The 69,690-nt window shown below is 45.9% G+C and overlaps 4 protein-coding genes across 5 annotated transcripts; 2 read left to right on the top strand and 2 right to left on the bottom strand.

Annotated features, from left to right (window-relative positions):
- Positions 1 to 1,587: 1,587 nt before the first annotated feature.
- Positions 1,588 to 9,251, bottom strand: LOC116518705 (draxin-like). Its single transcript, XM_032232221.1, has 4 exons — positions 8,825 to 9,251; positions 6,911 to 7,210; positions 3,118 to 3,195; positions 1,588 to 1,700 (listed from the first exon to the last, which is right to left on the bottom strand). Exons 1-4 carry the CDS (start codon positions 9,249 to 9,251, stop codon positions 1,588 to 1,590), a joined length of 918 nt encoding a protein of 305 aa, XP_032088112.1.
- Positions 9,252 to 21,547: 12,296 nt separating this feature from the next.
- LOC116518831 (mitotic spindle assembly checkpoint protein MAD2B) lies at positions 21,548 to 31,828 on the top strand. The gene is made up of 9 exons (XM_032232363.1): positions 21,548 to 21,622; positions 21,845 to 21,901; positions 22,678 to 22,796; positions 24,986 to 25,057; positions 26,225 to 26,325; positions 28,303 to 28,397; positions 29,164 to 29,237; positions 30,208 to 30,300; positions 31,385 to 31,828. Exons 2-9 carry the CDS (start codon positions 21,862 to 21,864, stop codon positions 31,424 to 31,426), a joined length of 636 nt encoding a protein of 211 aa, XP_032088254.1. The 5' UTR covers positions 21,548 to 21,622; positions 21,845 to 21,861; the 3' UTR covers positions 31,427 to 31,828.
- Positions 31,829 to 33,932: 2,104 nt separating this feature from the next.
- On the bottom strand, positions 33,933 to 38,750 carry LOC116518810 (F-box only protein 6-like). Of its 2 annotated transcripts, none has more exons than XM_032232341.1 (6): positions 38,679 to 38,750; positions 37,629 to 37,887; positions 37,199 to 37,325; positions 37,011 to 37,106; positions 35,717 to 35,852; positions 33,933 to 34,275 (listed from the first exon to the last, which is right to left on the bottom strand). In XM_032232341.1, the coding sequence occupies exons 2-6, from the start codon at positions 37,885 to 37,887 to the stop codon at positions 34,129 to 34,131; spliced, it is 765 nt and encodes a 254-aa protein (XP_032088232.1). In that variant the 5' UTR covers positions 38,679 to 38,750; the 3' UTR covers positions 33,933 to 34,128. The 2 variants fall into 2 exon arrangements, with proteins under 2 accessions (XP_032088232.1, XP_032088233.1); XM_032232342.1 differs by lacking the exon at positions 38,679 to 38,750 and adding an exon at positions 38,593 to 38,609.
- A 170-nt stretch (positions 38,751 to 38,920) lies between these two features.
- On the top strand, positions 38,921 to 45,031 carry LOC116518811 (F-box only protein 2-like). The gene is made up of 6 exons (XM_032232343.1): positions 38,921 to 39,700; positions 40,635 to 40,884; positions 41,137 to 41,263; positions 41,487 to 41,582; positions 44,142 to 44,277; positions 44,725 to 45,031. The coding sequence occupies exons 1-6, from the start codon at positions 39,698 to 39,700 to the stop codon at positions 44,857 to 44,859; spliced, it is 747 nt and encodes a 248-aa protein (XP_032088234.1). The 5' UTR covers positions 38,921 to 39,697; the 3' UTR covers positions 44,860 to 45,031.
- Positions 45,032 to 69,690: the final 24,659 nt, after the last annotated feature.

Below are 69,690 nucleotides of genomic sequence, written 5' to 3' on the forward strand. Positions count from 1 at the left end.
CCGAAATTTGATCACGTGACCAGGGGATGCTGCAACGGTCGTTAAGTGTGAAAAATGGTCATAAGTCACCTTTTTCCATGCCGTTGTAACATCAAACTCACTAAATGAATCGTCGTAAGGTGACGACTATAATGGGAGGGGGGGAATTGTGTTAGAAGAAAATACTCTGTGGCTTCTTTTTCTTTTATTCTTAACGTCATCTATGCATTTCTGCACAATCTACATTTTTTTTTTAAACGACGTCATCTCCGGTGGGTGTTTCCTCATTTGCCCAAAATTGTGCAAACAGAATTCTTGCTGCTGTCAAAACATGTAATATTAAATATAAAGGGAAAGGGAAAGGTTCCTCTCGGACATATGTACTGGTCGATCCCGACTCTAGGGGGCGCTGCTCATCTCCGTTTCAAAGCCGAAGAGCCAGCGCTGTCCGAAGACGTCTCCGTGGTCATGTGGTTGGCATGACTCAACGCCGAAGTTCCGTGGAATGTTTGTTCCCTTCCCACCAAAGGTGGTTCCTATTTTTCTACTTGCATTTTTTACGTGCTTTCGAATTGCTAGGTTGGCAGAAGCTGGGAGAAGTCACAGGAGCTCCCTCCGTTAAACGGCACGAGGGATTCGAATTGCCGAACTGCAAATCTTTTTGATCGACAAGCTCAGTGTTTTAGCCACTGAGCCACCTGGGTTCCCTACACCCATTGTGGTGCTTATGAATATTTACAGAATACTTTTATTTTTGCAAGTCTGGTGTTCACACACAGATTCACTCACAAAGTTTGCCTCCCTTGGAGAAATCTGCAGGGCGATAAATCATCTGCAGTTGTGTTTGGCCTTCCCTAAAGATAATGTTTTCAACCTTTGTTTTAGCAGCCTTTAGCAGCCTGGAAGCGCATCAAGGAAAGGAGACCCAGAGGTGATATTTTGAGAGGCGAAACTATTTAATTTGAAACCGAAACAACGCAGGCCAGACACAAGTTCTAGTCCCAGAGTTCTCCAAAGGAAGGGGTACAAAAAGGCAAGCCCAGCAAGAGAGAACACCCCCCCCAATAAAGGGTATTTTTCTCTCTCCTTTCGCTCATGTGCTGCGAATCAAGTTTCTAGACCTGGTGCTTTTTTTTTTTTTTTTTAAACACAGCTAAACACTGCAGCAAAAATAGTCAGTGCTTGGTGATTTTTCAAGAGTGCAAACATTCCTTTCTAGCCCTTCAAAGCAATTCAGTTTTCCAGCTTTTCATATTTTCTCAAGGAATACTTGGCAGCGGGAGGGGGCCTGTTGCACCTCTGGATGAGACACTGGCTGAACCCCAGTCTCTCTCTCTTTTCTTTTTTTCTTTTTTGCAAATCCTGCCACGCTCGGCTCCCCTTCTCTGCCTCCAGTCTCTCTCAGGGCAGGGAAGGAGCTATCGCCCGAACGCTGACTTGCAAAGAGACACATCAGGCAACCTCCGACCTCGGGAAGAATTTATTTCAGAAAGTTTCCCCCCCTCCCTCTTTTGATTCCAGTTGTGCCTTTGAGGCCAGCCCACACCCAAAGTTATAAATTAACCGTGCCCACTTTGGTGCCCCTCCCATTAGTCTCTCTCTCTCTCTCTAGATGTTAAGGAAAGACCCCTGATTGGCATCCGCAGAGTCCGGCTCCACACAGCGGCCTCTTCGTCGGACGACTCTGCGGTTCCGGTGGAATTTGGCGTAACAGCGGAGACCTAGTGTGGGAGAGAAAAACATTGAGCAAAGTTTAAGGGGAAAATGTGTTGTGGCCTAACTCCAGTAGCTGAATCAGAAGAGGATAAGGAGGAGGTGTGGGAATCAGGGTCAGCATCGAGGCAACCTGGGACCTCCGAGGGGGAAGAGGGAATGGAGCTGGCCGAGAGAGAGAGAGACAGAGGCAGAGGCAGAGGCAGAGCCTGGGCCGTCCGTCAGCCCTCAGATGGAGAGTCAACAGCCCCAGGTCTGGAGGTGGCTGATGAGGAAGAGGAGGAACAGCTGAGTCCAGTGCCTGATGCATGGATATGCAGAAGGCAGAGGAGAGGAGAGCAGTGGAAATCTATGGGCCGGTCCACGGAACGGAAGAGCCACAGTTGCTAGCGAAGCCCCATCCTAGCTCTGGGGATAAAAGGCAGGGGAGAGGAGAGCAGTGGAAATTTATGGGCCGGTCCTTGGGACAGAAGAGCCACCGCTGCTAGCGAAGCCCCACCCTAGCACTGGGAATAAAAGGCAGAGGAGAGGAGAGCAGTGGAAATCTATGGGCCGGTCCTCGGGACGGAAGAGCCACTGCTGCTAGTGAAGCCCCACCCTAGCACTGGGGATAAAAGGCAGAGGAGAGGAGAGCAGTGGAAATCTATGGGCGGTTCTTGGGACAGAAGAGCCACCACTGCTACCGAAGCCCCACCCTAGCACTGGGAATAAAAGGCAGAGGAGAGGAGAGCAGTGGAAATCTATGGGCCGGTCCTCGGGACGGAAGAGCCACTGCTGCTAGTGAAGCCCCACCCTAGCACTGGGGATAAAAGGCAGAGGAGAGGAAAGCAGTGGAAATCTATGGGCCGGTCCTCAGGACAGAAGAGCCACCACTGCTACCGAAGCCCCACCCTAGCACTGGGAATAAAATGCAGGGGGCAGAGATGAATAAGGGTGGCAGACAACTATTCATCTCCCTGCCGGACAGACTTGTTAACCTGTGGTGAGAGAGAAACTTTTTGCCGGGGCCGCCGCCGCTCCTCATAAAGGAATCTTTTGTGTTCACTTCAGAGGGTTTGTCGTGATTGGGGAGCTGGGTCAGAGCAAAAGGTCTCCGAATGAGGAGGACAATGTCACAACCCCCGGTTGTTTGTACACCCCCTCCTCCCGAGAGATGGACACCCCTCCCCTTGCCGAGAAACTTCTCCAAGTACCTTCGGTGCACATACAGTCATCGTAGCATTTGTTGTTAAGCCCCCGGTTGTGCAGCTTGCAGAGGTGTTCGCGCAAATCACAACAGCTACCTGTGCTGGGACAAACGACCGGTTTTTAACGCACAACCCAAAGCAGCATCGAAGCAGCCCAGCGGGGGAAATTCGTAGACCGATCCCTTGTCTTTCTCCTTTCCGGCGAGGCTAGTCCTCATGAAAAGCTGGCGGCACCCACCTGAGAGGCAGTCCAAGTGATGATCGCAGGGCTCCCCTTCGGCCGACGTGGTCTCATTGCTGCTTTTGTGAGTCCGCCCTGAACAGGGCAACCGAGAGAAAGAAGAGGGGAAACAGGTTAAAAAAGGGGTAAAGGTAAAGGTTCCCCTCTAGGGGGCAGTGTTCATCTCCGTTTCAAAGCCAAAGAGCCAGCGCTGTCCGAAGACGTCTCCGTGGTCATGTGGCCGGCATGACTCAATACCGAAGGTGCACGGAACGCTGTTACCTTCCCACCAAAGGTGGTTCCTATTTTTCTACTTGCATTTTTATGTGTTTTCGAACTGCTAGGTTGGCAGAAGCTGGGGCAAGTGACGGGAGCTCACTCCGTCACGTGGCGCTAGGGATTCGAACCACCAAACTGCCAACCTTTCTGATCGACAAGCTCAGCATCTTAGCTCCTGAGCCACCGCTTCCCTTCCAATATTAAATAGAGATTCCCTTTATTATACTTTTCAGGTGTTAATGCCTAGCAAAAAAGTTTTCTGGCTTATAATCTTTGTTTAACCTGTTCTCCAACCATGTATGCATTTTTGTCCAATATTTCTTTGCTTTTTTACATATCCACCTGTTGTGGCCCAGCAGGAGCCGGTGGAGCTGCCACCAGACTCCGACAGCGAGGGGCCCTATGAGTCGGCTCTGGAGGATGTGGAGGACCCTGGACAGGGTTCCGACTCTGAGCAGGGCGCAGAGAGGCTGGTTGGCCACCAGGAGGCACCTGAGCCTTGGACCAGTGGGGAAGAGACAAAGGAGAGTGATCCAGAAGCCAGCAGTGAGTTGTTCCTGGATGCCTGGCAGTGAAGAGCTAATAGGCATCAGGAACAGTTGTGCAAGTACAGGAGGTAATTGCACTCAGCTGCTGGTCATTAGGCTCCTCTCCAGACTATAAAAAGACTGCTTGTGCACACGCCCCTTTTGCAGAAGTCAACGCAGGAACTAATGTGAGCTTGGAATTGTGAGCTTGACAGGCTGGATTGCTGCCACGACTTATCTGTGCCGGTTTGCTGCCATGGACCTGTCTGTCTGTTAATTAAATGCCGTAACTTATCTTTGGCTCGGAGTGTGCGTTGGTGTGGGACGAGGGGGGTCAGAACATCCACCACATATGATAATAGGTCCCTGTTGTCTGGTTACCTTTCTAACATTTGGCAGACATATTTGGTAAACATCTTTGTTAATCTTGAACATTTCCAAATGGGGAAAAATAACACCCAAGAAAGTCCACTTGCCCTTTTGGGAAAAAAAAAAAAGACCTTTGGCTCTATTGATTCCATTTCCTCTGAAGGACCAAACTGGTTGGGAGCCAAATGCCCCAATGTTTACCAGCCCTAGGGCTCATCTCTAAGTTATCTACAAACCAGTGGTGGGTTGATCCTACCATCACTACCAGTACACATGCGCACTCCATTGCTCCTGCGACACCCAGCTGCTCGTCAGAGGTTGCGCAGGTGCCGTGCGCAATTAGTGCGGTTGCTTCAAAAACAGGTATGGAACAGGGGCGGACGGGTGGGCCAAACAAGTCACAGTGGCCACTCCTCCCGATTACCACCGGTATGGCCGTACAGGGCTGTACCGCCTAGAACCCTTCAGCCGCTAAATCGAGAAGAGGGATTTAGAGCGACACAGATTTCATTTAAAACATTTTAAAGTACTCTTCAACATCTTCATCAACGATTTGGATGAGGGAATAAATGGGGAACTCATCAAATTTGCAGATGACACCAAGCTGGCAGGAATAGCCAACACTCCAGAAGATAGGCTTAAGATATAGAAGGATCTTGACAAACTTGAACATTGGGCACTATCTAACAAAATGAAATTCAATGGTGAAAAGAGTAAGGTTCTACACTTAGGCAAGAAAAACGAAATGCACAGGTACGGTATAGGTGGTACCTTGCTCAGCAGTAGTAACTATGAGAGGGATCTTGGAGTCCTAGTGGACAACCATTTAAATACAAGCCAGCAGTGTGCAGCAGCTGCTAGAAAAGCCAACCCAGTTCTAGGCTGCATCAACAGAGGGATAGAATCAAGATCACGTGAAGTCTTAATACCACTTTATAAGGCCTTCGTAAGGAAGGCCACACTTGGAATACTGCATCTAGTTTTAGTCGCCATGATGTAAAAAATGAGGTGGAGACTCTAGAAAGAGTGCAGAGAAGAGCAACAAAGATGATTAGGGGACTAGAGACTAAAACATGAGGAACGGTTGCAGGAACTGGGTATGTCTAGTTTAACAAAAAGAAGGACTAGGGAGACATGATAGCAGTCTTCCATATCTCAGGGAAGATATGGAGAGGGGGAGAAGAGGGAGGAGAAGAGGGAGTCAAACTATTCTCCAAAGCACTTGAGGGCAGAACAAGAAGCAATAGGTGGAAACTAATCAAGGAGAGAAACAACTTAGAACTGAGGAGAAATTTCCTGACAGAACAATTAATCAGCGGAACAACTTGCCTCCAGAAGTTGTGAATGCTCCAACACTGGAAGTCTTTAAGAAGATGTTGGATAGCCATTTGTCTGAAACGGTATAGTGTTTCCTGCCTAGGCAGGGGGTTGGACTAGAAGACCTCCAAGGTCCCTTCCAACTCTGCTATTGTATTGTATTGTATTGTATTGTATTGTATTGCAGTGCGGTGCGGTGCGGTGCAGTGCAGTGCAGTGCAGTAGTGCAGTGCAGTGCAGTGCAGTGCAGTAGTGCAGTGCAGTGTGTGTGTTTGTGTGTGTGTGTGTGTGTGTGTTTGTGTAGATTTTCACGGGTGTAGGTATGCTGGTCTTGTTGTATTTGGTTCTGTTGGAGATTCCAAAGAAAAAACAATTACCAACCTAATCCAAAAGGTGACACCCCCCAAGAATCGAGACACAGAACAGGACAACCGCATCGCCCTCCTCCCTTACATCAAAGGCACCACAGATAAAATCAACAAAATTCTTCACAAGCACAATATCAAGACAGCCTTCAGCACTGACCCCAAAAATAGCCAACATCTTATGAAACCCCAAAGACAAGATCCAGCTGGAAAACCAAGGAGTCTACGAAATACCATGCGAAATCTGCCCTGTCACGTACATTGGAAAAACTAATAGGAGAATAAATGCACACATCGCAGAACACAAGAACACAGTCAGAAAAAAAGAAAAAAACTTCCTCCCTTTTCCAGCACCTTAAAACTACAGGACATGAAATTGATTTTGAAGGAATCAAATTAATCTCCAAAACAGAACAGAAGAAAATAATTATGGAAGCCATCAAAATAGAGAAACACCCCCACAACATGTATAAACTTGACGATACCTCCTGCCTACCAGAAATCAGCCCTAGTCAACAAACGAACCCCACCCACCACCCAGGTCGTTACAACACAAAAGAACAACGGACACACAGCCAGCACCTCAGCCACACAGGATGATATGAAACAGCCGACCAATCTACCAACATCAACTCCATCTACCAATCAGGATGCAACTACACAGCCAATCAACCCACTTACAGCAACAAAGCCAGCACTCCACACACACCCCACCAAGATTTATAGAAAGACGACAGGTCAGACCACGCCTTACTCGCACAAGTACGAAGCCGAAAACACCAGCCTGAAGATGGCGAGTGGGACCTCGCCGAAACGTTGCCAAGACAATCTCAATCTTACACGGGAAAAGACCTGAATACAACATACCTACACCCATCAAAATCTATGAAAACATATATACAATTCAGCCAGGATCTCCTTCTTTGGGCATCCCCCAGGTGAAAGGGAGTTTACCTTTTTTCCTGTCAGAGGTCCACAGGTCCAGACGTAGGTCTTCGTAGTCCGTCCAGTCGAAGAGAGCCATGTCCAGGGTGGGCATAACATCACCTTCTTGCCATTCACGGAGCTGGGGCTGGGAGGAGATGGCCCGGACGGGAGGAAGGGGATCCTCGATCAATGTCTGGGCCACGGGGCTGGGGAGAGAGGTGGGGGCCGAGCCAACTGCAGCTCCTTCCCCTTGGAAGGGCCGAAAATGCTCCACAAGGCTGTCCGGCTTTTTCACCAAGGCCCGTGGTCTCAGCTTGGAGCCTTTCCCTGAAAGAGGCAAGAACCGCAAGCAGGAGAATCTCGGCGGGGATTCTGCCATTCAGAGAGAGTGCTCCTGTCTGTGGAGGGTTTGCAAAGCCCTGCGAGGATGAGCCGCCAATTAGACCCAGGAAGGGCTTTGCGGCCGCTAACCAAAGCACCTTCACTTCAGGGGTTCACTTCACCTGGGCAGGTAGACTGCTCCTTATACTGGAGGAGTGGAGGATTAATGTCAGCCATCATACAGCAGACAGGCATTCTAAAAGCCTGGGGAAGGGACCTCAGAGATCTTCTATACCTACCCTTCACTCAACACCCCACCGCAGGGCAACCATGGCTCCTTTAAGACCGGTGGACTTCAACTCCCAGAATTCCTGTGCTGGCTCAGGAATTCTGGGAATTGAAGTCCATCGGTCTTAAAGGGGCCATTGTTGCCCACCTGTGCCCTACAGAGATGCTGGTGTTCTGACCGAGGCCTCCCAAGATCATGAAGCCGACTCCTCGCCCCGATAAAACCCCTTTTATTTAGTTTAAAGGGAATTCCTCTCCAGCAAAGTCCCAGCCAACAGTCTTTCAAGAGATTTCACAACTACAGACCTTTGTCAGGCTTGGAGATCTGCCAGGCCGATATCTTCTAAACGCCACGCTGTAGCAGCAATTACTTGGCAAGTAGTCAGGGATGGATCTTCACGCTAATGGATTGAACTAATTGTCTCCTGCAAACTCCCCTCCCCTTTTACTCCTCTTTATTTGGGAGGGGGCATTCACCATTCACCTGTGGCCTTGGTTCCACCACAAAACCGCGGAGGACAAAATCGCGCTCGACGAAAGCGCGCATTTGACGTCATCACAGCGCGACGAAAACATTGCGCTGTGATCGAAAAATGTAAAAATAAAGTGAAAACCTTACCCTACCCCCCCCAAACCTAACCCTAAACCTAATCCTAAACCTAACCCTTAACCTAACCCTAAATCTAACCCTAAACGTAACCCTTAACCTAACGCTAAACCTAACGCTAACCCTTAACCTAACGCTAAACGTAACCCTAACGCTCTAAACCTAACCCTAACCCTTAACCTAACCCTAACCCTAAACCTAAACCTAACCCTTACCTTTATGTGAATCGGCTTGCTTTAATTTTAATTTTATTTCAATTTTTAATTTTTTTCGTCGTGCTGTGATGACGTCAAATGCGCGCTTTCGTCGAGCGCGATTTTGTCCTCCGCGGTTTTGACGGGTCACGCTGGCCTTACTCCCAAATCGATCCTTGTTCCTTAGCTGTTCCCTTCATCTGGCAACTCTGCGCATGCACACATCGGGAACAGGCTCCAGCTGTTCTTCTGCCCCACTGATGTTCAACTCCGAAGGCAGCTGATAACTGTCGGATGGCCCTGGTCCCCGCTCTGCCTCTGACACAGAACCCTCATCAGTGCCTTCCCCAGACTCCAGGACCGGCCCATGTTCCTCCCCAACCTCCTCACTGTCTGAATCTGCTGCCAGATCCGCTGGCGGGCCACAAGAGGTGGCTAGACAAATGACTTCTAAACTCACCACTTCCTTCATTTTGTCCCCTTCCCTTGTGCAGGACTGGGACCCCCCCTCACTCTTTTCTGCCCCCCTACCTCGGTGTTGTTTCAGCCTCTTCCTTCGCGTATGGCGCCGATGCGCCCTGCCCTGCTTCTTCGCTCTCTCGGGCCCCGGGTTGTTGTGGTTCTCCTGTTCGGGGTATGGGAAAGCAAACCCCACAAAAGCCCCTTTCTGACGGAGGTTGGCCGGCCGATCCAGCCCCGATTCTGTACCACCGAAGCTGGGACCACCGGTTTCTCTGGAGCCCGGAGACCCGGGCGGCATCTCGTCACGGTCCGTTTGACGGTTACCCATCCCTTGCCTGTGTTGGTACGGGGTAACTCGCATCCAGGAATCCCGGTTTGGGAAACTGTTGTCATTTTCAGGGACATTGGCGGCCATCCGTGGCCTCGAGCTGAGACCCCCAGTGATCATCAGAAAGAGGATCAGTACAGAGAAGAGCCAAAGGGAAGGATGAGCCATGTTCCCCTTCCCTGGAAATAGAAAAAAATAAGGAATTTAGGCAGGGGGTGAAATCAACTTACCTTCGCTACCGGTTTGCAAATGTGCACGTGAGCATGCGCAGAGCATCAAAAATGGGATGGGCAGGTGGGCGGAGCCTGCTACCGAGCGCACCTGCAAAGGTAAGTAGAACAGCGAGGGGGAGGGGGAATCCGCTGTGCCACATGATTTAGATTCTGGGGACACTGTGACGGTCGTAAATATGAGCTAGTTGCCAAGACTCCGAATTTTGATCAAGTGACTCTGAGGACATTGCAATGGTTTTAAGAGGTGAAAAATGGACATATGTCACTTTTTTTTTTCAGTGCTGTTGCAACTTTGGGCCCTAAATGAATGGCTGTAAGTCGGAGACTGCCTGTATTCCGTTGCTGGCATGAAAATCCACCCCCCTCCCAAAACAGCAACAATGGACACTTCGACACTGCTAGATTCTGCAACGACTTTATTCCCAATGCCCTCCATCTGTTACACTCGCGAGATTCGTTTTTCTTGCCATGTCCATGAATACATCCGAACTAGACTGTGTTGTTTCTATGTGTTGTACAATATAGGTGGGCATATACATAATGTTGTATTTATTTATTATTTTGTTGTGCTTGAGTAGTGTATATTGGAGGTGGGGACCCTTTGAGAGCTCTATGCAACCAAATTTCATTTGAATGTATGCTGATTAGTGTACATTTAAAGTGACAATAAACTTGGTCGGTCTATCTGTCTGTCTGTCTGTTATCCATCCATTTCTCTCTCTGTCTCTGTCTGTCTGTCTGTCTGCCTCTCCTATTTGTCTGTCTTTCAGTGGACATGAATCATTTTGCAAAACTTAAAAGAGCATTTTGCAAAAGAATATCTGTCTGTCTATCATCTATCTATCTATCTATCTATCTATCTATCTATCATCTCTCAATCATTCTCTCTCTCATCTATATATCATTCTATCATTTGCGTCCGTCCGTCCGTCTGTCCGTCAGTCAGTCTGTCTATCATCCTTCTATCATTCTCTCCCCCTCTATCTCTGTCTGTCTGTCTGTCTGTCTGTCTGTCTGTCTATCTATCTATCTATCTATCTATCTATCTATCTATCTATCTATCTATCTATCATCTATCTATCTATCTATCTATCTATCTATCTATCTATTATCTATCTATCCATCTATCTATCTATCTATCAATCAATCATCAATCATCTACCTACCTACCTGTTTAGGGAGGGGCAAAGCTGTAGACCCACAAACACTGCTTTGACAGAATAAGTTTTAAGAAAGTTTGCAAAGGTGAGGAAGTGTCTCACTTGCGTGGCTGTCTTGCTTAGCGAAGCAGATCTGCCCCCACCTGTCGGAAAAGCAAGGCAGGAGGGGACAGACTGGGTGGGGTGGGACAGGGCAACAATGAAAACGACACACACACACCTTTTCCGTTGAAGCGTCTCCCATCATCCATCATTATCTCTATCATTTCTCTCTTTCTTGTTATTATTCCCTCCCTCTCTCCCTCTCCCTCTCCCTCTCTCATCTATCATCTATTTATCTCTCTCTCTCTCTCTCTCTCTCTCTCTCTCTCTCTCTCTCTCTCTCTCTCTCTCCCTCTCTCTCTCTCGTCTGTCTCTCTCTCTCTATCCTGTACATTGTCTGAAAAACCCCTCCCTCCAAAAGTCACTTTTTCTAGCATAATTCATTTCCGAGGAGGCTGCCAAGCATTTCCAGGCAACGCTTTGAGGGAGTCAGTGCTTTCCCCTTCTCCGTCCCCAGATTTGTCACGTCTTCCCTTTCCAAACAATACAAACCCTCATTTTGGGGTTTCATTTCCTCCCCCCTCCCCCAGCATCGAGGGAGGCAGCACTCCCCCCCCCTCCCCACACAGACCCGGCTTTCAATCCGAACATGTGCGCCAGCCGCCCCTTGGGAAGCCAGCCGGATGCAAATCGGGTCATTAATCAAGTGCGGCGTCCTCCTTGGAGAAGCAGCCCCCACCCCCCTCAGCCCCAGAGGACCAAGTGACACAGCGCCAAGCACCAGCTGTTGCTCAAAATGGGTTTCTTTCCCCCCCTCCCCCGGGGAGCATGCAAGACTAGGCTGGCATTCTTGCTCTGTTTCTACTTCCCAGCTGCTCTGCCTTCGATGTGACACTTCAGGAGAAAACGTGCAGGAACCAGAGCAAGTTGGCACGCTTGCCAACCTGGCAGAAATTTGCGAAAATCTGCCCCCCTCTCAGGCGATACGCCCCCCCGACGTTTCGCTGTCGAAGGCAAAAGCAGTGTTGTTTCGGCCACCCCAAATCGGCCACGAAAAAATGCCTAAATCTCATGTTCCTAAAGGTAAAAGTTCCTCTCGAACATATATGCTAGTTGTTCCCGACTCTAGGGGGCGGTGTTCATCTCTGTTTCTAAGCTGAAAAGCCAGCGCTATCTGAAGTCGTCTCCGTGGTCTTCAGACAGCGCTGACTCTTCAGCTTAGAAACAGAGATGAACACCGCCCCCTAGAGTCGGGAACAACTAGCACACATGTTTGAAGGGAATCTTTACCTTTAGGAACACGAGATTTGGCTGGCATGACTAACACATGTGGCTGGCATGACTAAACGCAGAAGGCACACAGAACACTGTTCCCTTCCCACCAAAGGTGGTCCCTATTTTTCTACTTGCATTTTTGCCTGCTTTCGAATTGCTAGGTTGGCAGAAGCTGAGACAAGTAACGGGAGCTCACTCCTCGAACCGCCAAACTGCTGACCTTTCCGGTCGACAAGCTCAGCGCCTTAGCCACTGAGCCACCCGTGTTCCTATTTCCCTGTAAGAAAATCTTGATTTCCCAATTCCTTTCATGCTAAACAAAAATTGTCCCATTTCAGCTCGGTGGTTGCACGGCTGCAAGTTAGGCCTCAACTGGCATCCATTCCTTGGGTGAACGTTCGTAGTTACGACAGCACTGAAAAAAAGCAACCTGGGATGTTTTTTCACACTTGTGTCAGAGGTTAGGAGCCGCCAAGTTTCCGAAAGTCATTGCGATAACCCCGGGTGTGGCGCAAAGCCAACACAGCCGGAGAACCAGCATGAGTCTCCTTATCACCAACTGTGCCCCCAACGTCCCTTTCAACTCTCCGGCCTGGAGAAAAACTCTCCCACCAACCTGTGTAACAGCCTTTGGCTGACAAGACTCCAGTCCAAACGTTGTAAGCAGAAAACGTCCAACTATAAATCCAACAAGGCAAGATAAGGTGATTAATCTGGCAGGGCAAGCAAGATAAGGAGTTCCACAAATGAAGTAGCAGTAGCACGGCAGAAAATCAAAGCAGTTGGGAGGATGCCAGGAAGTCAGATAAGCAGTTAACACCAGATGAGCTCCATGTTTGTTCCCGACAACCCCCTTCCTATTTGTCTCTCCTTTAAACTCCATCCCCAGGTGTGCCTTGTGAAGGGAATCAGGGCCCTTTCCCCCCTCGTAAGCCACAGAAACGCACGTTGCTCTCTTCGGTGTTCTTCCCTGCGTGCCCTTGGATGAAGAGGGGGTGGATATTGGTCTTCATCTGAACCCCCTCTCCCTTGTTCTATCTCTCCCCTCCTCTGTCCAACTTGACTTTGCCCTTCCCCGTTTCCTCTACTACCAACAGAGCCACTCTCCTGCTCTCTGTCAGCTGTCTGTCTTCCATCTCAGAGTCAGACTCGGATGAGGGCATGACAGCCATTAGCCCTTAAATCAGTGTTTCTTAACTTTGCCCACTTTTAAGAGGTGTGGACTTCAACTCCCAGAATTCCCCAGGCAGCCATGTTGGCTGGGGAATTCTGGGAGTTGAAGTCCATACCTCTTAGAGGCGCCAAGGCCGAGAAACACTGTCTTGAGCGAATATTGTGTGGTTTATTTAAAACAAATCACAATAGCAGCATTCCCATGCGCACACGATCAAAATTCGAATGCTTGGCAACTGGCATGTACTCATGACGGTTGGGGGGGGGTGTCTATTGTTTGAAAAGGGAAGAAGGAGGGAAAGCGCCAACTTGCTCCAAGTGTTGCCTGGAAATGTTTTGCGGCCTTCTGGGAAATAAATTCTTCTAGAAATCTCTATGGTCACGTGATCAGAATCCGACTCTTGGCTACCGGCTCTTATTTATGACGATCGTAGCATCCCCGGTGTGTCTGTCTGTGTGTATGTGTGTCACATGATCCCCTCTGGTGACCTTCCGACAAGCGAAGTCAATGGGGAAGCCAGATTCACTTAACAACCGGATTGCTAACTTTAACAACTGCAGGGATTCACTTAACAACGATGGGAAGGAAAGTCGTAAAAGGCGGCCAAACGTCATAAATGTTTCACTTAGCAACAGAAACCTGGGACTCAATTGCGGTCGTTATGTTGAGGACTTCCTGTTCTTCCTCGAAGCATTTCAAGGGCCAGAGCTAATAACAAACCCAGCTCCTTCAGGCTGTTTGCTCTCTAAGGCCAAAAGAAATGAGTATAAAAACTAAAGAAGCAAGTTAGAAAAATGCCAATGCAACCCTCTGAAATTCCCAACAAGCTGCAAACTCGTCAGACCAGATGGGGAAAAACAGCGGCTTTCAAAACTTGGAGGAAACACAACGTTGTTTCTTTGAGGAAACACAACACAACAATGCAAAGGCGCACAATGCCAGCGTTCGCCGTCCTCCGAGGGCAGCTTTCACACATTCACAAATGCATCCCACCGAGAGCAGGAATTTGTTGCCTGCGAGTCCCAGCGTCCTTTTGAATTCCCCTCGGGCATCGCTTCAAACTGTGCCAAGCTGCAAAACAGGTGCGGCATTCACACTGTGACACCCCCCTCCCTCTCCTCTTGACACTTCCTCTCTGGGCGACAACTTCTTCGCAGGAAGAAGGATGCTGAGAGAGATGATTAAAAAAACGACAAGCCACCCTTGGCAGCTCAGGGGAGAAGCCATTGTCGTGTGTGTTGTGTTGCCAAGCTGGCGGGCTGGATGTTCGCTGCCTGCCTTGCCAAAAAAGGGGGGGGGGCGGCGCATGGACTTGGCAAGGGGTCAGGGTGGCCTTCGAGGCCAAGCTGGGCACGGCGACCACAATGCCATGAGCGATGGGGAGGAAAGGGAGAAGCCCCCATTGTTGGCGAAAGGGGTTTTTTTTTTTCTCCTGCCCCGTTGAGCTAGCCTCCATCTGCTTTTCCCGAATTCTGGTGGTGGTGGTCGTTTGGGCCACCGCAGGGAGACACACAATCGCTTGGGACAAAATGACAGCCCTGTTTTCTTCTTCCCGAACCCCCCTCTCCCCCCTTCCCAAAGATGCATTTGGCACCCCCTTCTCTGGCAATTACTCTTGATTATTTCCAGGGTGTTGAATCGGGTTTACAAAGAAGAGTGTTTTTTTTTTCTTCATCTTTTCAGTCTCTCTTGTTTTCCAAGCCTGCTTTGATTTTAGTAAAATCTCCGCCGTCCCCCACCTCACAACCGTCTCAAATTCAGACGATGCAAAAATTTGGCCCTTTTTAACCCATTAAGAGCCAAAGTGGCGCAGTGGTTAAATGCAGCACTGCAGGCTACTTCAGCTGACTGAAGTATGTTCAAATCTCACCGGCTCAAGGGTGACTCAGCCTTCCATCCTTCTGAGGTGGGTGAAATGAGGACCCAGACTGTGGGGGCGATATGCTGACTCTGTAAACCGCTTAGAGAGGGCTGAAAGCCCTATGAAGCGGTATATAAGTCTAACTGCTATTGCTATTGCTATTTCATGTTGGGGGGGAGCAATTTCCTCCATGCCCCCCTGTATTCAGCTCTAAGCAGCCCCCTCCCCACCTTGCACCCACCCAGGGAGATGAACTTGTGAAGTATTTCAGTCTTCTAGAGTATCAAGGCCCGAATACAGATAGTCCTCAACTTACGACAAAGGAAGCCGGATTTTCCACTGTTAAGCAAGACAGGTGTTAATCAGAATAGAGCTGGAAGGGACCTTTGGAGGTCTTCTAGTCCAACCCCTGCTCAAGCAGGAGACCCTATACCCGTGATGGTGAACTCTCTGCTGGCATGCCAACCGTCGCCCCAACCCAGCTACACTGCGCATGGGTGCACACCTCCTGCTGGCCAGCTGCTCTACCGTGCATTGTGGGGCGCATGCGGGGGACAGTGTGCGCATGCGTGTGTGTGTGGGACACTCGCATTGCATTTTGGGGCCTTGTGCAGCGCTCCCAGCAACCTGGCTTGCAGGTTGATCCAGGCCCAAATCGAGGCACGGGGGCATCGCACAAGCCCCCCACTACCCTTGGCGTCCTGTTTTGGGCCTGGAAAGCCTCCTGCGCCAACCTGGAAGCCAAAAATGGGTGAGGGGAGTGGCATGCGTGGGGGCGGGTCGCACGCAGGGGTTTTTGCTTTTGGCACGCAACGACAAAAAAGTTCGCCATCACTGCCCTATAGCAGGAGTCAGCAAACTGCGGCTCTGGAGCCGCATGTGGCTCTTTCCTCCCTCTCCTGTGGCTCCGTCACTGGTCAGTGCCACAATTTTGAGAAGAGCTTCCGGTGGAGGGGGGGGAAAAGAGAAGCACAGTGTGCCAGGAGAAGACTCGATAGCAAGGGGAGGGTTTTCCAGTTGTCTCCACAATTGATAGGGCTTTCGGTTATGACAGGTAGAGGAAGAAGTACGCCGCGCTAGGAGGAGACTCTATGGTGGGGGGAACTGAACTTCCGGTCAGCTCCAGAATTGAACAGGGGGCTTCCAGTTAGGACCTTTGTGGCTCCTGGTGTTTTCTTTCCTGTGGGAAACAGGTCCAAATGGCTCTTTGAGTGTTTAAGGTTGCCGACCCCTGACCTATACCATTTCAGACAGGTGGCTGTCCAATCTCTTCTTAAAAACCTCCAGTGATGGAGCACCCACGATTTCTGGTGGCAAGCTGTTCCACTGGTTAATTGTCCCTCAGGAAGTTTCTCCAGCTTGCTTCTTCCTTTGGTTAGTTTCCATCCATTGTTTCTGTTCCTGCCCTCTGGTGCTTTGGAGAATAGCTTGACTCCCTCTTCTTTGGGGCAGCCCCTGAGATATTGGACAACTGCTATCGTGTCCCCCCTAGTCCTTCTTTTCTCTAGACTGGCCATACCCCAATCCTGCAACCGTTCATCGTATGCTTTAGTCCCCAGGCCTCTCATCATTTTAGTTGCTCTTAGTTTTGCTCTTAGTTTTGTCCCACCCTGGCTATTACCTTTCTTGCCACTGTTGTTAAGTGAATCACTTAACGCAGTTGTTTAGCTAGGAACAGGGCTGTTAATGAGAGCTGTGGTGGTGCAGTGGTTAGAATGCAGCATAGCAGGTTAACTCACTGCTCACTCCAGGAGTTCGATCCTGACTCAATCCAGGTTGACTCAGCCTTCCATCCTTCCGAGGTGGGGATAATGAGGACCCAGATTGTTGGGGGCAAGAGGCTGACTCTGTCAACCGCTTAGAGAGGGCTGTAAAGCACTGTGAAGTGGTATATAAGTCTCAGTCCTTCCTTCCTTCCTTCCTTCCTTCCTTCCTTCCCTCCCAATGGTTAGAATACAGCATTACAGGCTAACTCTGCCCACAGCCAGCAGTTCAATCCTGAACAGCACAAGGTTGACTCAGCCTTCCATCCTTCCGAGGTCGGTAAAATGAGGACTTGGATTGTTGGAGGCAAAAGGCTGACTCTGTCAACTGCTTAGAGAGGCTATGAAGCAATATATAAGTCTATGTGCTATTCCTTCCTTCCTTCCTTCCTTCCTTCCCTCCCTCCCTCCCTCTCCCCAATGGTTAGAATACAGCATTGCAGGCTAACTCTGCTAAGCACTGTGAAGCAATATGTAAGTCTAAGTGCTATTCCTTCCTTCCTTCTTCCTTCCTTCCTTCCCTCCCTCCCTCCCTCCCACCCTCCCTCTCCCCAATGGTTAGAATACAGCATTGCAGGCTAACTCTGCTCAGCACTGTGAAGCAGTATATGTCTGTGTCCTTCCTTCCTTCCTTCCTTCCTTCCTTCCCTCCCTCCCTCCCTCCCTCCCTCACTCCTTCCTTCCTTCCTTCCCAATGGTTAGAATACAGTATTGCAGGCTCCATGGAGTTTTTTTGGGTTATAGAACCCAAATCTCATCCAGAATTAGCTTTGAGAGCCCTCAATATTCCTTCCCTTCCCTTTGGTGATGCACCTATCCATACCAAAACCAGGCCTAAACCCCACTTAGCTTCCTGAAATCAGCCAAATAATACACATCTGGGGAAAAACAAGGGAACCCCCCCCTCTTTTCTGACGTCGCTGGGACATTTCCCCCCCAAAAGTATTTGATTTCAGTTGTAAATGTTTTAAATATTCTAGGCAGGTAACCCGGAGGAGGCTGGGAAAAAGACCCCCCCCCATCCATTAAGGAATTGACATTGAGAATTGCAAAAATGGCATTGAAATTCTGTCAGAGGTTAAGATTCACCAAGTTTCAGAAAGTCATCAGCCCCTTAAGTCAACATTTCTCAGTCTTGGCTACTTGAAGAGGTGTGGACTTCAACTCCCAGGATTCCCCAGCCAGCCATGGGGAATTCTGGGAGTTGAAGTCCCCACTGTCAGGGTTCCAAGTAATAGCACTGAAGCTCCAAAATGGCTTCAGCCAGGTCAGCTTCAGGGTTGATACACACAGCTCTTAAAGTTGGCAAGGTTGAGAAAAACTCAAGTAAATATTGTGTGGTTTATTTAAGACAAATGACAATAACCACCAAATAACCAAGTTGTTTTTTTTAAAAAAATGAACCTAACTCTTACAAACTCCACATTCCAGTTAACTGAGCTGCAAAGATGCAGTTTTATTTTCTTAAGCAAGTCCACAAACTCGGGGGTCACAACAAACCCAGATAAAATCATAATTAGAAAATGTAGAATCTGGGAATCCAAGGTTGGCAAGGAAAATAAAACATCAATTGGGCTAACAACGTGCCAAACTGAGCATTGACATGTCTCGTGAAGCTCAAAGCAGATCAACAGAGTTGGAAGGGACCCTGTAGGTCATCTAGTCCAACCCTCTGCTCAAGCAGGAGATCTTACACCATTTCTGACAGATGGCAGCCCAATCTCTTCTTGAAAGTCTCAAGCGATGAAGCTCCCACAACTTCCGAAGGCAACTTCTGTTCCATGGGGTTGATTGTTCTCACTGTCAGAAAGTTCCTCCTTATTTCTAGGTTGAATCTCTCCTTGTTCAGTTTTCATCAATTATTCCTTCTCTGGCCTTCAGGTGCTTTGGAGAATAACTTGACCCCCTTCCTCTCTGTGGCAGCCCCTCAAATATTGGAAGACTGCTATCCTGTCTCCCCTGGTCCTTCTTCTCACTAGCCACGCCGAGTTCTGTAACTGTTTTTCGTATGTTATAACATAATTATAATATGTTATAATATAATATAACATAATAATATAACATGTTATAATTCCCGCTTGGCAAATTTAACCCATATTTGGAGTTAAACCCTTGTTATTCTAACTTTTTTTTTTTTTTTGGCACAGAGAAAGATGTCCTAAAGAACAGGTGTTCATTTGAAGTTTTGAGTCAAGGACAAATTCTTGATCTTTGTAAAAATAAGATCCCGAGCAGCCTTCTTCTCTGAAAGCCACTCAGCCTGATCACAGCAGGGGGAATAAAATTGGCAATCAACCCATCTCAGTGGGGAAGGCGAAAGAGCTGGCTTGTGCAAGCTTGTCCAAAGAAAAGAGAAATCCCTCTAAAATGGTATTTAACGAAAAAAAGGGGGTGGGTAGAGGTGGGTGGGAGATAAAGAAACTGCCAGAATTATCGCCTCCTTTTTTCCAATCTAGTACATTTTATCTGTAATTTTAAACCTCAATTCACCTTCCATTTGGGACATTTAAAATATATATATATATATAAATGCATTTTTAAAAATGTTTTTTTCTTCGCTGAGTGGCAAAAGGAGAAAGGGGGGGAAATAGGGGCCTTTTGTTTGCATTCTCCGGGGAGAAGATAGATGGAGGGCATCACGAGAGTGTAGAAGTTATAATATTATCCATATTATTAATTGGGGATGTATTGATTAATGGGATTAACACTCCCCCACCCCCACCCCAGCCAAAGGATTCAGCACTTTGTCATTAACTATAGCACAGTTTTTTTAAAAGGCCACCAGGAGGGATGCCACTGAAACAAGCCACATGCAAATCAAACACACACACACAAACACACACACAAACAGAATGCAATGATTACAAATGAAATTGTTCATCTCTTCCCTAACTGCTTTCCCACCTCCAGAAGCCCAATTATATTCACAGCTCACCTTTGCCCCAGCTGGAGGGCAGGGAAAGAAAGAATCTCTGTTGAAAATGCACTTAATAAATCCCACCCATCCCCAAAAGCAGATTTGGGGGTTCCTTCCCCCCCCCCCCCCCGCAACTTCTAGAAAATCCTGCTTTTGAAATTCTTCAGCTCAACGCAGACTCCCTAGCTTCCTTAAGCAGGAGTGGAACATTTTTTTTTTTAATTTCCTGGGTTTTGGTTTTTGTTAACCCAAAGTCTGGGATCGAAAGCAGGTGGGAAGGGGTGGAGGGCACCCCTGCCTGTCCTCAGACACCCCCCCCCCCACCTCCCTCTCGCCCCCAGAGCTACTCACCACTCAGAGTGATAGACAAGAGAGAGAGAGAGAGACACTCACAGGCTGACCCACTGTCTGGTTCTGTCTTCTTTGACAGACTGGCCCAGCTAGTGGCAAAGCAGAGGGGTGGGATTGGGGCTGGGAAGCTGGGGCTTGGGTCCTCCCATGCCTCCTGGGAGGAGGGGAGGGGTGCCTGGAGGAAGGCAAGCGGAGAGTGTGAAGAAGAGGGGTGTGTTTTGGCAGGCTTTATTTATTGATTTTTGGTGGAAGGGTGGGTGGGATATAGGATAGCTGGTGGGCATTGCAAAGAGGGGAGGGGGCGCTCTCTCCTCTCCAGAGTCTCTCTCTCTCTCTCCCCCCCCACCCAAAGCTCAACAAAGGGAACAAAGAGTTGGGATGCAGCCAGTGGACCTCAGCTCCAGGAAAGAAAAGGGTATCATGGGGAAATGCAGATGAGGAGTGGATTTATCCCCCCCACCCCACCCCTCAAGGGGATAGAAAGGAGGATGGGGGGCATTTTACAGCCTGCCATGCACAGCCACCCCCACCCTCCACTTCCTTTCTCCAAGCCCCTCTTCTCCTCTCCATCCTCCATCCCCTTCACAGGTGCATTGTGGGAAACTCCCCAGGGTAAAAAGGATGCTTAAGGGGGGGGGGAAAGAAAAACTGGCCGGTCACAAGAGCCATGAGGGTTGGTGGGGGTGCAAAGCAGGGGAAAAGCTCCCCCTCCCGATTTGAAGGAGGAAATCCTCACCTGTCTAGCTCCAGCCTAGCCATTTGCAACCAGGCGCCCACCACGTTTCAGAGTCCATCTGTGGCGGGTGGGCTGGTACCGTGTTTTAGCACCCCCCCATTTGAGATCACTCCCTACACAAAAGGGGTGGGGCCAGACCCCCCTTTTCCTCTGCTTACTCGGGAGTAAAAGCTTTCAAGGGAAGAAGCCTGGGCCAGCTGCTGGAGCTGGGGGCCTCCTCTCCTCCTCCACCTCCTGCGACCCCCCCCCACCCCCGTTGCTTGCATTCCAGAGCCCATCAGCCCCAGCCCAGGGAAAGAAAGAAAGGGAAAAAAGGAGAAAAGGGATGGAGGAAAATGAATGAATAAATGAGGGAGGGAGGGAGGAAGGAAGAGGAGAAAGGGAAGGAAAGAGAAAAGGGAGGGAGGGTGGAAGGAAAATGAATGAAGGAGGGAGGAAGGAAGAAAGGAAGGAAGAGAAAGGGAAGGAAAAAAGGGAAGAAGGAGGGAAGAGGAGAAAGGGAAAGAATGAGAAAAGGGAGGGAAGGAGGAAAATGAATGAATAAAGGAATGATGGAGGGAGGGAGGGAGGAGGGAAGGAAGGGAAATGAATGAAGAAGGGAGGGAGGAGGGAAGGAAGGAAGAAAAATGAATGAATGAGGGAGGGAGGGAGGAAGAGAAAGGGAAGGAAGGAGAAAAGGGAGGGAGGTAAATGAATGAAGGAGGGAGGGAGGGAGGAAGAGAAAGGGAAGGAAGGAGAAAAGGGAGGAGGGAAGGAAGGCAAATGGAGAATAAAAGAATGAAGGAGGGAGGGAGGAAGGAAGAGAAAGGGAAGGAAGGGGAAAAGGAAGGGAAGGGGCAAATGAATGAATAAAGGAATGAAGGAGGGGGGAGGAAGGAAGGAAAATGAACGAAGGTGCAGTCGGGTCTCTTCGGAGCCCGGGCGCTAAGACCGCGGGCGGCCGAGAGAGAGCTTATCCGGTCAGGGCGCGTCCAACAGCCGCTCCGCCTTCCGCCGCCATCAGCCCCGAGTAGCCTCCGCCGGGAAGGTAAGCGCCAAACCGGGTCGGGGGATCTCCGGAGCCCCCCCCCCCCCGACTCAGAGCTTGGAACCAGCGGCGGGAGGAAGCGAGGGCGCCAGGTTGGGGAAGGGCAGCCCCTGCACAGCTGGCCCAGCTTTGGTGGTGGGGGGAAATCCAGCAGTCCCCCCCCCCCCGGGGAAAGGGTTGCAGCCCACCCCTTTTGAGGACGCTTCGTGTTTTTCTTGGCAGAAGCCCCCCCGGGAAGGATGACGACGCTAACGCGGCAGGACCTCAATTTTGGACAAGGTACCACCAGGAGATCTGAAGACTTCTTACGAATGCTGGGATCGGGGTGCATTCAAAGTCTTTAAAGGTTCCCTTTGGGTCAAGGGAAGAGAGGTAGACTTCAACTCCCAGAATTCCCTGGGGGGCGGGGCAGCTGGAGAATTCTGGGAGTTGAAGTCCATCCCTCTTCCTGTGCTTGAGAAATGCTGCTTTTATTGTCATGTTTTTAATACAGTTAAAACCTGCCTGCTTATTTATTCGACGGGTGAATCTTCCAAACGAATCCATGTTTTCTGAATCTATAACAACAACAACAATAATAATTTGATATCTAGGACGCTGGCAGCAACCCGTATCAACCATCAGCCCCAGTCTATAATATTTGTGATACATCTTTAAATGTTCAGTTGACTGAGTTTCATGTTTAATAACAATAACAACAACAACAACAACAATAATAATAATAATAATAATAATAATAATAATAATAATAATAATAATAATAATAATAATATCAGACTTGAACATTCTGATTCTACAAAAAACCGCCTTACTTGGAATAGCTTATATCCTCTGACGTTACCTTAACAGTTCCTAAGTCCTTGGTTAGGACTGGAGCTGTTGAGCTACCAACCAGCCCCCAAGGCTGTGAATCTCACCAAAGATTAACCACATATAAAGCAGCTCAGACACCAATTTTAAATACAGTTTAAGGTGACTTTTCCAACTGCCCTATTTTAAAAACAACAACAACCACCACCTCATATTTATTTTCATTCTTTTATCTTCTTCTCTAGTGGTCGCCGATGTCCTTTCTGAATTTTTAGAAGTAGCCATTCACCTTATCCTTTATGTCCGAGAGGTTTACCCCACTGGGATTTTTCAGAAGAGGAAAAAATATAATGTTCCTGTTCAGGTAAGAGGCACACAAGTACATGCATATCTATAAATCTCTATAAATCTCTATGTCAGCGTTCCAAATATCATGCAGAATTAAATCAGAGTCCAAGGCAGAGCTATCCTTAACGTTCCAATTTAATAAAACAGACATTTTGGCATCGTACTATGGAATCCCAATTCTGAAGAACTTCCTGGGATTCCACCCAGTTAAAAGTTCATGATCTTGTCCCCACACCCACAAATCCATCACATGGTCCAATCTTCTCCTTCCACGCTGGCATCTCCACCCAGCTGGTTCCGGTCAGGTGCCAAGGTGTGGAGGCAAAGAATAACCTTGAGCTTCTAGGAAGGAATTTTTTATTTTGAAAACAACACATTCTACTCCTTGCTATTCCCCCCTTTAATGAATATGCATACTAAAGATGAAGCTAGAAGAGAGAGTGTGGCAGGCCAAAGATTCTTAAAGGAACCGCTGCAGGCCTGACTATCTATTTCTATCTTCATATCTATCTATCTATCTATCTATCTATCTATCTATCTATCTATCTATCTATCTATCTATCTATCTATCTATCTTATCTATCAAAAATTAGGCGTCTGTTCCACTTTTGACCTGTCTTTAGAAAATTGTTTTTAAAACTGCTCTTGTATGCAAAACGTATGTAAAAGTCTATTTGAGGTAATTCAAACTCCTAGTTCTCCTTTCTACAGCACATTCATTTGCTAACTTATATGCCTCTTTACGAAAAATTTTACTTGAGCATTGCTAATCAACTTTTAAACACTTTCAAAGAAACTGCAGTTATCTTTCGTTAACGTTTGCAGTTTCAGTCAGTGAAATTAAAGATCGGCCCAGGATCTTATTTAACAACAATGAAAACCAAATATACCTTCTTAAATAGAAATCAAAGCAAGTGGGTTGGAATAAAATAAATGGCTCATATTATGTGAAAATAGAGTACATATTAAAAGAAGACAGTAAAAACTTTAAAAAAACCCAGTCCTCTACATGGGGCTGCCCTTGAAGAGCGTTCGAAGACTTCAGTTAGTCCAGAATGCAGCCACGCGAGCGATTGTGGATGCACCTAGGTACACCCACGTTACACCTATCCTCCGCGAGCTGCACTGGCTGCCCATCGGTCTCCGGACATGCTTCAAGGTGCTAGTCGTTACTTATAAAGCCCTGCATGGCATTGGACCTGGGTACCTGAGAGATCGCCTCCTGCCAATTACCTCCCAAAGACCGATTCGATCGCACAGGCTTGGCCTTCTCGGAGTCCCATCTGCCAGCCAGTGTTGGCTGGCGATCCCCCGGGGGAGAGCCTTCTCTGTTGCTGCTCCGGCCCTCTGGAACGAGCTCCCCATGGAGATCCGGACCCTTACCACCCTCCCGGCCTTCCGTAAAGCTATGAAGTCGTGGCTGTTCCGAAAGGCCGGGGGCTGTTGAAGTATCCAGCCCCGTTTCAATTGTGAATGTTGTGTATTTTTAAATTGTTGTATTGTCCTATTTATTCCCCTTCCCTGTTTTATTGTGAGCCGCCCGGAGTCCTCCAGGAGTGGGCGGCATACAAAACTAATAAAACACAAACAAAAACACAAACAGTCCTAACCAAATTTACTTAGCCTCATCATGCATATCTAAAAGAAAAAGTTTGAAAAAGGAAATGAAAATAAAAACCATAGAGTGCAGTTAAAGGCCCAATATACAGGGGTGAAATTCAGCAGGTTCTGACAGGTTCTGGAGAACCGGTAGCAGAAATTTTGAGTAGTTTGGAGAACTGGCAAATACCACCTCTGGCTGGCCACGGAGTGGGGAGGGAATGGGGATTTTGTAGTAACCTTCCCCTGCCATGCCCACCAAGCCAGGCCCACAGAACCAAACTTAGCGAAGATTTTTATGTTGGATTAAATCTCACTGTTGAGTGTTGAAATGTGCAACAAATTGAGTGTGTTTACTATTTAGAGCAGCGGTTTAGTAGAAGTGGAAAATTATTGATCTCAAAATGAGAATGCATAGCTTAGCTTTCCAGTGTGAACCTTTTAAAGAATTTTTAAAGTATCTGCTTGGGCTGAAATCAAGATAAGTTATGGAGCGAGCATTCCCCCTGTTAACTAAAACCAGAATTGTTTTAAAGAGAAAAAACACAGAGGGTTAACTTAAATGGATTTCTATCGACACCTGAACCAAATGTCTTGCGCCCACAGATGTCTTGCCACCCCGAACTCAATCAATATATTCAGGATACCCTCCACTGCATCAAACCTCTGCTACAGAAGGTAAGTATTAAAACTTTAGTGCTGCCTTAGGGAACTTGGCATGGCTAGTCTAGTGAAGAGAAGGACCAGGGGAGACAGGATAGCAGTCTTTCAATATTTGAGGGGCTGCCACAGAGAGGAGGGGGTCAAGCTATTCTCCAAAGCACCCGAAGGCCAGAAAAGGAATAATAACGGATGGAAACTGAACAAGGAGAGATTCAACCTGGAAATAAGGAGAAATTTTCTGACAGGGAGAACAATCAACCCATGGAACAGAAGTTGCCTTTGGAAGTTGTGGGAGCTTCATCACCGGAAGATTTCAAAAGACTGGACTGCCATTTGTCAGAAATGGTGTCCTGCTTGGGTGGTGGTGGTGGGGTTGGACTAGATGACCTAAAATGTCCCTTCCAACTCTGCTAATCTTTTAGATCTGTTAAATTTCCTGGTGCAGAAGAATCCAATCTGGAACCAGAAGTTTAATCTTCTGAGCTTTCGGACTGGATCCCATCCTCAGGGAATTTCTCTGTGTCCTTTGGGCTGTTGTGTGTGTGTGGTGCTTGTGTGTGGCTTTTTAGATGTTAATTGGGGTGTTGATTGGCTGGCGATTAAGTTGTGGGTTGTTATTTCCTTGTGCTGCCCAGCCCTCGCCTCCTAAGTACTTGATAAGCTGGTGGTAAATCAGCACTCCTGTTGACTGACCAGTCACTTCTCTGGCTGTTTTAGTGCCTGCTCTTCCAACAATCTTAATAGCTGCGAAATTCAATGTATGTCCTTGTTTATTGCAGTGTGAGGCTATCAATGAGTTTAAGTCTTCTCATTTGACCGCTCACTGATGGTCTTGCAATCTGGTGGTTAGCTTCCTCCCCGTCCTACCTACATAGTCACAGGGGATCCAGTAGATTACATTGGAAGTATGTCCCATCTCCAAGCAATCTTTACAATGCATAATTTGTCCTCGTACGGTAGACTTCTGGTGGTATGCGATGCCCACTCGCAGATCTTGGAAGCTACGTTCTACTGCTTCTGAATTTTTTTTTTGATGTACCAGTTTCCTCGTATTTCGCAGCAATCCGACTTGTGTGAAAACTCAAACCAAGGGAACCAGCTCAACCTCTGGAATTCACAGAGTTCTTCTTCAGAGAGAGATAATATTTATATCACCTTGCTTGTTTTCGCAACCTTTTTCAGAACGACGTGGAAAAAGTGGTAGTAGTCATCCTTGATAAGGAGCACCATTCGGTAGAAAGATTCGTCTTTGAGATCATGCAGCCCCCATTGCTGGCAATCAGGTAAGGGTCCTTGTTTCTAAGCCCCAAATGCTGGTTTGCTGGGTCACATGCCACACCCACAAAGGTCTTTCCTTAGCAAAAACTCAGTCGCCATCTCTGGTTTATTCTGCAAAACGCAAGAGAAGCAAATATTCAAAACTGCTGAATATTAAGAACAAAGGAAAAGCATTGATTTGCAAATAAAATGAATTAAACACATGGGGGGAAAAAACCATCCTCTTAAGATACAGATTAGGGGCTGCTTTGAGATCCGATCGACCAGGCTGTGTCTGCATCAATCTAGCTCAGAGTTTCTCAGTTTGGCAGCTTGAAGATGTATGGACTTCAACTCCCAGAATTCCTCAGCTGGCTGGGGAATTCTGGGAGTTGAAGTCCACATATCTTCAAGGTTGAGAAACATTGGTTTAATCACTCCATGGCCCATGGTTATTACTATTAGTAGTATTAAAACTTAGAAATATGGAGCGTCATAAAGGGGAGAATATAATTGTAAAACAATATTTAACCCAAGTTAGGACTAGCCCTCAGGAAGGCGGTAAACCAGCATCTCAAGTGGATTTTCAAAGTCAGTTTGCGTCCTAGTCTTAAATCTTGAAAGGAAATCCTTACAGACCAATGATGACTCTGTACATATATATATATGTATTTATTTTATAAATATTTATTGCATTATTTATTTTATATTAATATATTTTATTTTAATATCAGTACTAATATAATTATATTAATACACTATATTAATATTTATTAGGTTTGTTTTGTAAGTATAAATATGGCTATACATTCAGTGTGGGATTCTATGTATGTATATATGTATATAAAAGGGACGCAGTGGCTCAGTAGCTAAGACGCTGAGTTTGTCGATCAGAAAGGTCGGCAGTTCAGCGGTTTGAATCCCTAGTGCTGCATAATGGAGTGAGCTCCCGTGACTTGTCCCAGCTTCTACCAACCGAGCAGTTTGAAAGCACGTAAAAATGCAGGTAGAAAAATAGGGACCACCTTTGGTGGGATGATAACGTTCCATGCGCCTTCGGCGTTGAGTCAAGCCGGCCACATGACCACGGAGACGTCTTCGGACAGCGCTGGATCTTCGGCTTTGAAATGGAGATGAGCACTGCCCCCTAGAGTCGGGAATGACTAGCACATATGTGCGAGGGGAACCTTTACCTTTTTATATGTATGTGTATATATATATATAAATATCACACATGATTTATAGCCATATTTATATTTATAAAGTAAACATAATAAGTAGTAATACAATATATATATGTATTTTATGTGTTGCATTTGTGCTGATAAATAAATAAAGGGTGGGTGACACAACTGCCTAATATGTAATACAGCACAGGTTCAAATCCCAGTAAGGGTATGGCTAGCTGATGAGAGTTAAATAGCTTGAAATAGATCTATACTAGTCTCCCTTTATTTATTTATCAGCACAAATGCAACACAAATGTAACAAAGGCAACAGTAAAAATAATGGCTTTCTGTCTGGATGGTCTCCTGGGGTGAGCCGATAGACACAGAAAGGAAGCAGTATGCTTCCTCCCATATATATATGTATGTATGTATGTATGTATGTATGTATGTATGTATGTATGTATGTATGTTGTATTTGTGCTGATAAATAAATAAAGGGAGACTAGTATAGATCTATTTCAAGCTATTTAGCTCTCATCAGCTAGCCATACTCTTACTGGGATTTGAACCTGGGCTGTATTACATATTAGGCAGATGTGTTAACCACTAAGCCACAAGGTTCTCCTCCTTTATCAGCTGAGCCAGGGAAATAGGTATGTATTTAGTGTCACAACCCCTGGTATGCCCAAATATGGGAGGAAGCCTACTGCTTCCTTTCTCTGTTTATCGGCTCGTCACAAGAGACCATCCAGACAGAAACCCAATATTTTTACTGTTGCCTTTCAACTACTTTATATATATATATTAAATTTCAACTACTTTTTCCTTCTTCAGCTCCGATTCCCTCCTCACCCATGTGGAGCAGCTTCTGCGGGCTTTTATCCTGAAGATTAGCGTTTGCGATGCTGTTTTGGACAACAACCCTCCAGGTAGGACAGTCAGCAGAGACGGTAATCTAGCTGGCAGCTGGCCGTGGGGTGTTTGTGGGTTTCAGGGTGATATTAGGACTTCATTTTAGCTTCACCATCAGCTGAAGAAAACACCCAATCCTGAATGCGGGACTTTGGTTTGTTTCAAACAGTCGTCTTCCAGATGAATTTTTCTTCTTCTAGCAATTCTGGGGCAAATGGAAAAAAAAACAGTATTTTTTTTTCGGAATATTTATAACCTCAGTGGTAAAATAGTGCGGGAATTCTCGCTATGCACCTCTCCACTTCGCAGGGACCAAAATATGCAGGTGGTCCTCAACGTAATGACCACAAGTTTCAGTTGTTATGTGAGACAAGTTGTTAAGCGAGTTTCGCCCCATTTTACGACCGTTCATGCCACAGCTGTTGAGTGAATCATTGCAGTTGATAAGTTAGTAACGTATCTGGCTTCCCCATTGACTTGGTCATTTCGCAAAAGTTGATCCCATGACCCCAGAACTCTGCAACCGTCATAAACACGAGTCAGTTGCCAAACCTCTGAATTTTGATCACGTGACCCATAGGGGTAGGTGGGGGAGATGCAAGGTGGTAATTTTGAAAACCGGTCGTAAGTCGCATGTTTCGGTGCTGCTGCAACTTCGAACCGTCACTAAACGAATTGTTATAAGTTGAGGACTATTGTATTTAATCACAGGTTGGAACTCTGAATCGGGCCTCTTTTATTTAAAATCTGGGTTGCTCTCTTTCTCTACCTCATTTGTTGCAGGCTGTACTTTCACCATCCTGGTGCACACCCGCGAAGCTGCCACGCGCAACATGGAAAAAATTCAAGTGATCAAGGTAAGGAATGGCGCTGTTCTGACCGAGGCTTCCCCAGCAACACGAGTCCTCGTCCCGATAAACCCCTTTTATTTAATTGATGGTGAATTCCTCTCCAGCAAAGTCTTTCCTCTCTCACCGTCTTTCAAGAGAGTTCACAATTACCGACCTTTATCAGGCTTGGAGAGTGGCCAGGCCGATATTTTTCAGACGCGCCAAGAATGCAGGAATGAACTAATTGCCTCCTGCAAAGCTCTTCCGTCCCAAGGACCGGCCCATAGATTTCCACTGCTCTCCTCTCCTTTGCCTTCTGCGCATCTGCGCGTCAGGCACTGGACCGAGCTGTTCTTACTCTTCTTCATCAGCCACCTCCAGATCTGGGGGAGGGGGGGGCTGTTGATTCTCTATCCAAGGGCTGACGGACGGCCCAGGCTCCGCCTCTCTGTCTTAATATCAATACTAATATAATTATATTAATACACTATATTAATATTTATTATGTTTGTTTTGTAAGTATAAATATGGCTATACATTCAGTGTGGGATTATATGTATGTATGTATGTATGTATATAAAAGGGACGCAGTGGCTCAGTAGCTGAGACGCTGAGTTTGTCGATCAGAAAGGTCGGCAGTTCAGCGGTTTGAATCCCTAGTGCTGCATAATGGAGTGAGCTCCCGTGACTTGTCCCAGCTTCTACCAACCGAGCAGTTTGAAAGCACGTAAAAATGCAGGTAGAAAAATAGGGACCATCTTTGGTGGGATGATAACGTTCCATGCGCCTTCGGCGTTGAGTCTGCCAGTCTGCCAATTCTCTGCCAGCTCCATTCCCTCTTCCCCCTCGGAGCTCTTAGTTTGCCTTGACGCTGGCCTTGACTTCGCCTCCTCCTTTGATTCGGCTGCTGGAGGGGCTGGCGACCGACAGCCCACAACATTATGGGCACCTGGCCAATAGTTTGCATGAAGACGCTGTTATGTTTCCCATCCTGTAGGACTTCCCCTGGATTCTGGCCGATGAGCAGGACGTCCACATGCACGACCCCCGGTTGATCCCCCTGAAGACCATGACCTCCGACCTCTTGAAGGTGAGCAGATCCACCTTCTGCGGCCAGCCAGTTTGGAAGAGGACAAGCTGACCATTAGATCCAACCCAGTGGTGGGCTTCAAATTTTTTTAGAACCTCTTCTGTAGGTGTGGCCTGCTTTGTGGGAGTGGCTTGCCGGCCATGTGACTGGGTGGGAGTGGCTTGCCGGCATGGGATTGGGTGGGCGTGGTCAACTTGTAAAATGTGGTGAAACTCACTTAACAACGCTCTTCCTTAGCAACCAAAATGTTGGCTCGGAAACTCTGGCATTTGAAGCACGCAAGTCTTAAAGCGGTCAAGTTACAAGACCCTTGCGCCCTTAACCCTTTAGGAAAAAAAAAACCCAGGGTGTTCAAACTTGACAGCTTTAAGACTTGTGGACTTCAACTCCCAGAATTCTTCCTCCAGTCATGTTGGCTCAGGAACTCTGGCATTGAAGTGTGCAAGTCTTAAAGCTGTCAAGTTACCTTGCACCCCTAACCCTTTAGAAAAAAAAACCTTGTGGACTTCAACTCCCAGAATTCCTCCTCCAGTCATCTTGGCTCAGGAACTTTGGCATTGAAGTGTGCAAGTCTAAAAGCTGTCAAGTTACAAGACCCTTGCACCCCTAACCCTTTAGAAAAAACCCCCTGCAAGGGAAGAGTGATGAGAAGGACCAGGGGAGACATGATAGCAGTCTTCCAGTATTTGAGGGGCTGTCACAGAGAGGGGGGGGGGTGTCAAGCTATTCTCCAAGGCACCTGAAGGCCAGAGAAGGAATAATGGATGGAAACTGACCAATGAGAGATTCAACCTAGAAATAGGGAGGAACTTTCTGACAATGAGAACCATCAACCCAGTTGCCTTCAGAGGTTGTGGGAGCTTCATCCCTAGAGGCTTTCAAGAAGAGACTGGACTGCCATCTGTCAGAAATGGTGTAGGGTCTCCTGTTTGGGTGGGTGAGGGGGTTGGACTAGATGACCTACAAGGTCCCTTCCCACTCCGTTAATCTGTTATCAGGCTCAAATCCTGCCTCTCTGCAAAAGCCCCCGGTCTTGGAATGCCTGATAAATGCAAAATTCCTGATTTGAACCCTTTCCTTTTAGATGCAGCTGTACGTCGAGGAGCGGGCGCAGAAAGGCACTTGAACCTCGACCCTCCCAACCATTTTGGAAGCTGCAATCCAGGGGATGCATGACCAAGCTGCACCCCCGTCTCCTGCAACCACATCAATGCTCGGTTGAACGCGCGTGTCCGAGTCCCTTCTTAGCTACCGGGTGATTGTGTTTTTAAAAGTGCTCTTAAACCCCGCCCGGTTATTCTCACTTTCTTCAGCCGATTCAGAGAGTCGGGTACTTTTCAAGTGGTTAGACCCGAGGGAGGACGGGGACATTGCAGAACTGTGCCTAGAAAGTGGTAATGTCTTGTTTGCTGTAAAAACCCTCGTCCGTCTTGTTTTAAAGTCAATGTTTATCGCTGTGTTCTGAGGTGGCAATGTAGAACAATATGACGACAAATTCACTGTAAATAAACTTGAAACGTTGAATCTTTGAGCAACTTCGGTCACTAAACTGAGAAGAGGGATTTAGAGGGACACAGATTTCATTTAAAACATTTTAAACTACTCTTCAACATCTTCATCAACGATTTGGATGAGGGAATAAATGGGGAACTCATCAAATTTGCAGATGACACCAAGCTGGCAGGAATAGCCAACACTCCAGAAGACAGGCTTAAGATACAGAAGGATCTTGACAAACTTGAACATTGGGCACCAATAAAATGAAATTCAATGGTGAAAAGAGTAAAGTTCTACATTTAAGCAAGAAAAACGAAATGCACAGGTACAGTATAGGTGGCGCCTTGCTCAACAGAAGTAACTGTGAAAGGGATCTTGGAGTCCTAGTGGACAACCATTTAAATATGAGCCAGCTGTGTGCAGCAGCTGCCAAAAAAGCCAACACAGTTCTAGGCTGCATCAACAGAGGGAAGGAATCAACATCACATGTGTTAATACCACTTTATAATCCCTTGGTAAGGCCACACTTGGAATACTGCATCCAGTTTTGGTCGCCACGATGTAGAAAAGATGCGGAGACTCTAGGAAGAGTGCAGAGAAGAGCAACAAAGATGATTAGGCGACTGGAGACTAAAACGTATGAAGAATGGTTGCAGGACTGGGGATGTCTAGTTTAATGAAAAGAAGGACTAGGGGAGACATGATAGCAGTCTTCCAATATCTCAGAGGTTGCAACAAAGAAGAGGGAGTCAAACTATTCTCCAAGGCACCTCAGGGTAGAACAAGAAGTAATGGGTGGAAACTAATCAAGGAGAGAAGCAACTTAAGAACTGAGGAGAAATTTCCTGACTGTTAGAACAATCAGTGGAACAACTTGCCTCCAGAAGCTGTGAATGCCCCAACACTGGAAGTCTTTAAGATGTTGGATAGAGAGAAATTTTTTATAAGATGTTCTATAGATGGCATTTAGATCCTAAAAAGCTGGCTTCTATGTATCCGAATGTACAGCCTAAATGTTGGAGGTGTGGTTCTCTCGATGCTACATATTATCATATATGGTGGACCTGCCAAAAGGTTAAGGCATTTTGGATAAAAATATGGTGGGTCATGCAAAATGTTTTTAAAAGAAGGATAAAGTTTACTCCTCAGTTATTTTTGTTAGGTATAATTACCGACTGTAAAGCGGTAGAGATTAACTTGATTTTACATTTAATAACTGCAGCAAGACTGTTGGTGGCGCAATACTGGAAGAAGGAAGACCTGCCTACAACTCAAGAATGGACACTGAAAGTTACAAACTTAGCCGAGATGGCTAAAATATCGGCATATCTTAAAGATCACTCAAATGAGAGATATAAACGAGACTGGAAAAAATGGATTGACTATACACAAAATAAATACGGGACCAAGAAATTCCAGTTAAGCCTATGCTTAAGATCAGGAATGATTTGAATTGTTTAAAGTTAGCTCAGCAAGAAGAAGTTAAGATCAATGTAGAGATGTCATTAATTTCTTTATTTCTTTTTTCTCAATAGATTTTAGACTGTGTTTGTTAAAAATCCATACCGTGTACGGGTTCTGGGAAGTCGGAGGGGGGGGAGGGGGAGGGGGGTTGGGGGGAGGGTGGAGGGAGGGAGGGGTATACATTAGGCTAGACAAGAATTTGGTGGTAAACTAGAACTATTTTGATAAATTTTAAAGTTTGGGATGAGAATATTTTTTTTTTAATGGAATCACAGAAGTCAATCAATTCTGAAGAAGCCACGCTTAGCACTTGGTTAGAATAGTGTTAGTACTCTGGAGAGAGTAATTCAGGTAATTCGATTACAGGTCGGGCGTAGACTTGTAATCTTACAGACCAGGTCAATGTTTCTTCTGTATAGAGGAATATATTCTTTTTTTTTAAAGAAGTAAAAATTTCCAATGCTTTCAAAAAAAAAAAAAAAAAAAGATGTTGGATAGCCATTTTGTCTGAAACGGTATAGGGTTTCCTGCCTAGGCAGGGGGTTGGACTAGAAGACCTCCAAGGTCCCTTCCAACTCTGCTATTGTATTGTATTGTATTTTTATGAAATGCCGCAATTGTACAACTTTTCCAAACCTAGCGCAGTTGCCGAAGAAGCAAGGAGAAATATCTGTTAACTGATAAATATCTACAGATTTATTTATTTTTTCAGCGAGAGAGAAATAGACTGGTGGATGTGTAGGGCACACTGGGGTTAACTTCTTTTCCATGCTGTTAAGTTCAAGGGTTAGATTGACCTTCCCCAGAGCCACTTACTGGGCCCCATGGGAGTTGTAGTCCTATCCAAAGCGAAGCAGCCCTTCTCCGTCAGTCTGCCACTTGGGGGCCCAGGGTGAGGCTGCTGTTGGTCACTCGGATACCGTACCAGCCTTCCCAGTATTGCGTGTCATGGCCTCCGTGACTAAATAAGATGTGTCGGACTCCAGCAGGGTAGTTGTGAAATGTGTGCGACACCTGAGCAGGGAAAACAAGTAAGAGGAGCAGGTGAAAGGGAGAAGTTTTGTCCAATTCCGTTATCAGATGCCCGTATTTTGGGGAAGCACCTTTTCCCCTCAAAAAAAAGAGGGTGAAAATCTGGGTGCGTCTTATACCCTGAATAGAGCATTTTGGGCCAACTGAAACCCTGCCCCCTTTGCAAAAATGGTCGTTGCAGGGGGTTTCGGAGGCTTGCAAAGTGCTCCAAGGCCTGGGGGGGAGGGCAGAAATGAGCAAAAAAGGAGCCATTTTTAACCCCCCCATCCACCAGGAGCACTCTACAAGCCTCCCAAAGCTTCGGCATGCCCTTTTTTTGAGTTGACAAATGGGCCATTTTTTGCTTGTTTCTGCCCTCCCCCCGAGACCCCAGGAGTACTTTAAGAACCTCCCAAAACTCTGCATGCCCCCCCCTTTTGATGTGCAAAAAACGAGACGTGCAGAGTGCAAAAAAAAATTGTTTTAATTTACCTCTTCAAAATCATGGTGCGTCATGTTGTGTGTGTGTTACAAACAGCATCCTTATCAGTAGGACACTACTATACTTCTTAAGTAAGATCAGTCTTTCGCTTGTAAGATGGGCAGTGTGTAAGTTTAGCGATAAATAAAATAAACTCTGGGGTGCTGGGTGCTCATTTGCTTTGCAGAGGAGGAGGGAATTGGGGGTGGGAGAGGAGGAGGAGAAAGAGGACTGGGAAATTCTTGGTGCTCTGAGCTTGCTGGTTTTCTTGCAGACATTTCACTACCCAACTAGGCAATATCATCAGTGTTAGAAGAAATGGCATTTGTGGAGAGGAGGGGAACTGTAGGGTCCTTGGTGCTCTCTGAGTTTGGTTGTTTTCTTGAAGACGTTTCATGACCGAACTAGGGAACAACATCAGAAGGGATAATAAACTGAGAGCAAACCTCCCTCCTAGCACTGATGATGTTACCTAGTTGGGTCATGAAACACCTGCAAGAAAACAGGATAATTCTGGAATGTCTCGAGCAATTTCAACCAAACTTGGTACACAGATGACTTACTCTCTGGAAACAAATACTTTGGGGGGGGGAGGGGGACATGTCTCCATGTGTGTGTGTTCCAGCAGGACTGAATTATATCTATAGTGTCAAGTCACAGTACTTTTGACAGTGACAGTGTGTACTTTGGATTCATGTTCCGTTAAGATACAGCCTGTTGTGCCTTAAAATGGTTTCTACTGAACAGCAAATGGAGTTACCATGGTTTAAGGCTTCAAGTACTCCACAAGGGGGCTCCCTCTAATACAGGATTGGGATAAATACACACCCGGGCAACGTCGGATTAACATCTAATTGCCACCCCCCCCCCCCCAAAAAAAAAACCCTTTTGGCCTCTCGACTGATGCCACTGGCTGAATCTTGTGGGGGAGGAACTGGCCCGTGATCCCACCCGCTCCTCTACCTTGCGCCATTCTGCATCGCTCCACTGTTCTATCACAACCGGTTCCAACACAAACTCCTGGAGAACGATGTAATCTTTGGACAGGAGTCTCACACAGAGCTCATACTGGCAGCTGCAGTCGAAACGTGCGGCGAACCTGGGGGAACAGACAGGGATCAAAGGAATGTCAGCTCTTAAAAAAGGTCAATAAAAACGCAGGGCGTCCTCAACTTACAACCATGACAGAGTTCAAAGTTTCCATCATTAAGCGAGACAATAATTCAGCCCGATTATTCCAGCTGGCAGGGTCCAGGAGGAAGGCCTGCTGCGGCTCCTGCCTTCTGGAACATCTTGCCCCACACCCCAATATGAGGTTGGCTCCCAACCAGGGGTGGGATTCAGCCAGTTCAGAGCGCTTCGGGCGAACTGGATGCTAATTTTACATCTGGTTCGCCGAAATGGTAGTTGCAAGGACTGGCTGGCCTCGCCCACCCCACCCCTCCACTTCCAAGAGTCTCCAGGTGGCCTGTTTTGGATGCCAGGTAAGTGCAGGGCCAGGACGGAGGTTCTGGGAGGACAAAAACCAGAAGTTCCAGAAATGAGCCTCCAGAGGAGCCCGGGGAGGCCATTTTCACCCACCTAGAGGCTTCAGGAAAGCCTCCGGAGCCTGGGGAGAGCAAATTCCCCCCCCCCTGTGGTGCAGGAGACTGAGTGCGCCACATCCACCATGCCCACGCCCACCCAGCAACCGGGCAGAGAAGCAGTTGCTAAAACGGTTGTAAATCGAGAACTATAGTCTTTCTGTGTGAAAGCAAGAAGGTAGTCCTCAACTTAACAACTGTTCGTGTTAGTGACTGTTCAAAGTTACCATGGCACTGAAAAATGTGCCTTACGACCGTTTTTCACACTTACGACCATCCCTGCAGTCAGGTGATCAAAATCAAGATGCTAGGCAAGAGCCTCATATTTATGACCATTGCAGAGTCCTGGACTGTGTGTGTGTGATTCATTTGATCTCCTTTTGCGACCTTCTGACAAGCAAAGTCCGCAGGGAAGCCAGATTCCCTTAACAACCGGGTGACTAACTTATCAACTGCAGTGATTCGCTTAATGACGGCGTCAAGAAATGTCGTAAAATGGGGCAAAGCTCACTAAGTGTCTCACTTAACGGAAACTTTGGGCTCCATCGTGGTCGTAAGGCGAGGACTGCCTGTATTGCGCCCCCTGCTTTGACGGTGCTACCAAACACCACCTCAGCACTTGTGCTTCCCGTGTCCATCTGTCCGTCTGTCTGCCTCTCTTCCCTGCCACTCACCAGTCGCTCACCACAATATCAGGCCGGGCTTCATCCATCAACCGGTCCCAGTAGCCGTGATCCCGTAAAGTGATCATCTGCCCCTTCATGCATGAGCTGGCAAGGAAGAGAAAACCACCGGTTGTTACAAGCCTCCATCCTCATCTTTTCTTAATGGCTCCATAATCCCAGGCTGTCACGCTACTCACTCATAAGACGTCACAAAGTATTTCTGAACATGCGGAAGAAGGAAATTTCTTCCGTGATCTCCCGGGAGGTCCTCGATTTTCCAGCCGTTGCCTCCGTTCGATTCTTTCTTCCAGGCCTCAAAGCCTTCTGTGGCGGAAGAGAGGAGACACAAAGAAGAGGATGGCACTGCAGGTTGGATGCTCGGCACTTTGGAAACATTTCAAGGTAGGGAAAGGAGACCACCAGGTGGTTATGCCCTATTTTTTTAAACGTTTGCTTAGCCATGTTGAAAATTCAGTTTGGATCTCCTGATGGTCTTCCATCCTGGCCTTGATTTGATTTAATCTAGGATCAGACCAGAGCTGGTCAGGAGCTTCAGGGAAAATAACCTTCCAGTGGTCCAAAACCGCACCCCCCAAAATAGCCCAGCCCCCTTGACCCCCTCCTCACCTTCAGCACAGGGGTTTTTGATCAGGTTCCTCTTCAGGCTGCAGAGGAAATAGAAATTGCGCCAGTCCAGGATGGGAGTGTCCAGTGGCTCCGGCCAGTAGCCCTCACGCTGGCACTTGAGCTTCCAGAGCGAAGGCAAGTCTACCAGCCCGCGCCAGAGAGAGCAGACCAGCCGGCAGTGACGCACCAGGTCCTGGGCGGGCACCAGCACCAGCACCGCAATCAGGGCGTCCTCAGGGAGGTTCTCCATGCTCGCCATCTGCGAAGAGAAAAGAGAGGGAAAAGAGGAAGGAAGGAAGAGTGAAAGATAAAAGAAAGAGAGAGAGGAGAGAGAGAAAGGAGAGAGGAGAAAGAAAGACAGGAGAGAAAGGAGGGGAAGAAAGAGAGACAGGAGAGAAAGGGGAAGAAAGAAAGAAAGAGAGAAGAGAGGGAGACAGGAGAGAGAGATAGGGGAGAAGAGAGAGAACAGAAAGAGAGATGAGAGGGGTCAGAAAGGGAGGGAGAGAAAGGGGGGAGGGAGGGAGGAAAAGAGAAAGAGGGAGGGAGGGAAAGGGAGAGAAGGAAGAAAGAAAAGAGGGAGAGAAAGAAAAGAGGGAAGGAGGAGAAGAGAAAGAGGGAAGGGGAGGGAAAGAAGAGAGAGAGAGAGAGAGAGAGAGAGAGAGAGAGAGAGAGAGAGAGAGAGAGAGAGAGAGAGAGAGAGAGTGAGTGTCTGACTCGCCTTGGAGCTGTGTTGAAGCTGTGTTGACATTTGCAGAGGTAGAACCTCCCCGGTCAGGGGTAGTCTACTTGAGCCGACGATTAGCGAGAAGGGCGAGGCAGCCCTGCAGGGGCTCCAGCAGTCCCTGACGCAGCCTCCAGCTCCAGGCAGCGACATCTGGGGGACCCGGAGTTCTGCTGCAGGGGAAGGGCTTCCGTGGACCCCCACACCCCACCCCACCCCACCCCACCCCACTCCAGCACCCACCCGGGGGGAGGGCAAGGAGGGCCCCCTCCCTCGCCCCTCCCCCCTCTCTACGCCCCCTCCCCGCCCCGCAGCTGGCGAGTCCGCACCTGCCAGAAGCGCAGCAGATCCTCCGCGCATGCGCCGCCCAGGCGAAAGCGAAAGCGAAAGGAGGCCGGAATCCTGGCAGAGCTACTAAAAGGGAAGAGGAGCGCGGCGCTTCCCAGACTTCCGAGTTCCCTGGGCGAGGTTTCCCTGGCTCAGCTTTCTCTCCGCCCTTCGGACCCCCGACAGGGGCCGGCAAAGGCGGCAGGTGGGGTCCGAGGAGTCCCCCTCACCACCTCCAGGTGAAAAGAGCTACGGGAAAGGACCGAGGGGCGTCTGCGGTGGGGTGGTGGGAATCTCTTGCGGGGAGGGCGTGGCCTGTGGATTACGTCATCGCATGCAAATGAGCGGGATTCCCTTTCCCCTCCCCCCTTGGGAGGGGTCTCCTCCGCCCTTCTCTCTCAGACCCCCCAAGGAGAGCCGCGGCCACCGGCAATCCGGCCGGCTCCATCCAACAGCGCCGCTGAAAGAGTGCTTCTGAGCGTGTGCAGAGCGCCTCTTCTTTTGCCTGGCGTAATTGATTTGGGGAGGGGGGGGTCTCCCATCGGAGTCCTTCATCGGTCCCTACTCGCCTTGGCTGCTCTGGAAAGCGAACGGCGGCCCGACCTGGTTGGAAGGGCATGGATGGGAGGCCACGAGGAGATCCCAGGACTGTGACTTTACCTGGGATCATGATCCTAATGCCAAGAGATGGGGGTCTTCCAACTCAGGCCCATCCCCAGTAAAGAGTGGTGGTGGGAAACCCCTCCGTATTCTCCCCCACTTTCCTCCTGGCCAACCCTTGCCAATGGGGGTTACACTGGCATAGATGGGGGTGTGTGTGCCCTGACCCCCTCCCCCCTCCCCTCTGCCTGGCCGGCGTCCCGTCGGAGTTACTTGCCTGCGACAAGCAGCCCAGCCCAGCCCAGCCCCAGAAGGGAGGCGGAGTCTCTCGCCCGGCTCCCCCCAGAAACTGCCGGGCTGCTGTCTCACTCGCCACCCTCGCCCGCCTGCCCGTTTGCAGCTCCTGGCATCGCCCTCCCCAATGGTAAGTGCCTGGAAACTCCCTCTCTCCTTCTCCCCTTTCAAACCCCCCAAAACTCTAGAAGCCCTTAATTCTTCTACGGGGGGGGGGGGATTTAGCGCCCCACCCCCAAGTGTACAAACTTTGCAGAGCTGCAGGTCTCTTCGGCAGGGATTGGGTCAGAGAAGAAGGCAATAGCAATAGCAGTAGACTTATATACCGCTTCATAGGGCTTTCAGCCCTCTCTAAGCGGTTTACAGAGAGTCAGCATATTGCCCCCAACAATCCGGGTCCTCATTTTACCCACCTCGGAAGGATGGAAGGCTGAGTCAACCCTGAGCCGGTGAGATTTGAACCACTGAACTGCTGATCTAGCAGTAGCCTGCAGTGCTGCATTTAACCACTGCGCCACCTCAGCTCTTAGGCATGTAGGTCGGAGACCCCCTCTCAAAAGGGACACAACTTCTTGATCCTTCTTGCTATGGGGGTGGGGGGGCGGCTTTAGGATAACCCCCCCACCCCACCCCAGGGACAGGAACTCTGCAAGGGGGAATTTGGGAAGGGATTTTCCAGGCTCGGGAGCAAAGAAGGACCAGGATAGATGCAGAGGGAAAGATGCAGGTTTTGGGAGAGGAGCATCCGGCAAGAAAGACTGACTCATCCCCTTGGCGGCCCTGGCAAAGTGGATCTCCCATCCCTTGATCTCCCGTCTCCGAACAAAATCCCCACCCCCCCTCAGCAACTTCGATCGGCTGGAAAGTTGCCTCCGAAGGAAGGCAGATTCTATTCTCTCTTGATTGATTTCTGAGAGTGGCAACGGGGAGGGGGGGAATCCGCAGGATCTGAAATGAGCATTGATGCCAACCGCCAACCTCAATTTAGCCAAAAACCGAGGAACAAAGACACATGATTGCTACTAGATGTGGGCCAACTCCCTCCTTTTGCCCCCCCCTTCAAGGATGCCCTTCCAGAGCCCCTCCTGGTGCGGATCCTGGCCGGCCTGCCCGCCCTCGACCTCGTGCTGGTGTGCCGCCTGGTTTGCTCCCAGTGGAAGGCGCTGGTGGATGGAGGGGCTCTCTGGCTGCTGAAATGCCAGGCGGAGGGCTTTGCGGGGAAGGAGGCGGGCGTGGATGCCACAGAGAGCTGGCAAACTTTCTACTTTCTCCATAAGAAGAAGAGGAATTTGGTCAAGAACCCCAATGGGGAAGGTAAACAGGTACCAGCCCTAGCCTTGGGAGCTGGGGTGGGGGGCAGCTCCTGAGCCAGATCTGGACAGCCCCCTCCCCGCTTGGCCCTTTTTCCTGAGCCAGGCACTCTGGGCCCCCGAGGGGAGACCCTCAAAAGGGCATCAGGAGGGTCCTTTCCCTCCAAGCGGAGGGAAATCCGTTGCCCCACTCTGTTTGCGGGATGGGATTTGGGGCAGAGTGAGCATCCTCTGAGGCTCTCCTGCTCGGTTTCAGAGGGTCTCCAGCATTGGGAGGACGTACAAAATGGCGGTGATGGCTGGAAAGTGGAAGAGCTGCCGGGCGATTTTGGAAAAGATTTCCCCAAGGAGGAAGTCCGCACCTATTTCGTGTCCTCTTTTGAGTAAGTCCATTTCGCCCTTTTCTGGGCATCTCTGGATGATGTCCACAGCGATGTCCACAGAGCTCAGAAAACCCAAGGGGAAACCAAAGCAGTCTGCTTTCCTTTAAAAAAAAAAAAATCAGGTTTCTAGTCCTTGTGGTCAAAAAAGAAAAAAAGAAAAGGGATGCCAGACCTGAAAGCAACAGGTTTGATCCTTTTCCACGTGACTCTTTTGCTTCCTTAGCTGGTGCAGCAAATCCCAAATCATCGACCTGCAAGCTGAAGGCTACTGGGAGGAGCTGATGGACACCACCCAGCCCAAAATCGTAGTGAAGGATTGGTGAGTGGCCAGAGGTCCCCGAGCCCCCCCTGTTCCTCCCTGGGGTCACCCCTTACCTCCCAATTCCCCTTCCTCAACTCCTACTCTCAAAACGACGCTTTAGAGCACTGCACGCCAGAACAAGTAGACACAAGAACAGGTTTTTTCCCCCCCCGAATGCCATCACTCGGCTAAACAATGTTATAATGAAAGTGTTAAGAGTGTGCAGATATGGACAAATTTACAAAAGGAATAAAAGAAAAGGTGGAAACAGAATATTATATGGCAGCGATGGATAACCTTTTTTGGCTCCCGTGCCAAAAGCGGGGGGAGCGCAGGGGGTTCGTGCGTGGGCGTGCCCATAATGCTATGCACATGCGCACAAACCTCCCCCCCCCTTTCTAGGAGCCTGGGTAGGGCGAAAACAGCCCTCCCCCCGGAGGCTCTCCAGAGGTTTCAGGAGCTTCCCTGAAGCCTCTGGAGGGTGAAAAACGCCCCTACCAGGAACCCAGAAGTTCAGGAATGTTGACTTCCGGTTTGCTCGTAGGGCCGTTTTTTGTCCTCCGGAGCCTTCAGGGAAGCCTCCTGAAGGCTCCGGAGGGCGAAACACGGCCCTACGAGCAAACTGGAAGTCTGTTCTTGAACTTCTGGTTTTTCGCGGAAGGAAGCCTCCGGAGGGTGAAAAATGGCCTCAAAAGAAGGCCGAAGTCAATTGGCCAGTGTGCGCATGTGCGCTGGAGTTGACAGGGCAATGCCTCGCGTGCCCTAGCAAATGGCTCCGCATACCAGCTGTGGCACTCGTGCCACGGGTTTCGCCATCGCGGTTATATGGTATGGAATGAGTGGTAGAAATGGCTAGAGGACAGATGTAAAGATTAAGGAAAGGCTAAATGAAGACGACACAGGAGTTAGAAATTAGCCATGTAGAGGTAGAAATGAACAAACATGTAAATGGAATGAAGGACTGTAAATTAAGGAAGGCATATAATAGTATCATATGTATAGAGAGAGATATATAAGGGGGGAGAAGTACATTTACAATGGATGTATACTGAGGTGGAAATGTTGTACAGAAGGAAAATTTATCTTTTTTTTTTTTTTTAAAAAACCCTGTTTAATAAAAAAAATATTTTTTTTAAAAAAAAGAACAGTTTCCCCCCAAACGCCATCCCTCTGCTAAACAAATAATTCCCTCACCACTGTTAAACTATTTACTAAATCTGCACCACTATTGATCTTCTCATTGTTCTGATCACCCATCTCCTCCCACTTATGACTGCAGGACTGTAACTCTGTTGCTGGTATCCTTGCTATTTACATTGTTTGTTTCCTAGTAGGATTCGATTGCTTATTTGTACCCTATGATTATCATTAAGTGCTGTACCTTATGATTCATGATGAATGTATTTTTTCTTTCATGTGCTCTGAGGGTACATGCACAAAAGTTCCTTGTGCGTCCAATCACACTTGGCCAATAAAGAATTGTATTGTATTGTATTGTATTGTATTGTATTGTATTGTATTGTATTGTAATGTATTCTATTCTATTCTATTCTATTCTACTCTGTTCCTGTTCCTGTTCCTATTCTTTCTTTTTCTATTCTTTCTATTTCTTATTTATTCTATTTTATTCTTTCTCCTATTCTATTCTATTCCTATTCTTTCTATTTCTATTTCTTATTCTATTCTATTCTTTATTATGATATTCCATTCTATTCTATTCCTATTCCTATTCTTTCTTTTTCTATTCTTTCTATTTCTTATTTTATTCTATTCTTTCTCCTATTCTATTCCTATTCCTATTCTTTCTATTTCTTATTCTATTCTATTCTATTCTATTCTTTATTATGATATTCTATTCTATTCTATTCCTATTCCTATTCTTTTTTTCTATTCTTTCTATTTCTTATTTTATTCTATTTTTTCTCCTATTCTATTCTATTCCAATTCCTATTCCTTCTATTTCTTATTCTATTCTATTTTTATTCTGATATTCTATTCTATTCTTTATTCTGATATTCTATTCTATTCTATTCTATTCTTTATTCTGATATTCTATTCTATTTCTATTCCTATTCTTTCTTTTTCTATTCTTTTTATTTCTTATTTTATTCTATTCTTTCCCCTATTCTATTCTATTCCTATTCTTTCTATTTCTTATTCTATTCTATTCTTTATTCTGATATTCTATTCTATTCCTATTCCTATTCTTTCTTTTTCTATTATTTCTATTTCTTATTCTATTCTATTCTTTATTCTGATATTCTATTCTATTTCTATTCCTATTCTTTCTTTTTCTATTATTTCTATTTCTTATTTTATTCTATTCTTTCCCCTATTCTATTCTATTCTATTCTATTCTATTCCTATTCTTTCTTTTTCTATTATTTCTATTTCTTATTTTATTCTATTCTTTCCCCTATTCTATTCTATTCCTATTCTTTCTATTTCTTATTCTATTCTATTCTTTATTCTGATATTCTATTCTATTCCTATTCCTATTCTTTCTTTTTCTATTCTTTCTATTTCTTATTCTATTCTATTCTTTATTCTGATATTCTATTTCTATTCCTCCGCCAGGTATGCCGCTCGGTGCGACGCCGGCTGCCTCTACCACCTGAAGGTGAAGCTGCTGTCCGCTAACGAAGACGCGGTGGCTGAATTTGAGAGCGAAACCATCGCGGTACCCCAGGACAACGAGGGCGAGTGGGCTGAGGTTTGTCCCCGGGAAAAAACACCCCCCCACAAAAAAAAGCAAAGGGGGAGGAGAGAAGGGCTGGCCAGGCCTTGTTTTCCGGCTCCTGTTCTCAAATTGGGCTGGGACCCTGCTCCCCCCATCCCCTGGGCCAGGGGTGGGTTCTGCCTGGCTTTACTGCCGGTACGCTCGTGCCCGCACTGGATGCACAGTTCAATTAAAATGGTTCTGTGCATGCGCAGAACTAAAAAACAAGATGGCGCCGACAATGGGGGAACCGGTTCGGGGGCGTGGCAGGCCTGGGTTGCTGCTGGTTCCAGTGACCCAGGCTGCCATACCACTACCGGTTCGGTTGAACTGGCAGGAAGCCACCACTGCCCTGGGCAGAGGAAAGGGGGCTGTGGGAGGCGATGCGTCAAACTCTCTGCTCTTTCATCCGAGTTTTCTCTTTTCTCTCCCTGGCTTAAGATCACTCACACCTTCGCCGATTACGGTCCCGGCGTGCGCTTCGTCCGTTTTGAACACGGCGGTCAGGATACGGTGTTCTGGAAGGGCTGGTACGGCGCCCGCGTGACATCCAGCACGGTGGTGGTGGAACCTTAGGCCACCATGCAGCAGCCTGGCCCCTCTGCAGGAAACCCTCGCTACAAAAATGATGCTTAGGAATGGGCAAATCTCACATGGAAAGCAAAGCAAAGCAAAGGAAGTCCCATCCATTTATCCAGCAAAGAAAGACTCCTTGGCCATTGTTTAACCGTCCCTGCATATCCATTTGGCCAAGGCGTAAATAAACACAGTTTCCAAAAAAAAAGTTACAGCAGTGGCTGCGAACAAGAGAAACAGATCTCCAAAGTTGGAGGGGAAGGAGAGGGGGAGAGAGAGGGAGGGAGGGATAGAAAGAGGGAGGGGGAGAGATGGAGTGAGGGATAGAAAGAGGGAGGGGGAGAGAGGGAGGGGGAGAGAGGGAGGGATAAAAAGAGGGAGATGGAGGGAGAGAGGGAGAGAGGGAGCGAGGGAGGGATAGAAAGGGAGAAGAAGAGAGGGAAGGATCGAAAGAAGGAAAGGGGAGGGAGAAATGGAGAGAGGGAGGGATAGAAAGATGGAGAGAGAGGGAGAGAGAGGGGGAGAAACAAAGAGGGAGGGATAGAAAGGGAGACAGGGATAGAAAGAGGGAGAGACGAAAATAGAGATCAAGAGAGGGATAGAAAGGGAGGGGGAGAAGGAGGGATAGAAAGAAGAAAAGTGAGAAGGAGGGATAAAAAGAGGGATGGGGAGAGGGAGGGATAAAAAGAGGGAGGGGGAGAGAGAGGGAGGGATAGGAAAAGGGAGATGGTGGGAGAGAGAGAGGAAGAGGGAGAGAGGGAGCGAGGGAGGGATAGAACGGGAGAAGAAGAAAGGGAGGGATCGAAAGACGGAAAGGGAGAGGGAGAGAGGGAGGGATAGAAAGATGGAGAGTGAGAGGGGGGAGAGGAAGAGAGTGATTAAGGGAGGGATAGAAATGGAGGGGGAGAGAGGGAGAGATAAAGAAGAAGAGTGAGAAGGAGGGATAAAAAGAGGGAGAAAGAAGGAGGGAAATGGAGAGAGGGAAGGAGAGAGAGGGAGAAAGGGGGGGGGAGAGAAGGGGGAAGTAAAAGAGAGGGGGGAGGGGGAGAAAGGGAGAGCGAGAGCACTCTGCCACAGTTAAATTAGATAATACAAATAGTTCTCAACTTACAACAATTCATTTAGTGACTCTTTGAAGTTAAAAAGGCACTGAAAACAGTGATTTATTGCCACTTTCCATTCTTTTCCATGCATTATCCCCATCACGGTTACGTCAATGGAATTTAGATGCTTAGCAACCGATAGGTAGTTGTGATGGTTCTCATGATCCCCTTTGGGGACCTTCTGACAAGCGAAGCCGATGGGGGAAGCCAGATTCACTTCACAACCAGGTTACAAACTTCCCCAACTGCAGTGGTTTACTTAACAACGGTGGCGAGGAAGGTTGTAAAACGGGACCAAAGTCACCAACTGTCTCGCTTAGTGACAGAAATTTGGGGTTCATGATTGAAGGCCATTGCGATGACCCCGGGTGTGGCACAAAGGCAACACAGCCAGAGGACCAGCATGAGTCCCTTTATTACCACCAACTGGGCCCCCAACGTCCCTTTCAACTCTCCGGCCTGGAGAAAAACTCTTTGATGAACCTGTAACCTCCTTTGGCTGACAAGACTCCAGTCCAAACGTTGCAAGCAGAAAACGTCCAACTATAAATCCAACAAGGCAAGATAAGGTGATTGATCTGGCAGGGCAAGCAAGATAAGGAGTTCCACAAATGAAGTAGCAGTAGCACGGCAGAAAATCAAAGCAGTTGGGAGGATGCCAGGAACTCAGATAAGAAATTAACACCAGATGAGCTCCGTGTTTGTTCCTGACAACTGCCCCTCCCATTCGCCTATCCTTTAAACTCCATCCCCAGGTGTGCCTTGTGTAGGGAATTCCTTCCTCGTAAGCCACGCAACCCAGGTTGCTCTCTTCTCCGTTCTTCCCTGCATGCCCCAGGACAGCGATGGCAAAGCTTTTTTGGCTCACGTGCCATAAGCGGGGGGAGCGAAGGGGGGGGGTCGTATGTGGGCGTGCCACACCCGCGCTTCCCTGAAGGCTCCAGAGGCTAAAAACAGCCCTACGAGCAAACCGTTTTTCATCCTCCGGAGCCTTCAGGGAAGCCTCCAGAAGGCCCCCGAAGGCTCCAGAGGGCTTAAACCGGCCCTACGAGCAAACCGGAAGTCTGTTCCTGAACTTCCGGTTTGCCCGTAGGGCCGGTTTTTTGTGCTCCGGAGCCTTCAGGGAAGCTCCTGAAGCCTGCGGAGGGTGGGGGAGGCTGTTTTCGCCCTCCCCAGGCTCCTATAAAGCCTCTGGAAGGCGAAAAATGGCTTTAAAAAAGGCTGAACTCAGCTGGCCAGCTCACAGGGCAACGCCTTGCGTACCCTGACAAATGGCTCCGCGTGCCACAGGTTCACCATCCCGGCCTGATGAGGAGGAGGAGGTCCTTGGTCTTCATCAGAACCCTCTCCCTTGTTCTACCTCTCCCCTGCTCTGCCCAGCCTGACTTTGCCGTTCCCCAGTTTCCTCCACTGCCAATGGAGCCACTCTCCCGCTCTCTCTCAGCTCTTCACCTTCCATCTTAGAGTCAGACTACCAACGGGGGCATGGCATTGTCTTTCCCATTGCTTATATCCATAATGGTGGCATGCGGACCCGTTTCTGCTGGCATGCGAGCCGTCGCCCAGGTCAGTTGCACTGCACATACGTGGAAGCCTCCCGCTGGCCAGCTGATTTTCAGGTCTCTGCTGGGAGAAGCGCACAGGGGCTGGTGGGATGCGTTGCCCACCCCATGCACTGTTTTTGGTCCCAGGAGGCTTCAGGGAGGCCTGCTAGCACCGAAATGGGGGTTGCGCAGGCATGTTGGCTGTGTGTGCCGGGAATGTGGGTGGAATTGGATTATTGGATTACCAGGCCACACCACACCCACCAGGCCACACCACACCCACCAGGCCATGCCATGCGACGCCCACCAAGCCACGGCCACAGAACCAGTAGAAAAAATCTTTGAACCCCACCACTGTTCACATTGTGGCTCTGCGTTGTAATGGGCTTCAAGAGGAGAATGAGATCTTATTTCCCCCACTATGAAGCACATGAGTGAAAAATATTCAATCAACTCCAACTTCGCGAGATCTTTTTCTTTCACAAGAAATTGATGGAGTGAAACCACAATGGAGCTGGGCTGCGTCTCCAGAGAGAGGGCTCTCTGGAGTGCCATAGGTTCACCCCCACAGCCCTGTCCCATTTCAGGCAGGTGGCTGTCCAATCTCTTCTTACAACCCACAACTTCTGGTGGCAAGCTGTTCCACTGGTTAATTGTCCTCACTGTTAGGAAGTTTCTCCTTAATTCCAGATTGCTTCTCTCTTGGATTACCTCTTAAGTGTATATTGAACCTAAATCTCTTGGTTTTATAAGGTCTAAACACACACAAGGGCTTGAGGAATGATCAGGAAAGAATATCATGCAGCATTTCTCATAATTAGCGATGCTATATACGTACAGTTGTTTTTCTTATTATAACTGGTGATGTTTTTTATCATCACCTGCCATATTCAAAATGGCCACAAGGTGGCAGGCTATTGCGGTCCAATTTTCCATAAGGCTTTGAAAGCAAAGAATGTCATTTACGTTGATGGGCTTTTGCACCCCGTTTTGTCTCTAATGAGACAGGCGGTCCAGAGCCCAACTCCATGTCCAGTTTCCCCCCTTCTGTAACCCCATTGCTTTCATTTATCTTAAACTCTTGCGATCAGCGGCCCCCACCTGCCATACTCAAAATGGCCACGAGAGGGCAGACTCTCTTGCTATGCAATTTCCCATAGACTTTTAAAAGTGGTGGGGTGAAGCTCTTATTTTTGATAATTGTAGAAACAACTGGGGTTTTTTTAGAATTGGTAAATGTTGCTCACAGTAAAAGAATTATCATACTTTTATGATAGGTGTGTTTTAATGATTAAATTATTTTGAATCCCCTTTAGTAGCCAGGTAAAAAATAGCACTTTTGCAAATAATGGTGTGTTTGTGACTCTCAATAGCTCATGTTTTTACATTTGTTCTGGCTGTGAGATGCTCCTTTGTGTTCAGGTCTGGCCTCAGAAGGATAATGTAGCACTTGGGGATGAAGATGCAGCCCAGCAGACCAGCACTGGAGGCCAGGATGGAGAAGACCTGAACAGCCACCATGTATTTCCCTTTGGTGCTCAGGTAGGTGGGCACAAAAGTCACCCAGACGCTGCAGAAGACCAGCATGCTGAAGGTGATCAGCTTGGCTTCGTTGAAGGCCCCAGGCAGATTCCTGGCCAGGAAAGCCACCGTGAAGCAGATGGCAGCCAGGAAGCCCATGTAGCTGAGGGTGACGTAGAACATGACAACGGCCCCTTCGTTGCATTGCAGGATGATCTCTCCAGGCTGGGAGTGGAGGTCAGAGTCAGGGAAGGGGGGAGAAGCTCCCAGCCAGATGGAGCAGATGATAATTTGGACTGCAGAAGAAGACAGGATGATGGAGTTGGCCAAGCTCTTCCCCAACCATCTCTTCATCCGATTTCCTGGTTTTGTGGCCAGGAAAGCCAGCATCACTGTAATGGTTTTGGCCAAGAGAGAAGAAACGGCAACTGAGAAGATGATGCTGAAAACCGTTTGTCGGAGAAGGCAGGTGGTTTTCCTTGGTTGACCAATGAAGAGAGAAGGAGACAAGAAGCAAAGCAGGAGGGAGACCAGGAGGATGTAGGAGAGGTCCCGGTTGTTGGCTTTGACAATGGGAGTTTCTCCATATTTAATGAAGATAAGTGAAACAAGGACTGTGGTTAGGAACAAGAGCAGGGCAAAAGAGACCAGGATGATGCCCAGATGTTCTTTATAAGACAGGAAGGCAATAACTTTGGGGATACATTGGACTCTGGCCTCATTAGGATATTTGTCATCTGGACACTTGGTGCATTTTTCTGCATCTGAGAAACCAAAAATCAATTTTCTTTAATATTTCGTTCCTTTTATTTTTCATTAAAAATAGCATAAGAAGGATGTAATTTTTTTTTAAAGTAGCTAGGTATATGAAGTTGAGGAAAGTCCGAGGGTGTTAATTATTTCTGGTGTAATGTAATTCATAGGAAGCTGCATTATTACAGGTTAATAATGAATCACATAATCGGATGTTTTTAAGAAGAGACTGGACAGTCACTTGTCTGAAATGGTATCAGGTCTCCTGCTTGAGCACGGGGTAGCATTAGAAGACCTCCAAGGTCCTTTCCAGCTCTACTCTGATGGAATGATTATTGATTGATAGATCTACATGACTGGCAGAATATTTGTGCAATGAGTTACCCCCATAACTATCCACAGCACCACATTATGGAACAGTGACACTTTTTCAGTGATCCTCAATGGGAGGATCCAATATACAGTGAATTGCAGGGTCTTTCAGAAGTTGGACCTAAAACAATTCATCAAGTTTCAAAGAACTCAGATTTTACTAGAAAGGTGAACTTAGCAGCACATACCCAGACTAGAAAGCAGGAGAGACGTTTCCTCTGCTATTAGTAAAGCTTGCCCAGTCTGCCACCCCCTCCTCCCATCTCCTCCCAGCCGCTCCTTCAAAGACTTTTTGATTTACTTCCTTTTACATAAGAAATTGTGCATGTTAAAAATTAAAAAAGGTGAGCTTGTGTCTTTTAACTTGAACTTTCATGAAAAGGTTCTGGATGGATCCAGTTCCACAAAGCCTCCCATTTTCCTCAGTGTGACCCACCTTCCTGAGTGGAGAAGGTCCCCTCCGGACAAGGAACGCAGTCATAGCAGCAAACTGGCTCTCCTTCTCGAGCCCTCTTGACAAATCCAGGATGACAATTTTCTGCACATTTGGACTGAGGCAGGGACTGAGCAGAAAAATGAAGAAAGCCAAAGAAAATGTCTTAGTAGTCAACATTCATGGAAAATAGAGATAGACACGGACATTAACCAAATAGCCTCTGGTCTTCATGTAAGTAAATATGAAATCCCTGACTACTACTAAGAAGATGCAGGAGGTATAACTAACTACTGGCAGATTCTTCATTTAGTTCCTCCCTTTTGCTTTTGGCATTTAACATTACAATAAAGGACTTTTCTACTTAATAAAGTCAGCGGAGATGGAATTGAAAAAAGATTTACATATGATGATATATTAAAACTGAGAATAAAATTTATTGCAAAAGATTTAGGAAATTTCTATCCCATTAGATTTTTCAATAAAGAATAAAACTGTGATGAAGAAAGAAGCCTCTGACCAGTAAGATCTTGAAAGATTTCCATAAAACATGGTAAAGCCCCTCCACTCACTGTAGGTCCCGTCTGTTGAAGAACTACAATCAGATAACACCAACTGGCATGGGATGCCAACCCCCCTGGAGACTCTCGGCTTTGCCCACTTGAAATGGGACCTCAGGCTTTGGAAAACAGAGAAAAGACACCAAAATTCATCTCACCTTATTGAGAAACTTTAGCCGTGAAAGAGCATCTTCTTTGATAGAAAGTCTCTGTCTTATAAAATACGCCAGAATCTCGCTCCTGGGATCCTCTTTGGGGAGAACCAAGAAGCCAGAAATTAACAGATCTGCTCTTATCTCTCCATTTTGGTCCAAGTATAGTTTAATATTAGAAATATTCCAAAATTCATTCTTCTCCAGAAAGGGATGAAACTAGAATGGGAACATGCAAGAATTTGAAAAGCAGAAAACGTTTTTTCTTATCCCACATTGAATCTTTCTTCTACAATTGTCTAATCTCCAAATATGGTTAAATAGGATAGAAATACTGCCATTATCTTCATAAGTGAATGAAAAAGTTTGAGAAAAAATTGTCAATAATTTAGTGACAAAATATAAAGAAAATATAATCGACACAATTGGTCATTTATAGGGAACATTCTAGAGCAAATGGCAAATAAAATGAACAGAGGAAAAAAAAGATGATCCATAAACTCTTTGAAAACAACAGGTTTCCCAGAAAACATGGGTTGATCAAGAAGGCTAATTTTCTCCCTGGTCATCCTGATGGAAAACTTCTCTAAATGTGCTAATTCTATTTGATTGTAATACGAAATTAAAAATTATTTTTGCAGATCTGAAAAAACAAATCTCCCATCAGCTCTTTTCTCAGTCTGAAAAGTTAGTGAGGATCCTGAGTTTCTTTCTCTCCCGTTATGCAGCTGCAGGATTCTCCCCTCTTATCTGATCCTTCTCTAGGCAGCCTCTCTTCTCCTCATCCCAAAAGTCATTCTCACATATCATTACACTTTATAAATGGATTATGGGAACTCTGGTGATAGAACTGGATTTCAATAAAGGACTCACAAAGAATCTTGTGAATTTTGTGGAAACTTGAGGGGTGGTATGATAACTAAATGGATAAAAACTGTCTTCAAAATGTTACTCAAATAATTTTTAACAATTTTTAATCTTCCCTATGAAACCTGAAGGTGATGGATTATAATTTGCCATTGGTCATCAATACGGTAATTAATACGATCTTAGAGTAAGCTAATTTGATGTGATTTAAAGAATATAAAGTCTTTCAACTTAGAAGCTTTATTTGAAACTTTATTTTAAATTTCATTTTAAAAGTTTGATAAAATAAAAATGGTTTTAAATCAACTTAAAGGCAATAATCAGAAGCATGCAACAATAGGATGGATTGGATGAAGTGGAATTTAATTTGCTGCTGGCACCCCTGAGGAAGGAGTCTGGTTTGAAGGCAGGCTGCTTGGAGATGGCTGGAGAGGCCATGGACCCTGAAGACTCAAAGTGGACAGAAGGGATGACTGATGAAACGGATTCTTTCGAGAAGATTGAGGGAGATTGGGGAATGAACTTGTCATATTTAACTGGAAAACAAAGAGTTTAGGAAAATGTTTCCATTTTCAGGAGGTCCCATGACTTTGGGGAATGGAAAGCAGTTGTTGAGAAAGATCCTAATTAAAATTTTAAGGAAATGTCTTATTATAAAGAATCAACCAAAGCTGTTTAACCCTGGGCAGATTCTGGATGGATCAGAGGTAATGAATGTGGTGGTCTGTAGTAGAGAAGAAGCCCCTGTAAATATTCTGTGGGTTAAATACTGTGGGAATCTACCCCATAATTGGCTGGGTGAAATTAGCTGGGATCAATAGGATAGGATAGAATATCTATCTGGATCAAAGGATCCCAGTGAACATTTGCCAAGAGCCATATGGAAAAAACAGTCCTGGGAAAGCTTTTAGATAAGGAAGCCGAATTCATTTCGAGTGTCTATGTGAATAGCAATACACAGATACACACAGAGATGAGAGGCCTCTATTATCTGAGATATAAGCAACACAGAGATGAATTAGCCTTGCAAAGTTTAAACATCCTTTTGCCTGATAATTAAAAGCCGCCTCATGTAACAAGACTCCATATGCCTAGGCTGAAATGTAGCACTCTATGTGATTTACAATTCCATACCTCCTCATTTCCCCTTATCAAAGAGTACCTTTTGTCCCTCCTCCCTGCCTTTTCTGCCAGGATGTGTAATCAAGAAGTGATTTGTAACATACTGTGAGATCCTTTGTTTGTACTAACTGCTGACTAGCTTTCTTTGAACTTTCCTAATAAAAAGTGTTCTGGTTTAGCCAGAAACCACCATTTTCACCCAGTCTGCAATGTGCGTGTGTGTCTCATTGCCAAAGCAGCCTAGGAATTAGAAATTCGTGGAGTGGTCCATCGGATTGGGAGAATGCTTGTATCCTCAATGCAAGCTCATTCTCACAAGTGGTGACCTCGACGTGATCCATTTCACAACGCCAGGAATCAGTCGAGGTGCGACGCAGGGAGGCCCGGACAGGTCGGACGGACTTCCAGCGTGCCCAATATCCCCATCTCTTACCCAGCGCGCTTTCCGTAAGTATGGGGGCAGATTTGTCTAAGGGGCGGGAGGCCCACCTTAAGGGAACAGGACCCCTGTCCAGAGAGCAGAAGGCTCACCTTAAGGAAATTGGACAGATAATTGGAGCTCATAAAATTATATTAAAGGATAAAACTGAAATTCCCACAAAGAAAGACACTAAAGAATTAATGAGATACATTTGGCAATACTGTCCGTGTTATCCAGCATTCGGATCTCTTAATATAGACACATGGGCGAAAATAGGCTCCTATTTACACGAGGAGCCCAGAGCACCAACACCCATATTAATCAGCTGGAAGGCTGTTTTAACCGCTCTCTGTCTTCATCACGGAGACACATTCACGCTTTCCAAAAAGCAGGCAGATGAATTAGCATCTTTAAACCCCACTGCCCCTCCCAAGTATGAGGAAATAACAACAAAGGCTGTAGGGGGAGAGAAAAGGGAAAGCAAAGAGGAGATTTTAAAGCAAACTCCTCAAGAAGAAAAATCTAACACCCCAGAAAAATTTAATATCCCTCCTAAATATGAAGAAGTAACAACAGAGATTGTAGAAAAGGTAAAAGAGGAAATCACATCAGAGATTGTAGAAAAGATAAAAGAAGAGATCAAACAACAGGCTCCTCAGGAAGAAAAATCTAATATTTATCCAGTTTTAAAAAGTACTGAGTACTCACTCGGTCCCCTCATTGCAGGAATGCAAAAAAAAGAGAAGTGGGGACGATGTAAAGTTGGACGACTTGAAAATGTTAGCCACCTTTCCTGTTGATTTTGCAGGACAAAATCCTGTGTTCACCCCGTTGTCACATAATATTTTAAAAGATTTAAAATCAGCCATAACAACTTATGGATTATTGTCTCCATATGTGCAAGGTTTATTGCAGAGTTTGTCTGAAAATTATGTTTTATTGCCAAATGAATGGTACTCAGCAGCGAAAATACTTTCCACTTGGCAGATCATCACGGAATGTTTAAAAACTCATGAACAAGCTGTGATGGGGGGACCAGACACCCCCCCCCCCGCTATATTTGAAAACCTCTTTGCTAAATTCACACTCTGAATCCAAGGCTTTCTTTTCCCTTGTATGTATGCCTTTGAAGCTTCTCAACGTTACGCTTCTGTCTGTTTCACAGTCGGGAGATTAATTTTGGGGCATTCGGCCAGCCCCACACAAAAGGCTGCCTTTTATTTTCCTTCTCATTTCAATCTCTTGGCAAGTGAATCTGCCAGGCTTTTCCTATTTTCCTCCGGTGATCCCGGCTACCTTTCTTCCATTACCCCCCACGATGTCCCTCTTACGATGTCTCTCCTAGTCTTTCCTCATCTGATTTCTTGTCTCAAGGAGTTCTTGTTACTCCTTTCTTACTGACTCATCTAATTTTTCTTTTGTTGCTTTAAGCACATTTTTCTGCCTGAGCACCTGAAACTTTTTCACAGATGTTTCATTTCTCAGAAACCTGTACTTTCTGCAGCTCTAATTATAAAAGCCCGTGTCAGATCTGAATTGGAATGGAGAAAAAATGTTTTTGTGAGTGCATGAATGTGTGCCTAAGTTTTTGTGCACCCTCAAGGTAATTGTAGATAAGATGTTTTCAATCCAAAAGACAGGGATTTTAAAGTGTTCAATTTTATAACAAATTTGCTGATTTTCTGGCCACCATCAGATGAAAATTGTTGCAGCTGTAATAGTTGTTTTTTAAAAGAAAAGTAGAGCTCGAGCCCCACCCAGATGCAAATGATGTGCTTAAGGAGATAGAATGGGCATAACTTCGAGCAAAAGTAAGAAATTTAGTAAGTAATGAGGTAAAGCCTGACTGAATGGGAAGACCTAGGTAATTGGACTTGATTACTTTGATGTAATGCCTGTTAAAAAAATTCTTAGGTGTCCATCCCAGGTTCTGTGATTAAGGCACGTATCCGACCGGTCGTTTTAAAATTGCATGTTAACTTGTGGGGGAGAGATTTGTTGTCTCAGTTTGGGGCAACCTTAACTTTGGAATAAGGTAAAAAAAGAGTGATAAAAGAGTGAGAGAGAGGTAGAGAGAAAAAGAAAGTGAACAGAGGTAAAGAGAAAGTGAAGAATTGAATTAAATTGATGTTTGAAGTTTGTAAATGGGCTTTGGCTTGAAGCCGTGAGGGTGAGAAGAGTAGTTAGGATTTAAACTGCTCTCTGAAATTCCTCGCTGTTTGAAGAATGCATGACAAAGGATTTTGCATGTGAAGTTAATTTACACAAGCAGTTTGATTGCAGTGTTAATATATGTTAAATGGTAAAAGTTGGTATGCACGCACTTTGATTTCTTTTATATAAAGAAACAGTAAGTTGCAAAGTTGTTTAATGGTATGTGTGTATGCTTGTGTGTTATCATTTCCAAGCTTGTTGAGAGAAGGCAGAGTGAGAACAAAGGAGAGATTGTGAGAGGTTAGCACCCAGCCATTTCCCCCCCCCTTCCTTTCCCCCTGAGTCATTCCTTGGAAGGAAACAGGAGAAGGGGGGAAAGAGAGATGTGTGTGTGTGTAACTGCTTTCAGACCTAGAGGGACAGGGACAGTAAGAAAATAGAGCTCATTGGCTTACGTATAGCTTTTTGAACTGATGGTAATGAATGTTTTGTATTAAGTATAAATGAAATGGACCCTTTAATGAAGCTTACATTAAAAAACGATAATCCAATATGGATTGATCAGTGGCCCCTCCCTATTGTTAAATTAGAAGCCTTAAAAGAAATTGTGCAACAGTTGTTATTAGATAAAAAAATAGAATTGTCAAATAGCCCTTATAATACTCCTGTATTTTTAATTAAGAAAAAATCAGGAAAGTGGAGAATGCTTCAAGATTTAAGAAAGATAAATGAAGTAATTCAGCCCATGGGACCCTTGCAATGCGGTCTGCCAAATCCTAACATCATTCCTCAGAATTATGAATTAACAGTTATTGATTTAAAAGATGCCTTCTTCTCAATACCTTTGCATAAAAAGGACAGAGTATTATTTGCATTTACAATTCCTGTACTAAATTATAGTGAGCCAACAGTAAGGTATCAGTGGAAAGTTTTACCCCAGGGAATGCTAAATAGCCCAACGCTTTGTCAATATTACATTAATAATATTTTAAAACATTTTAGAGCCAAGTATAGAGGTATCCTATTTTACCACTACATGGATGATATCTTGCTAGCAATAGAAAAGAATACACAGGATGCACATTCACAAATAATAAAAGAGATCATACAAGGATTTAATGATAAAGGATTTAAAATTGCTTCAGAAAAAATTCAAACCATGCCACCGTATTTATATTTGGGGCATAAAATCATGACATCCCATGCCTCACCAGTAATTCCAAAACTACCTGAAATGGATAAATGTAGTTTGGTGCAGTTACAACAATATTTGGGTTCAATTAACTGGGCACGCCCTTACATGGGATTAACTACGAGTCAATTACAACCCTTATTTGCATTGCTGGCAGGAGGAAAGGAGCCTGCTGCTATACTAACCATAGGGGACAAAGAAAAACTGTGTATTCAGGTCATTGAAGCTGCCCTAACAAAGACCTGGGTAAATAGGATGATTTCACACGTTCCTATTTCAGCTGCTATTTTCAATACCAAAAACTTGCCCACAGGGTGTTTGTTGCAAACACAACAGAAAAAAGTGTTCGTGATTGAATGGATACACTTAGCAAACAGCCCGGGGAGAACAGTTTCAACAAAACCTCTATTGTTATCCCAGATAATTATAAAGTTAAGAGAGAGAGCTCGAGCTGTACCGGGAACGGATCCAGAAACTATTTACGTTCCATATCCACTACCTTGGTGGGAAAAATATTTTCAAATATCAGATGCACTTCAATTGGCCTTAAGTGACTATTTGGGGACAATTAAATACCACTATCCCACAGATTATAGGTTTTTGTTACTGAATATACAACATTTACAATTGACTTCCTTACAAAGTAAACTGCCAATTAAAAATGCAGTTACAGTTTTCGCTGACGGAACTAAGAACAGGGGTGCATGCGTGTATCAAATCTCAGGACAGTGGGTGACTTACCACACACGCCCTCAGAGTTCAGCTCAGCGTTCTGAGTTGGCTGCCTCCATATTAGCTTTTGAGAAATTAAAAGATCAAGCATTTAATTTAATTGTGGATTCATTGTATGTTTACCAAGTGATTAATAATTTGTTTGATGCCTATCTTTCACCAGCCCTAGATAAGCAATTGTTAGATATGTTTTTACAGTTACAGCAATTAATTGTGGATAGAAAATTTCAATATTTTGTGGCTCATATTAGGAGTCACCAGTCACTTCCTGGTATGCTAACAGAGGGAAATGATTATGCAGACAAATCCGTTAGGGAAAGTTTTATTGGATTTGCAACTCCATGGGAAAGCCATGAGTATTTTCATCAAAATGCAAAAGCCTTAATGAAGATGTTTGGAATTTCAAAAACAGAGGCTGTAGCGATTATTCAGCAGTGCTCAACCTGTAGCAGGCAAGGTAACGCAATTCCTATGGGAGTTAACCCCCGAGGAATTAAGCGTTGTGAGATATGGCAAATGGATGTCACTCAATATTCTTCTTTTGCACCCTGGAAATATATTCATGTCACAGTGGATACCTTTTCAGGTTTTATTTTTGCAAGCCCACAGCGGGGGGAGACAACCAAACAAGTGATCAACCATTGTATGCGCTCTTTTTCAGTTTTAGGAAGCCCCCTGGAGATTAAAACAGATAATGGACCCGCATATAGTAGCGCTGCATTCGCTACCTTTTGTGATCAATGGAAAATTGTCCATAAATTTGGCATCCCATACAATTCCCAAGGACAAGGAATTGTAGAAAGAGCAAATTTAACACTAAAAATGATGCTTGATAAGCAGCAAGGCCCCTTTAAGATAGGGCTGCCTGAAATCCAAAACTGTTTGAGTAAAGCCTTATACACACAGAATTTTTTAAATCTTACAGGCTCACCCATAGCTTCCACAGCTGGGGAAAGACATTTTCAGCATAGCGTAGTTTCTCCCCGCCCTCTTGTTTATTACAGACAATTACCAGACCCTCAGTGGAAGGGCCCAGTGGAGCTCGTTACCTGGGGACGTGGTTACGCTGCTGTGCAACTCCCGGACAGAGTGTTGTGGGTTCCTGGAAGATGCATACGACCGTTTCATGAGAGACCGGTAAAAACAGATGATAAAAAGGATCCCGAAGCAAGCCTATCCCTTTTGTTTCAAGCAACAGACGACTAGAATTGCTGCTGCTCCCACTGTTATTCCTGTGAACTTTGCACTCATTACAGGATCCCGTGTGACATTGTGATAATTGAACAGTATCTTGAGGAATATTTTTCCTATACCAATCCTTCTCACACTGAACTTTGTATTACACCCACAGTACAACAAGCTATTGACAATCCTTTTTATAACCATTATCACCAAGGATCTATTGATCCCTCTTTTGATATTTAGTACTCAAGATGAAAATCCGTCCGGAACAGGTCATTGGCCGGTCATATGTTCCCAGAGTACGTCAGCCCCGATGCCCATTTTTCAGAGGACCGTCGCCTGGACAGGAAATGGGATTTTGGGATTTTTGGGCTCTTCCGATGTCTTGTAAGCATTTTCTGTTGCACCTTTTGCTAATGATGTTGGGGATGGGAATTGTGCTTTTAATTGTATGGGGGGCATGTGAATATGAACGCAAAAATAAGAAGGGAGTAGTGGAGGATATTCAAGAAATTCCTTTCACACACAACCGCTCAAAAAGAGCGATCATTCCATACTCCAATGGGGAAAACTGCAATTCTCAAGGGATATGCATCTACCCTCACAATACATACGGAGAAGCCAATACACAAGTTACTCTAACTTGTTATTTGAAAAATCCAGCTGCAGCGTGTTTAATTACATGGCAATTTTTGCCTGCAAAATTCAAAAAGGCAATCCAAAATGTGAGAGGTATTTCACACCCGAAAGAGAACGGCTGTTTATCACACATTAAAGTAAAAATTACAGCGAATTCTATAGGTTGGTATCAATGCATACAATACCAAAAAGGGTTACCTAATAAAATGATAAAAACAGAAGTAACTTCAAGGGCAAGTATAAAGTTTCCCCCGGTTAGTGAGTGGTTCTTAACATTATTGAGTTATCAACAAGAGATGGGAGGAGACAGCTTTCACCACCTTACAAAAAGAGAGATAAAAGAGGACATTTGCACAGCCTGTTTACAAAAAACCAAACAAGGCACAAAAATTTCTATGACCTTAATATATTATACTATGAAACCTGAATGCAATGGAACTTTAATACCACCATGCACACATAATAATACACAATACAATCAGTGCTATACACCAAATGGGATACAATGTTATGAACCAAAAGCGGTAGGACCTATAACAAGTAGCATCTATGTTTATGGCTATAAAGGAGGATCTAGTTTAAAACATCAATTTCTTACAGCACAAAGATTATCAGGGTACATAGCCCATAATGTTTCAAAGGGAATGGCACCTGTCACTGTTTGTTTTGATACATGTTTAGCAATTGCTATAGGGCAAGGAACAGGATCCGCGGGGGTAACCTGTGGAGGACAGTCATGGGAACAATCATATATCCAAAACCGTAAATATTTATTTACTCGCTCAACACTTTCATCGCATGGAGGCTATACCCAACCAAGTGTATATTGGTACACAAGTGGCCAAGGACCTAATAATTTCAATCTTTCAATTACTCCGGCCACTACTGATTGTCAATCCCATCACTGTACACCACTCTGCCTTTCTGCGCAGGTAGCAGGTACTTTAGGTACCCGATACTATCATTATGGTATTGGTATAGATAAAGCAGGGAAGGATCCTTATGGATACATTATTGTAAAGACTGAAGCAACAAAATTAACAAATCAACCTGTAAAGTTTTTTTGGAGTTATGAGCAGGAGATTGCTAAACTTAACGATCTACCCACACCTCCAAAAGCAAAAAATATGTTTATTAATTTGGCTCAAGAAGTTGCTACAGAACTTATGTTAAAAAATTGTTTTGTATGTGGAGGAACCACTATGGGAGATCGCTGGCCATGGCATGTACAAGAAGCAAACTATACTGAAATAGCACAATGGAAAGGGAATTTCACCTTTAATAACAACTTCAATGAAACCTGGCAAGTTACCTCTCATATAATAGGTCACATATGTTATACCAGAAATAAAAATAATCAAAAACACAGAAATAAACCTATGGGATTTTAAAAATGTTCTAATGAATGGGAAAATAACACTTGGGTTTCACAAACTAATATGACCCAACCTGAAAACTCATTGCTGAAAGTAACTAAGTTAAAAGGACTTTCAGACCCTGAAAATGATACTATTGTGTGGAATTCACCTGATGGGTTATATTGGATATGTGGTAATTTTGCCTATAATATGTTACCTGCAGGTTGGTATGGGTCATGCATTTTGGGGGCAATTCAACCATCATTCTTCCTAATGCCTATAGAGAAAAAACAAAAATTGGGAATCCCTGTATATGATACTCTTGAAAGACGTAAACGTACAATAGATCTTTCTAAAGGGATAAAAATAGGTAACTGGAAGGATGATGAGTGGCCCCCTGAGAGAATTATTGCATATTATGATCCTGCGACGTGGGCACAAGACGGGTCGTGGGGATATAGAACGCCAATATACATGATAAATCGCATTATTAGATTACAAGCTGTATTAGAGATAATTACAAATGAAACTGCATTGGCATTAACTAAGCTTGCAAAAGAAAGTGTATTGTCAAGAACTTATATTATGCAAAATCGTTTAGCCTTAGACTATTTGCTTGCTGCTGAGGGCGGAGTGTGTGGTAAATTTAATCTTAGTAATTGTTGTATACAAATTGATGATTCTGGAATTGTGATAGAAAAAATAACTCGAACTATGATACAAACTGCACATGTTCCTGTACAAACTTGGAAAGGCATATTGGACACTGATGGTTGGCTTGGAGGTATTTTTAACAATTGGAAGCAAGGTTTATTTTTTATCGGAATGATATTCTTGGGATTAACTATGTTGCCATGCATAATACCATTATTGAGATCCACTATGCAAAGTATTGCGGATGCTGCTATCCAGAAGCATCACGCTTTATTAATAAGTGTCAACACATCAGAATTAATAATCCCTGGATATCCAATGGAAGGGGGATTTGTGAGAAAGAAACAACCCATGGCAATTGCCTCCATTTAAAAAATAAAAAAGGAGGAGATGTGGGAATCTACCCCATAATTGGCTGGGTGAAATTAGCTGGGATCAATAGGATAGGATAGAATATCTATCTGGATCAAAGGATCCCAGTGAACATTTGCCAAGAGCCATATGGAAAAAACAGTCCTGGGAAAGCTTTTAGATAAGGAAGCCGAATTCATTTCGAGTGTCTATGTGAATAGCAATACACAGATACACACAGAGATGAGAGGCCTCTATTATCTGAGATATAAGCAACACAGAGATGAATTAGCCTTGCAAAGTTTAAACATCCTTTTGCCTGATAATTAAAAGCCGCCTCATGTAACAAGACTCCATATGCCTAGGCTGAAATGTAGCACTCTATGTGATTTACAATTCCATACCTCCTCATTTCCCCTTATCAAAGAGTACCTTTTGTCCCTCCTCCCTGCCTTTTCTGCCAGGATGTGTAATCAAGAAGTGATTTGTAACATACTGTGAGATCCTTTGTTTGTACTAACTGCTGACTAGCTTTCTTTGAACTTTCCTAATAAAAAGTGTTCTGGTTTAGCCAGAAACCACCATTTTCACCCAGTCTGCAATGTGCGTGTGTGTCTCATTGCCAAAGCAGCCTAGGAATTAGAAATTCGTGGAGTGGTCCATCGGATTGGGAGAATGCTTGTATCCTCAATGCAAGCTCATTCTCACAAAATACAACAGCAGATAACACAAAAGTTTGAAGTTTTGAAATTTAACTTTATTTTATTTATTTATTTATTTATTAGACACATTTATATGCCGCCAATCCCGAAGGACTATTGTTGGATTGCCTGTTAACTACTTTTTTTATATACAGCAGATAGATGACAAGTCACGTAGTTGTAAATAGATGTGTAATTTATAATATTGGGGCTGTTTTGCAAGGGGGAGAAACTATTACAGCTATATTGTATTCAACAGGGGGGGAAATATGCATGTTTTTGCCTGTTTTTAATGCACCTTTAAAAAAAATGTGTTGTCTACTTTTGTTTTGTCATTGTAATAGTTTTATTTTACCTTTTTGAATAAAAATTTTTATAAGAGTTTCCAGAAACAATATTTATGATTACCACGAAGAGAAGGGCGCATAAGTAAAAAGCAGTAGAAAAATATCTGATTTTTAGCAACTAGGACTTGACTAACAATAAAGTCTCATATAAGAACATGAATGATGGACTGTAAAAAAGATGAGGGATAGCAAACTTGATATATTTACTTGTGAAAATGACTCAAAATCGTAGTTAACTGGAAACAGAATCTGAGTCAGCCGGGAGATGTTCATGGAAAGAAGGTAGATGCAGCTGTAAGAATCTCAGGAAGTGAATCAGTGGTGGGTTTCTGCCAGTTCTCACCGGATCGGGATAACCGGATGGTGAAATGGACCCGGATGTACATAACTGCCAAACGCCTGCCCGCCTGCCCCAGCCCTGTCGCTCCACGCTCACCCCCGCCCGCTGGACAGGTCCAGCGGCACGATCCACCAGACAGCAGAGGCAAGCTCGGGAGTTTTCTCCTGGATTCCCCTCTGTCTTGCCTCCTCCTATCTCCCAAAGTTCTTTCCCCAGCGTGTGATAGCTTTCTACTGGATTCCTCTCTGTCTTGCTTCCTCTGATCTCCCAAAGTTCTTTCCCCAGCGTGTGATAGCTTTCTACTGGATTCCTCTCTGTTGTGACTTCTCTGATCTCCCTAATTTCAGCCCTTAATCCTCCAGTTGTCTATTTTTGGAAGGTTTCCCCCCCTTTCATAGGAGTTCAAAAAAAAATTGCCACATGGCTTGGGGGGTGGTGGTCATGTGACTGAGTCTGCATGAGTGGTGTCAAATTGGCCATACCTGTCCGGTCACATGACTGCCAAGCCACACCCACAAAGTAGGCCACACCCACAGAATAGGTTCTAAAAAAATCTCCCAAAGTTCTTTCCCCATGTGATAGCTTTGTCCTGGATTCCCCTCTGTCTTGCCCTTTCCGATCTCCCTAATTTCGGCCCTTAATCCTCCAGTTGTCTATTTTTGGGAGGTTTACCCCTCTCTTCCCCCCCCCCTTTCATAGGAGTTCCAAAAAAATTTGCCACATGGCTTGGGGGGTGGTGGTCATGTGACTGAGTGTGCATGAGTGGTGTCAAATTGGCCATACCTGCCCGGTCACATGACTGCCAAGCCACACCCACAAAGTAGGCCACACCCACAGAATAGGTTCTAAAAAAATCTCCCAAAGTTCTTTCCCCATGTGATAGCTTTGTCCTGGATTCCCCTCTGTCTTGCCCTTTCCGATCTCCCTAATTTCGGCCCTTAATCCTCCAGTTGTCTATTTTTGGGAGGTTTACCCCTCTCTTCCCCCCCCACTTTCATAGGAGTTCCAAAAAAAATTGCCACATGGCTTGGGGGGTGGTGGTCATGTGACTGAGTGTGCATGAGTGATGTCAAGTTGGCCATACCTGCCCGGTCACATGACTGCCAAGCCACACCCACAAAGTAGGCCACACCCACAGAATAGGTTCTAAAAAAATTGAAACCCACCACTGAAGTGAATGTTCTGGTTTGGGGAGACCCCAACTCAAGGACCAGGTCCCCTTGCAGGCACCGAGGTTGGAGGAGAATTTGTACAAAATCTACGTGAACTTCAGGGAAGGACAATGAAGCCAAGGAAGAGATCAAAGGAGCTGCTCTTAGTCTTGAGGAAACACAACAAGGAGAAGAGCTGAAGATCAGGAGGAGTCTGGGAGCCCCTTTTCCAACTGACACAATCTCTCGGTTGGAGAAGGGAGGATACAGCCAATGGTGGGATTCAGTAAGTTCAGGCCCCCCGTAATAAAAAATTCTGCCTGGTCGTGTCCTGCTCCACCACTACTTGCCTCGCACGACTTGGCTGGGGCCTTAGAGTCATTGCTGCGGCTGCTCTTTGGCTCCCTTGCCTCAACCACATGTCCATGCAGCCCAGCTTGTTTGGCTGCCTTTGCTGTGGCCTCTTGCTCGTCTTGGTCTGCTCCCGCATGTCCACCTCAGGCTGCTCCCAACTACTCCAGCAGCGGCCATTCTTCACCTTTTCCCTCTTTCCTTTCCTTTCTCTTTTCCTTTTTCCTTTCCTTCCCATTCCCTCCGTTTTTCATCCTTTCCTTCTTTCCCATTTCCTTTCCTTTCCCTACCCCCCCCTCCCTCCCTCCCTTCCTTCCTTCCTGGGAGTCTGAGGGAGAGTCAGGGGACAAAAGAAAAGGAAGAAGAAAGAAAAGGAAAAGAAAGGAAAGGAGAGATAGAAAGATGGAGTTATGGAAGGAAGGGAAAGAAAGAGAGGGAGGGAGGGAGGGAGGAGGAAGTGAATGAGCTAGTTGGATGGATGGGTCAATAGATACAGGGAGGGAGGGAGGGAGAGAGGGAGGGAGGGAGGGAGGGAAAGAGAGAAAATGAGAGGAAGGAAGGACACAGAAGCTTCAGAAGACTCTTTCAAACAGCACAACAATGTTTGAAAGGGCTGGAAGGGATCTTGGGGGTCATTTTCTAGTCCAACCCCTGCTCTAGTAGGGTCAGAAGGGACCTTGGAAGCCATCTAGTCCAAACCCCTGCTCCAGCTGGAGACCTTATATCCTCTGGATTATTTTGGTGCCTCTGACAGAGAGGAAAATTGCCAGAAAAGGGAAGCAGTTTACTAGGACAAGGCTGCCATGCAGAGGAAGGCAGAGACAGTCCTTGACATGACAATTGAGCCCAACATTTTGGTTGCTAAGCAAGAGCGTTGTTAAGTGAGCTTTGCCACATTTTACCCAATCCACGACATCTCCTGGCTCTGGCAGTCATGTACAGGCTAGGGAAGAACATCTGAAGGCCTGTGTAATGTTCTAATGCGCAGAAGTGATAGTTAAATGTGTGGCAGAAAGTGGACTCTGGGTGTGTTTTTCCAAACGCAATAAGTGAGGTTGAATGTGTATAGTGTTAGAAGAGCTCTGTGTTTGTGTGTGTGTGTGTGTGTGTGTACATACACATACAGTGTATAAAGTAGATAATGTATCTTTTTGTGTGCCTATACACACACTATACCTTGTAATATGTATGTAAACATATGGCATATATACATAGGATTAAATTGTATATTTTGGATGTTCATTAGTAGTAAATAAATAGACAGGGAAATTGTATCTTGTTGAGGAGAGGCCAGGCAAGGTACCTCTTGATGTGAGTGATGTCAAGTTGGCCACGTCTACCCAATCACATGACCATCAAGCCATGCCCACTCAGTTACATGACCACCAAGCCACACCCACCCAGTCAGAAGACCACCAAGCCATAACCACCCAGTCACATGCCCACAGAACCAGTAGAAAAAAGATTTGAATCCCACCACTGGATAGAACCCTCTTCCAATAACTGACTCCTGTTACACACGAGTGTAAGATCTGCTCACGCTTATTCCAGAGTGTCAGACTTGGAAAAAGTGAATTCAGTTACAAGAGAGGAGATTTTAACTGAATGAGAGAAAAAATATGATAAAAGGATGAACTGTTTTAGAGCTGAGCCAGTAAAGCAGAGAAGTTCATTCTCCTCTTCATGGATCGTCTGAGAGCAAAGACTGAGCAGCCATCAGTCAGAGAAGCTTGAACTGGGATTCCTGCAGAGAGGAGGGGTTGGGCTAGATGGTCTCAGGGTTTGCTCCAAATTTATAAAGGTTGTCATGCCACAACAAGTACTGTAGTTTTCGGAGTATAAAATGCATCGGAGTATAAGACGCACCAAGCTTTTGAAGATGCAATTTTTTTAAAAAAGTAGGTAGGTAGGTAGGTAGGTAGGTAGGTAGGTAGGTAGAGGGATAGAGAGAGAGAAATAAAAAGAGATAGAGAGAGAAATACAGTAGGGAGAGAGGGAGAAAGAGGGAGTAGGTAGATAGGTAGATGTTTCCAGGTGTATTTGTCCATGTGCTGGAGAAGGAAATCGCTGACAATCTGCAGCACCTAAGACTTTGTTTCTGTTGACACAGCACTTGATCAATGTAATTCTCATCAACCAGTTAAAGAGCTTTCCAACAGGAGAAAAAAAAGTTTTTACACTCTGCAAACCTTCCCAAAACAGCCTGTTTTTGTGAAACCCCCCCCCTTTTAAAAAGTCATCAATGGCCTTGGTGGGATTTGCAGAGTGTTCCTAGGAGGAGGGCAAAAATGAGCACATAATGGCCCATTTTTCTCAAAAACAAGCCCATTTTGTGCGAACAAAATGCATGCATTGCCTTATGGAGGCTTATAGTGTGCTGCTGGGGGTGGGGGGGGGAAATGGTTCATTTTTTGCTCATTACTGCCCTCCCCAGCCCCCAGGAGCTCTCTGAAAACCTCCATAAGGGTATGCACGGCCATTTTGGTGAAGGGGCGGGGCTTTGGGAGGCAAAAAATGCTGTATTGGATGTATTTCATTTCATTTTCATTTTCATTTTATTAGCATTTATAGGCCGCCCCAGGGCGGCTTACATAAAATAAGGAAGGGAGGGTACAAAACAATAAACACAAAAACAATACATAAAAGTAAAATAGTAAACAACATTCATTCATCATTCGGGTGGGGACAGATTATCTTTATCCCCAGGCCTGACGGGCTAGCCAGGTCTTAAGGGCTGTGCGGAAGGTCTGGACGGTGGTGAGGGTACGAATCTCCACGGGGAGATCGTTCCAAAGGGTCGGAGCTACTACTGAAAAGGCTCTCCTCCGTGTAGTTGCCAGTCGACACTGACTGGCAGATGGAACTCGGAGGAGGCCTAATCTATGCGATCTAATTGGTCGCAAGGAGGTAATTGGCAGGAGGCGGTCTCTCAAGTATCCAGATCCACTACCATGGAGGGCTTTATGAGTGACAAGTAGCACCTTGAAGCGCACCCGGAGATCAACAGGTAGCCAGCGCAGCTCGCGGAGGATAGGTGTTATGTGGGCGAACCGAGGTGCACCCACAATCGCTCGCGCGGCCGCGTTCTGGACTAGCTGAAGTCGCCGGATGCTCTTCAAGGGCAGCCCCATGTAGAGCACATTGCAGTATTCCAGCCTAGAGGTCACAAGGGCCCGAGTGACTGTTGTGAGGGCCTCCCGGTTCAGGTAGGGTCACAACTGGCGCACCAGGCGAACCTGGGAAATGCCCCCCTGGTCACAGCCGTCAGATGATGGTCGAAAGTCAGCTGTGGATCCAGGAGGACTCCCAAGTTGCGAACCCTCTCTGAGGGGTATAAAATTTGACCCCTGTGGGAAATTATCCCATAATTGGCTGGGTGAAATTAGCTGGGATCAATAGGATAGGATAGAATATCTGGATCAATATCTATCTGGATCAAAAGTATCCCAGTGAACATTTGCTAAGAGCCATATGGGAAGAACAGTCCTGGGAAAGTTTAGATAAGGAAGCCGAATTCATTTCGGGTGTCTATGTGAATATACACAGAAACACACAGAGATGAGAGGCCTCTATTATCTGAGATATAAACATACAGAATTAGCCTTGCATCCTCTTGCCGCCTCGTGTAACAAATCAAGTCATTTCCATATGCCTAATGTAGCTCTCTGTGATTTACAATTCTAAGACCGTTTGTTCCTCCTTCCTGCTCTCCTTATCAGGATGTGATTTACAATTCCATACCTCCTCATTTCCCCCTATCAAAGAGTACCCTTTGTCCCTCCTCCCTGCCTTTCTGCCAGAATATACAATCAAGAAGTGATTTGTAACATACTGTGAAATCCTTTGTTTGTAATAAACTGCTGACTAGCTTTCTTTGAACTTTCCTAATAAAAAGTGTTCTGGCTTAGCCAGAAGACGCCATTTTCACCCAGTCTGCAGAGTGTGCGTGTGTGTCTCATTGCCAAAGCAGCCTAGGAATCAGAATTCGTGATTTGGACCATCGGATTGTGAGTCTCGCTCTCACAAGTGGTGACCTCCGACGTGATCCATTTTACAACGCCAGGAATCAGTCGAGGTGCGACGCAGAAAAGCCCGGACAGGTCGAACGGACTTTCAGCGTGCCCAATATTCCCATCTCTTACCCAGCGCACCTTACGTAAGTATGGGAAAAGATTTGTCTAAAGGGCGGGCGGCCCGTCTTAAGGATACAGGACCCCTGTCCAGAGAGCAGAAGGCTCACCTTAAGGAGATTGGACAAATAATTGGAGCTCATAAAACTATATTAAAGGATAAAAGTGAACTTCCCACAAAAAAAGAAGTTAGAGAATTAATGAGATACATTTGGCAATACTGTCCGTGTTACCCAACATTTGGATCTCTTAATATAGACACGTGGGAGAAAATAGGCTCCTATTTACACGAGGAGCCCAGAGCACCGACACCTATATTAATTAGCTGTAAGGCTGTTTTAACTGCTCTCTGTCTTCATCACGGAGACACATTCACGCTTTCCAAAAAGCAGGCAGATGAATTAACATCTCTAAAACCCACTGCCCCTCCCAAGTATGAGGAAATAACAACAAAGGCTGTAGGGGAAGAGAAAAGGGAAAGCAAAGAGGAGATTTTAAAGCAAACTCCTCAAGAAGAAAAATCCAACACCCCAGAAAAATCTGATATCCCTCCTAAATATGAAGAAGTAACAACAGAGATTGTAGAAAAAGTAAAAGAGGAAATCACATCAGAGATTGTAGAAAAGATAAAAGAGGAGATCAAACAACAGGCTCCTCAGGAAGAAAAATCTAATATTTATCCAGTTTTAAGAAGTACTGAG

Source organism: Thamnophis elegans, chromosome 15, assembly GCF_009769535.1.
Source record: "Thamnophis elegans isolate rThaEle1 chromosome 15, rThaEle1.pri, whole genome shotgun sequence".
Classification (NCBI taxonomy): domain Eukaryota; kingdom Metazoa; phylum Chordata; class Lepidosauria; order Squamata; family Colubridae; genus Thamnophis; species Thamnophis elegans.

Bases quoted from the DNA above. Each gene is read 5' to 3' on its own strand.
- LOC116518705 (XM_032232221.1), bottom strand. From the start codon at position 9,251: ATGGCTCATCCTTCCCTTTGGCTCTTCTCTGTACTGATCCTCTTTCTG. The intron at 7,211-8,824 runs GTAGGGGGGCAG...TGCCTCTTTCAG, and splicing joins GAGGCTGAAACAACACCGAG to GGAAAGGCTCCAAGCTGAGA. The intron at 3,196-6,910 runs GTAAACTCCCTT...TGCCCTGTTCAG, and splicing joins GACCTCTGACAGGAAAAAAG to GGCGGACTCACAAAAGCAGC.
- LOC116518831 (XM_032232363.1), top strand. From the start codon at position 21,862: ATGACGACGCTAACGCGGCAGGACCTCAATTTTGGACAAG. The intron at 28,398-29,163 runs GTAGGACAGTCA...CATTTGTTGCAG, and splicing joins TTTGGACAACAACCCTCCAG to GCTGTACTTTCACCATCCTG. The intron at 29,238-30,207 runs GTAAGGAATGGC...CCCATCCTGTAG, and splicing joins AAAAAATTCAAGTGATCAAG to GACTTCCCCTGGATTCTGGC.
- LOC116518810 (XM_032232341.1), bottom strand. From the start codon at position 37,887: ATGGCGAGCATGGAGAACCTCCCTGAGGACGCCCTGATTGCGGTGCTG. The intron at 37,326-37,628 runs GTGAGGAGGGGG...CTTCCGCCACAG, and splicing joins CAAAAACCCCTGTGCTGAAG to AAGGCTTTGAGGCCTGGAAG. The intron at 35,853-37,010 runs GTGAGTGGCAGG...CTGTTCCCCCAG, and splicing joins GATATTGTGGTGAGCGACTG to GTTCGCCGCACGTTTCGACT.
- LOC116518811 (XM_032232343.1), top strand. The intron at 41,583-44,141 runs GTGAGTGGCCAG...TTCCTCCGCCAG, and splicing joins AAAATCGTAGTGAAGGATTG to GTATGCCGCTCGGTGCGACG. The intron at 44,278-44,724 runs GTTTGTCCCCGG...CCCTGGCTTAAG, and splicing joins ACGAGGGCGAGTGGGCTGAG to ATCACTCACACCTTCGCCGA.